Raw genomic sequence first — 72,089 nt, forward strand, 5'->3', positions numbered from 1 at the left:
TGTTGCCAATGTTGGCCTGTGATGAAGGTTGTTTGTGTATGTAGCGCAGATACAGAGAAGGAATTGTACTTTGTTTCCCTTTAATATACATTAAGTTTTGCTACAAGAGGGTTGAACATTGGCAAGCTCTAAACATTATATTAATGGGTTAGTGTAGAGCCTTTCGTTTTACAGTAGAAAGTTGGAGTTTTTTTTCCAAACATGCAAGCATATAGATAGTACCTTTTACGTATCAAAAATATAACGTAAACGAAATAAAGCAAATTTCGTGTGGAAATAAAACTTTCAATCAAGTTCTTTTTTGTCAATCAAATAACCTCCAAACAGTTCGTACACATGCTTATAATATTGCATATGTTGCTTATATGTTTATATTGGAAGTTATGTTGTTTTATGTACCTTAATTATTTTGAAACTTTTCTCTAACTAACCTAATTTCAACATATGGTTTCAATTGTGATTACAATTATGAAGGATGAGAGAAGTGGGTTGTGCTTGAAGACTGTGCTTTCTTTTGGATGTTGGAGGTGGTTAAAATAATATTTTGGCAGTGGAAAGTCTATGATGTAATTTTTGTAGTCCTAGAACTATGGAAGGACTTCTTTTGAGTTATTGTGAGGCAATGACACGAAGTATGTGTATTTTTGGATGGTCTACTATGTTAGTAACATTTTACGGTCACGGTGAACATCTTCTATAAATATTATTATAATTTCGGATACAGGTTGTAAGAAGTATTTTTTATTAGAGATTAACAACAGGCACTAGTATTGCTGGAATCCTAATGCAGAGTAAATGTAACGACAAAGTCGTTGCAAAAGAGATATATAATGCAACATTGTGTCGTTGTGAAAGAGAAATGTAATGCAACAAAAAAAAGGTCGTTGCCAAAAAGGAAATGTAATGCTACAATTAAGTCGTTGCAAAAGTCGTTGAGAAAAGTGATTATATTGCCACAACAGGAGTCGTTGCGAAAGAAAGTTATTGCAACAACAGCCATGTTGCAAAAAAAAAATCCTACGCGGGCATTTTGTTTTGCAACGACAAAAGTACAGCAACAGAAGAAGTCGTTGTAAAAGAAAGATTTTTCGCAACAACAATTGTCGTAGCAAAAACCTTTCGCTACGCTCTTACCGGCAACGACAAATGTCATTGCAAAAGACACCCTTAACAACGACAACGTATATTTTGCAACGACATTTTTTGTTGCAAAAAATGCCTTTTCTTGTAGTGACGTCCTTGACTAAGAGGCGGATCAGGTAAAAAAGCACCTCCACCCAAGGGATGTGTTTGTTGGCGGACGACCTACATGCAAGATGTCAGGAACATCAAACAAATGGGAAAGAGGCACTTTTGTATAGAGCATGAGGCATTGAATTTGAATATTCCGGCATTACGCCATCATGAATTTGGAATTGGATTTGAAATTTGGAAATACCGGCATCACGCTGCCGTGGACTTGGAATTTTGAAGTGCTTGATCATGGAATTTTGGATTTGAAATTGAATGAGAAAATTCGGCATTACGCCATCATGGATTTGGAATTGAAAAGTTTCGAATATGGGACTTAAGACTTGAAAGATTGAATTTAGAACTTTTAACTTGAGGTTTAAAATATGGAATGGAAAAGTCGGCATTATGACGGCATGGATTTGGAACTTAAAATTTTGAGTATAGGGCTTGAAGTTTGAAAGATTGATTATAGGAATTTCGAACTTGTGGTTTGAAATATGGAAAAGTCGGCATTACGACAACATGAGTTTGAACATTTGAATTTGAGGTTTTGAGATTGAAATTGGTAATTTGAACTTGAGGTTTGAGAAATGGAATTGAAAAGTCGGTATTACGACGACATGAGTTTGAACATTTGAACTTGAGGTTTTGAGATTGAAATTGGTGACTTGAATTTGAGGTTTTGAAGGATGGAATTGAACCTTTGAATGCTTGAACTAGGATTGAATTTTTGAACTTGGAAATTGAATGCTTGAACTAGAAAATCCGGCTGGGCGCCGTTGGATTGAGTTTTGAATTTGAAATTTGGACTAGAAAATTCGGCATTATGACGCCGTTGGATTGGTCTTGAATTTGAAACTCGAAATTTTGACTAGAAAATCCGGCATTATGACGCCGGTGGTTTGGACTTGAATTTGAAACTCGGAATTTGGACTAGAAAATCAGGCATTATGACGCCGTTGGATTGGATTTTGAATTTGAAGCTCGAAATTTGGACTAGAAAATCCGGCATTATGACGCCGTTTGATTGGATTTTGAATTTGGCATTTGTGCGTGAGGCGTGTTTGAGGGTTTTGAATCAAATAGAGTGGAACTCCTAGAAGACCTTAAATCGGCGATTTTGGATGCATGAAGTTTGAATGATGCTCCTAGTGGTTTGGTTTCCTAGTAGGAGGCTAATTGGTTTTGGCAAGCTAGAACTCCAGGTTAGCCATTCACGCGTGCAAAGACGCCCACACAATGCACAAATAACACGTTGTCACACTAACATGGATATGAATGCGACATGCAAAGTTCTCAACCTAAGGTCGGTCTAAGTTTTGTATGATGCAAGTGGTCGGCTTTGGGTGTCAAAAAGGTACTTGACTAAGAGGCGGATCTGGCGACAACTTGCACATCCACCTAAGGGACGTGTGTGTCGGCAAACGACATCCATACTTGACATCGGGAATGTCAAGCAAATGCCAAGTTTCGGTGGGCGCAGAAATGGTCACACACTTTGGTAGGGAACCGTATGGAGAGTCACCATTTCGTTGCCCCCGGGGCTAGCCCGAATGTAGAACACATCCGTTTGGGCAAGGTAGAAATTCATTTTGCACAAATATGGTTTTGGAAATATGCATGAAATTCCTAGAAATTGAAAATTGAAATCGCACTTGAATATTGTATTTGAAAAGCTCGTTTTTCGACATTCGTTCTCAAGGTTTGGGAGCGTCCTTCAAAATCTAGAAATAAACTGACTCCCACTTGAAAACTCGAGCAACATGGGAAACAAGCCACTGTGAGCCACTGTGCTGGATGCAGGCAGTGGCGTTTGGCGCAGGGGCCTGCGCCTGGAACTAGTGCTGGCATCCAAAACTTAAGCAGATCAGTGGCTTGCTGCTCAAAGTCTACTCGTATTTTCGAAGTTGAAATCAGGAACTCCCCAGCAGAGTCACCATAATTGTAGGGGGTATTTTCGCTTGCCTTTTCCCCTTCCTACGGGGCGGTATTAGAACCTTTTTATTTTTGTATTTTGAAGGAGTCGCCACCAAACATTATTTAGGGTCTCGTTTGGAAAGACCAAAAAATTACTCTATTAGGATAAGGCATTGAATCTTAGAAACGGATGGGTGAGATCCGGGCAAGGGAACGAGATGCTTATTCCGCGAGCTTTAGAAATAATTCAAGTGCGTGACACAACATTTTCAAAAATACCCTAGTTTAGACTATGTGGGTTTGAATTTAGAACAAATAGAATTTATACTTTGTATTGTGACCAGTTTGCTTTAAAGTTAATTTAAGGGAACCTTTGTTAAGCGTGGTGTAACCTTGTATTTTGTTGTATTTAGCATGTTAGGTGATGAAAGCAATAAACAAGTAAAGCAACATCACAATAGAAAATAAGTGCGGAATTAGTAAAATACATCACCACCTAGAAATGGAATAGGTGGGAAACCACATTGCCTAGAAGGACTAGGCAAGTAAAGTTGCATAATTGAAAGTGCGGAATTGAAATGCGTTATTGAAATTGCGTAATTGAAAGGTGCGGAATTGAAAGGTGCGGAATTGAAAGGTGCGGAATTTGAAAGGTGCGGACTTGAAAGGTGCATAATTGAAATTGCGGAATTGAAATTGCAATATTGAAATTGAACTTAAGCACATGAGATCCGAACGCCAAACGACTTCTTAAGAATAAGTGCATTCGACACGGATTCAAAGCTAAAAAATCTCAACTTTAGGATGAGTTTTTCATCCCAAAGTATCCTAGATTTTTCACATAAAACTTGAACTTGAAAAGTTTGAAACTTGAAATATTGGACTTGAAATGTTGAACTTTGAAATATTGAACTTGAACTTGAAATATTGAACTTAAGAGTCTTGAATCTCAAAGATCGGACCTTTTAATGTTGAAAAGGTTTAATCTTTGATATGCTCTTACTTTGAAATGATCCTAGTTTAGGGAAGTGATTATGAACAACCCTAAACATTATTGGATCTTGAAACTTGAACTTGAAATTTGAAAAGTGGAGTCTTGAATCTCAAAAACTAAACCTTTAAACATTTGAAAGGCATCATCTTTGATTACTCCCTATTTTGAATATGATTCTAGTTCAAGGAAGTGATTACAAACAACCATGAACATCATTGAATCTTGAAAGTTTGCATTTTTGTATCACATAAAGTTTGGATTTTGTAAGAAATGTATGATTGTTGTAAGTGACATTTTTAAGATTAAAAATGCCAACTTACTAATCATTTTTGAAAGAGAAAATCAAAGAAACATGATTGATTAGGGTTGGGATTCGGAATTACCTAGTTAGGTTTAGGCAAGAATTCCTTTTAGAACTCCCAATTGCTTAGAACTTGAAAATTGTATGAGATTTTGGAAGATTTTTAGATTTTGATTTGAGTGGCAATTTTTGTATTACGACGTTGTGTTTTGATTTTGTCTCCCCATAATGCTCAGGATTAGGGGTTAAATAGGAGAGTTTGCTGCTAAACGCCAGCCAACGCCAGCGCGGATCGCAGCTGCCAGCCCCCAGCGCTGCTGACGTGGCGCAGAAGCTGCCAAAACAAGGACGCGGGCTCCGTCCTTGCTTTTGTCTTGTATTGGTGTACCTTTGTACGATTTGTACAAAGTTGGCACGTAGTGATTTCTTGGGGATTAAGGCTTGGTTTGCGTCTAAAAACAAGCCGTTTCGGGTTTTCCAATTTCGGTTTTACGGGACGAGGCCCGGCTTGCTCGATTTTGTGGGTCGGCGCCCGAATTTGGATTGCTTAATGTCATTTTGACTAGAAAGGGCCTTGTAAAACCAATGGAATGGTCCATTGGGTGAGATTGTACTTGGATTTTGAAATTGATTTTTGGAAATTGTATTTTGTACCGAGTTCCGGAATGGGAACGGCCTCGGGGATTGGATTTTGGCTCTTGGATTTTAGAAATGTTCTTAGCAATTGGGATTTCCGCATGGAGTTGCTCCAACCGCCTAATGAGGATAATGGTATCGTCATCATCCCAATGGGGAGACACGATTTAGGTGTCTACAGAAGCCCCCACATTGACTAAGATTCCGGTTAGGAAAGCGCAAGTCAAAGTTTTCGACTTGGGACGGAGAACGGTCAAGATGTTCTGCAATCAAGACCATTCTTTGTACGCCGGTACCTGCACAAAACAGGTGTTAGAAAAAAGGAGAGAGTCTACCTCCGTGCGGTTGTGACGACTCCGATTTGTACTTGTATTGTTCTTCCGCCTTTGGTTTAGGACGGAGCTCGGCATCGAAAATTTCGAATTTTGAATTTCTTGAATTTTGAATCTTGAATTTCGAATACCCGGAATTGATCCGTTGGGGATGTGCTTCACAGGGGATAAGAGCTTTTTATTGGCTCTTAAGATTTTGAAATTTCGGCTGACTTTCCTGGAGCTTGAGTCCGTTGGGAGTCGAACGCCCGAATTATTGTATTTTTTGGACTTTGTATTCTTGAAATGTTCATCTATTTGTGCTTTGGAGATACTCGTATTTTCGGAGGATAGCATGATTTGATGTTTGATGCCTGGTGCAGAAAACCATAGCAGCAAACGACGTGCAATCAGCACTGAAGATTCTTGCGTATGCAGCAGGTCAGCGTTGGGCGTTGAGCTCGGCGTTCGGCGCGGGGTTGTGCTATAAAAAGCCCCCTTGCCGTGCCATTTGAAGAACACTCTCTTGCATTCTCTTGTTTCATTCTCTCTCAAAGGTCGAATACTCTCCCCATGGTCTTGTTCTTGCCTTGTCCATGTAAGTATTTCATGTTTTTCTTATGAAATAATCTCTAGGATTGCATGTAGCTTTGATTTTTCTTGTACTTTGGAATGATGCTTGTATGATATTAGGCTTCTTGAATCTTGTAGAAAATTGTTTGATAGCCACTTGAACTTGAACTTGAACTGTTGGAACTTGTAGATTTGAATTTTTGAATTTTTGAATTTTGAAATTTTCCTTGAACTTTGTACCTGGCATTTGTAGATAGTGGTCTCACTGGCGACCTTGTTGGGTCTCGGGAGAGAATAGGCTAGGATGCCTAGATGTTGTTTGTAGAACTTTGAACATCGGCTTCGGCATGGGTAGCCTAGGCGTTGGTGTAGAACTTGTATACCTGCTTTGGCATGGATAGCCTAGACGTTGGTGTAGAACTTGTATGTTGAACTAGAGGTCCCTGGCTGAATTTGTACTGCCACGGGCTAGTATAGGATAGCCCCCAGTTTAGAATCTTGACATTTTGTATTCTGCATGATTTAGTATGCCTCGTCATACTCGGAGGAATCTCGCCGAACATTCGGTGGTTCGAGCTGCTATGGAGGATGCTTCGGATTGCTTAATGTCATTTTGACTAGAAAGGGCCTTGTAAAACCAATGGAATGTTCCATTGGGTGAGATTGTACTTGGATTTTGAAATTGATTTTTGGAAATTGTATTTTGTACCGAGTTCCGGAATGGGAACGGCATCGGGGATTGGATTTTGGCTCTTGGATTTTGGAAATGTTCTTAGCAATTGGGATTTCCGCACGGAGTTGCTCCAACCGCCTAATAAGGATAATGGTATCGTCATCATCCCAATGGAGAGACACGATTTAGGAGTCTACAATAACATTCTTATAATGGTAGTTATGTGTTGCACATCGATTGGCAAAGGTCAAAATGTAGTTAAGCAAGTACATTACGAGCAAGAGAAAAAAAAGTAAAACACACTATTTTATGTGTTTAAATTAATTACTTTACTTTGGAACTAAGATTTTGATTTTTTTTGTCTGCATTATTTATTATTACATTGTTTCACTAGATTACAAGATTGACGTATTCTATGACCTCGCTGTTTTTAAATATGAACTTTGCGAGTGAATTTTTAGTGCCTAAAATTTGATTTGATTAGTTGTAATAGCACAATTACAAGTTTTTTTTTTACATTTCGCACGCATCGCGTGCATATAGGACTAGTGGAATATGATCCAACCCAAAACTAACCTGACTTAATTATTCCTAAATCAAGTAGAATATAATCCAATCCAAACGATAGGACTGCCAAGTCTATCGGTGAAAGTTTGAAGGGCATTGGCGCCAAAACTTGACAATAGAGAAATGAAATATAACCCAACATAAACTGACGTGTAACTCGATCAATTCCAAAATCATGTTTTACATGACCCTATCCGAACGATCTGGCCGCCAACTCATCGATCATAAGTGAAACTGTGAAAGTGTGAAACATATATTGGCGTCGTAACTAGAAAATCATGGCCTCATGGGTTTTGTTTTGCTTGATATGATTCTACACTGAATTACGTTGCATAGAAGAAATGGCACAGTGGCGCAATAAATCAATGTTGGGAAAAAAAACATAAATACTTTTGGAATAAATTTGGTCAGGATATAATTTTACGTGCTATTGCATTTATTTTCACTTTCTTGAATTCAATAAACTGTTCCACGTACCCATTCAAGTGTACTGATTACATGTATATGGAATGCTTCTAAAATGGCGGGGAGCCTTGAGAGATGAGAATTTGCACTCTATTTTCTACTACGGATTATTTAAGTCGATTTTTGACAACTTTGATTTCCACCTGAACTACTTAAAATCCTATAAACCCTACATTATACTAAAATATATACAAGGAATGACACATGTCATTTCCTAGTGCAAAAAATTTTCGCCAAATTTTTTATTCATAGGAAACATATCTACTTTATTTATTTATTTATTTTCTCTCCTTTTGTATAAATGGTTGTGTATGGACAAAAATATAAGATTATAGAATATTACAATATTAGACGATTTTGGTAATATTTTAGTCGAATGGACATATCAATTACAGAAAATATATTTACTCAATATTTTGGTCATATTAATATATTAAGCATATCTAATATTTTGATCAAATTATAATGTTCAACATATAGAATACATAATACGTAGTAGGGATAAAATTTCATATTAGATGATTAAATAAGTACGCTCAAGATTTATTAACTAAATATTAACTTTAATAGATAAATATTCAGCTAAATATGTTATAAAAAAAGATGGTCAAATAATAATTTTCGAATATTCTAGATGCACGGGACCTCTCTAGTTAATTTTATGCTAAAACGGATTACTATTATAATTGTCAAAATTTTTCTTTTTTAGGAAATTCTCATTTTTTTTTAAATGTGAATCACGCATAGCATCAATCATCCGTGCATTTAGATGTAGTTCTCCATTCAATTGAGTCAGACATGTTGGTAAGTTTACATATTCTAAGACAAATGTAAGCAAGCGCATTCATTAAGAAGCAAACCTCATTTGAATATTTTTCAACCAAAATTAATGGATTCTGAAATTCACGTTTATTAGTAGCCTTTCCATAAATAAACCACATCCATCTCATGTCAACTACTTTTCTGACGTCACTCAGTTCTTCCTAAACCAAAATTTACGCTTCAACACTCAAGAATGGTCCGAGTGGATAGCTGCTTATAACATCATGCACAAACATTTTTTATAAAAAGTTGTTACTTTTTCCTTAAACTCTCTTAATGATTTAGAGTAGTCCGTGTTATTTATTCTAAGATTTCGAATCTGTTTGTAATCTGATTAATGGGGTAAAGATAATACTCCGTTTACATCCTTAATTATGTAAGGTTTAGAATCTTGAGAATCTAATTAATTTGGAAATTAAGGGGTAAATGCAGAAAGCAATATGCTAAATTGTTAAAATTTGGAAATGAATTTCTACAGAGTAAAATACTCATGTAAAGGCCTTTAAAAATAAGATTTAGGCCCTGTTTGGTTGGACCTCTTGGAATGGGTTGGAATGGAGTCTGAAGTCATTCCACTTATGTTATTGTTTGGTTGGGAGCTTTTGGTATGAAACCTCATACCAAAGGGGTTCTAATTCCACCCTAAACCCCTGGAATCCTCATAACAGGCATGTTTAATGATTGTAAACAATCCATTACATTGTTACCTACTAATAATGACTACTGGACATAGAAAAATGCCATTAACATGCCTGTTTTTGGGTGTAGAGAGAGCGGCAGAGCAAGACAACAAATGATGTAGACAGAATTCGATCCCATGTCTTTTGTAACACTCTTTTAAGACTTTAACCAACTAAGCTAGTTGACATCTACAAACATATAAGTACAATAGTTTAATGTGTTGAGAGTTGAGACTCTGACCTAACTCGACCCTCATACACAGTTTATTACTCCCTCCGTATTTATTTAAGGGATACTCTTTCTAGGAAATTGATCAACCACTAGGATGATTGTTTGTGCTCAGCCCATTTATGACACCGTATTTAATTCATGATCTAATCTTTTTCTTGGTTGTACATTATGTATGATGTGTATCAGGCCATTATATTCTTTTATCTTTAACTGTAAACATTTCATTCCTTCAAAAATGAAGTAATTTATAAGGTTCTCATTTTTTATTAGAGTAAATAAATTAATGCAATAATGATACTCCTGTATTTTTTTAGAAGTTATATGTTGACCAATATAAAGATTAAAGAATTGTAAGTTAATTTTTTTATAATACTAATACAAGTGGAGGATGTGTTAATTCTTTATTATAAATATTTGGAGTATTGAATAATTTATTGTGAGAAAGGATGTGGAACCATAGGGGAGAGAGAAATAAGAAACAATGGGGGAATGAGGCCACACTACAACAAACAGGATCAAAGAGGGCGAAAAAAATCGCCCTCTTTGATCAAATTATCGCCCTTTAACGTTTAAGGGCGAAATAAAAATCGCCCTTAACTTGCCCTGTTAGGTTCGTCCTATTAGCTTTCCAAGGCAACTCTATTTATTCGCCCTTTTTGATCAAAACCAAAGAGGGCAAATAATTTTCGCCTTCTTTGTTTGAAAACAAGGAAGGCAACTTATATCTCGCCCTCTTTGATTATTTTTCGCCCTCTAAAATAGTTTAAATAGGGCAATTCTGTTTGCCCTGTTTGTTCAAAATCACAGAGGGCAACTTGATAAAGTCGCCCTCTTTGTTCTATTTTTTATTTTAAAAAAAATAAATCTGGTTGAGGCTACACAAAAACTTAGCTTATAAGTAACTATATATATTGCAACAAGCTTTAATCAATACGATACACAAACAATTAACTATTAAAGCTATACTATTATTACATGCTAATATCAAAAGAGAAGTTTAAGGTAACATCCGACCATTGAAGGCGGCAAGTAGAACCCTGTAATCATGTCAGTAGAGAAAGCTAAATTAGAGATTTAGGGGAGAAAAAAGCTTCCAAATTGAAGATTTAGGGAGAGAGAAAGCTGAAGATAGGGAAATCAAATTTCATTGCCTTCATTTTGGGATTCTTGTGAATAGTTTTGGGTGAGCACTGGAGTTTGTCTGGACCTGGAGTTAAATTCTTTTGTTTTGTTTTTTTTTTAAAATAATTGATCAAAGAGGGCGAAACATATAAGTCGCCCTTCTATTACTTCTATTATTATTATCAAAGGCAGCAAACCGTTTAAAGTCGTCCTTTCTGTTCCTATCAAAGAAGGCAAAATAACATTTCGCCCTCTTGGTTTTTATCAAAGACGACGACATTTTTTTGCCCTGTTTGCCCTTTTATACAAGGACGACTTTGTTGGCGCCTTTCCATTTACAAAATAATCGCCCTCGTTGCTACTGGTTCTTGTAGTGATGACCTTGGGTGTAATATTTTAAGGTAAAGTAACTGGAAAAAAAACTTAACCCTTCAAAAATATGGTCGAGAATGGTATGTATAACTCCTAAAAAAATATGGATGGGAGGGAGTAAAAGAAAAAAATAATATCAAGAGACACAATTTATTGCTTGAATGACTTACATTCGCTCAAAAGAAAAAAGAGATTAACATTTCGGGCATTATATGAAGAAAAACGAGTACGTGGGCTATGATATATAGACATGATTCAATTCAAGTCTTGGGTACAATCTCAAACATTTTAGATAATTAATCTTAGTAAGATTGATGGTAAACATACATATGTGTTGACACGATGTAAACATCCAGATTTTATTTGATTGTCAAAAGATGCATGCATGCATAAACATGAACTAGCTCTATTATACATGCATGTAAACATATTTCTCTCTTTTTTGTTTTTTTACATAGAAATGTGAACATATTTCATCAATATATATGTAAGTGGGAAATTTTTTATGGAATGTCTCAAAATAGAAAGGGGAAAGAATTTCGCAAAACAGTAATGACATTGATTGTCAACTACTACCTATTATTTCATAAAAATTGCAACATTTTGATTAACACATTTACTAAGACATAACTTTGATCAGTAAATATCTTTAACTATTTTTCTTTTCTAAATCTTACGGAGTATAATTTAATACTATGAAAATATACAATGTAATCTATTCACCGACGTTTTAATTATAACATTCACTTTTTGTAAATTAGTAAAAATAAATGGTCAAAACAACAACAACAACAACAACAACAACAACAACAACAACAACAACAACAACAAAGCTTTAGTCACAAAATGATTTGGGGTCGGCTAACATGAATCGTCGTAGGAGATCGTCATTGTCACCAATCAAACAAAAAAGGAGCAAGAAGTAATAAGAAAAACAAGCAAGAGAAAGTGGAATTAATGAAAGTAAGATAAGAGAAAAATGTATATATATTATAGAAGATATATTGTAAGAGATAATAAAAAATAAGTAAAGTTAAAATAAATGAATAAGTAAAATAAGTATATTTCAAAATAGCATGTAAATTAAAAAATTAAAAGAATTTTAAAAATCAAATAAAAATAAAAATAAGAATAAAAAATAAAATAAAAATAGAAAGAAACAAAAACATGAAAACTGTATAAATCAACTGAAGTCATCAATGCATATTCTCTCCCTCCACTCTGTCCTATCCAACGCCATATTTTCCTCAATCCCAAGAAAGCTCATATCATGCTCAATCACCTTCCTCCAAGTTTTCTTAGGTCTTCCCCTACCCCTTGCAATTCTATCACTTTGCCACCCTTCTATCCTCCTAACCGGGGCATCACTTGGTCTTCTGCTCACATGTCCAAACCATCTTAAACGATTTTCCATCATCTTAAACTCAATCGGTGCAACCCCTACTTTCTTCCTAATAATCTCATTCCTCAAACGATCCTTTCTTGTATGCCCACACATCCAACGCAACATGCGCATCTCCGCCACATTCATCTTGTGCACGTGACAATGTTTCACTGCCCAGCATTCTGTGCCGTATAACAAAGCCGGTCGAATCGCCGTGCAGTAAAATTTTCCCTTCAATCTTTGGGGCATGCCTGAATCACATAGGAACCCCGTGGCACCTTTCCACTTCAACCAACCTGCTTTGATTCTATGGGCCACATCGCCATCCAATTCTCCATCCTTTTGGATAATAGATCCTAAATAACGGAACGTTTCAGAGCCTTGGACAATTTTCCCATCTAAGGTAATCTCCCCTGTCTCTCTATCTTGGACTCCACTAAACTTACACTCCATATATTCCGTCTTGTTTCTACTAAGACTAAAACCTCGAGATTCCAACGTTTGTCTCCATAACTCCAACTTACTTTCCACTCCTTCTTTTGTTTCATCAATCAACACAATATCATTTGCAAACATCATGCACCAGGGAATACCATCTTGGATTGACCTCGTCAATTTGTCCATGACTATAGAAAAAAGAAACGGGCTAAGTGCGGAACCTTGATGCACTCCAATCGTAATGGGGAATTCTTCGGTCTTACCAACACTAGTTCTCACACTCGGGCTAACTCCCTCATACATGTCCTTGATGATATCAATATACTTCCTCGGTATTCCTTTCTTACTTAATGCCCACCAAAAGATTTCCCTTGGTACCTTGTCATATGCCTTCTCCAAATCTATGAAAACCATATGTAAGTCCTTCTTCTTATCCCGATAATTCTCCATTAGTTGCCTTAGCTTGTAAGATGAATGGCCTCCATAGTTGATCTCCCAAGCATAAATCCAAACTGATTCTCCGAAATTTTTACAGTTTTCCTTAGTCTTTGCTCAATAATCCGCTCCCAAAGTTTCATAGTATGACTCATTAGTTTGATTCCTCGATAGTTGGCACAATCCTGGACATCACCCTTATTCTTGTACAAGGGGATGATAGTACTCTTCCTCCACTCTAATGGCATCCTATTACTTCCCCAAATCTTGTTGAAAAGAGTTGTTAACCATACAACCCCTCTCTCTCCCAAGCATCTCCTGACTTCGATAGGTATACCATCGGGCCCCACTGCCCTCTTGCGTCCCATCTTTTTCAGTGCCATTTCGACTTCTCTCTTTTGAATTTTTCGCATAAAGTCTAGGTTAACCATATCCTTAGGGATAGTTGTATCCCCAATATCGCGCCCTTGATCCCCGTTGAACAAGCTATCAAAGTAGAACCTCCATCTATACTTGATTTCCTTATCTCCCACCAAAACTTTTTGATCAACATCTTTCACACATTTAATCCTCCCGATGTCTCGCGTCTTTCTATCTCTCATTCGAGCAAGTCTATAGATATCTTTTTTACCTTCCTTTGTATCCAATCTTGCGTAAAGATCCTGATTCACCTTTGCTCTAGCCTCTCTTACGGCCTTCTTTGCTTCCCTTTTAGCCTCCTTGTACTTCTTGTAGTTCTCATCACTTCTACATTTTCCCAACTCTTTATAGCATTCTCGTTTGCTCTTTATAGCTTGTTGCACAACTTCGTTCCACCAAGATGTGTCCTTACTTGGTGGCATGATTCCTTTAGATTCCCCTAGGACCTCTTTCGCCACTCCCTTTATGGTGTGCTCCATTCTTGTCCATAATGAGTCTATATCCAAATCCATATCCCCGACCCAAATGCCTTCACTTGCCACCTTTTCCACGAATTTTAGTTGTTGCTCCCCTTGAAGTTTCCACCACTTGATCCTAGGCTCCACTAGTGGTCTTCTCTTTCTTATATAACTTCTACCTCGAAAATCAAGTACCACAAGTCTATGTTGGGTTGCTGTACTCTCACCCGGAATCACCTTACAATTGGTGTAGCACTGTCTCAAAGCCTTTCTTACTAAAAAGAAGTCAATCTGACTCGCATTATCTCTACTCCTATAGGTTACTAGGTGAGATTCTCTTTTCTCAAACCAAGTGTTCATTATACCCAAGTCATATGCCAATGCAAAATCCAAAATTGCATTTTCCGCTTCATTCTGCTCCCCATACCCAAAACCACCATGAATGCTTTCAAATCCATCGCGACTCGAGCCTACATGTCCGTTGAGATCCCCACCAATGATGAGTTTCTCACTTCTAGGGACACGTTGCACCACTTCTTCTAAATCCTCCCAAAATTCTTGTCTAGTTGACGCATCTAGTCCTGCTTGTGGTGCATAGGCACTCACAATAGTTACAACCTCATCCCCTATCACAAGCTTAATACTCATAATTCGATCACTCTTTCGGGACACGTCCACTACATCATCAATATAATCTCTGTCAATAAGGATACCTACCCCATTCCTACCCCTAGTTTTTCCCGAATACCAAAGCTTATAACCCCATGGAGCTATTTCTCTTGCCTTGTTTCCAACCCACTTAGTCTCCTACAAAACTAAATAGTGACAAAACTAAAATTGTTACAACTTTTTTCCCCTTCAAATTAATTAATGGTATTGCGTATAATATAGGTGTTGGACTCATGAATAAAAATGAAACATGCGACAATGACATGGTAAAACAAAAGAAAACAAGCCTTAGGTTGAGGGGCACACGCCACACGGGCATGTATCATGTGAAATAATGAAGCATGTAAATGTACCATTTAATTTCCATATAAATTAAATGCATGCCCTCCTTCAGTTCTCATTCCCTCATATATTATATATATGTCAAATACAAGTATTATTTATTTTAAATTTTAAATACGACAGCTTAGGTATTCCTATATATATTTCCTCAAAGCTAGCTTACTTGTAATTCCCCAACCTAAAGACATGAAATTCTCACTTGGTGCCTACAAATACTACATCTTGGTTTTATTTATGTTTGTTTTGCTTACTATCACACTTACTACTCATTCCAACCCAAAACATTGTAAGTTGTAACTTTATTTACATTATACAAAAGTTAGTTCTGTGCTTTTTTACCTAAGCAATCTACTTTGACAGAACCTAATTTGCAACCATAAGCTTACCTTAACCCTTCCCTTAACAAAAATATATATATGTTTGATATTTCATACTTGATAAATCTTACTAATAGATTATGACTTTGACAGATATTCATAAAAGAACAATCGCCGATGGAGATCCAAGTCACTCCAACCGAAAGGTTAGTCATCTTCATGAAACGAGGCTAATTATAATTAAGCTACTACGTAGATTGTTTTCATTGTTTTTGCCGACTACTTTATAGCGCCAGCCTTTATAACAAATTAACGATAGATTTGAGCATTTGTCAACAAGGTGGTTAAAATAAATACGAAGTATAATTATAATTTATAGGGCTTGTGAAAAATAAAATCTGCAACACTTAGGTTGGTTATGTCATAACATGGGCCGGGTAAAGAAAGAATTACACCGATCCATGCACAATTTTGGAAAATTAATTTCAATACTCGTGAAATTAATCTCAATCCTTGTAGATGCACGTTCTATATTATCATCCCGGTTAACTAATTAGATATTCAGTGTTGAAATTATAGACGTGAAAAAAAAGAGAAGACATAATAAGTGGAAAAAATACAAAAAATAAGGTACATCAGATTGCCTTTTAAATAGGCTTAAGCAAAATAACCGACTAACATAATAATAGGAAGTGGACTACCCATAATTTCCTTAACAATGTAAACAACCTAGTTACTGCTACTAGAACAACTTTGACTTACTAATAACCGTTATTTTAAATCATTAATCTAACATTCAACCAATGATGTTTTGGCCTAGTGGTTAAGACTGAGGGTCTGTGTACAATAGTTCTCAGGTTCGAATCCCCCCACCTATCATCTTATGTCAAACAAAAAATATTGATATACTTGATATTGTTTTTCGTAATATTTTTCATCATGCACAATGCACGTAAATCTAAATTTAATTTTTGTTTGTTGTATTATAGGGGCTAGCCAGGGAAGAGTTGGGGAGAGAGTTATACCCAATGGGATCAAGTTTGCCAGATTGCTCACATGCTTGTGGAGTTTGTTCCCCATGCAAGAGGGTAATGGTTAGCTTCAGATGTGCTTCTGAGTCTTGCCCTATTGTTTACCGATGTATGTGCAACGGCAAGTTTTATCACGTCCCTTCTTCCAACTGATCAATTTGCTCCATTAATTCTTTCATCGATCTTTACGTACCGGCAACAAACCTTTGGATACACATAGCTGTACGTGTACTCGAGTTTAAGATTCTATTTTCTATGCATGTCAGAAAGCTTAAATGAGCTTCTACTTTTAATTTAAAAATTTTGAGGAGTAGGACCAAAATCCAAATTATGGATGTTAAAATGTGTCTTAATTGTAGACTTGTAGCGTAAGTAAGAAGAGAAACAAGTTAGTATCCGAATCACTAATCATGTACTTTGATCAGCAACTAAATTAAATTATTCATGTTTTGATTTAAGAAGCTCCTTAATTGTATCCCCCTTGGCTCTTAGCTTTTTATCGACGACTACTCTAGTAACATTTATGTTACTTGTTCCCGTATTTATATTTTATATTTTATAAATTATAATGATATAACTTGTAGGGTCAATGGGTCATTCGAAGCACACTAGGATTGCATACAAACTAAGCAATTTAGACAGAGCAAGGTGAAGAGGGAAAACCAGTAATAAATTCAGATCGATGTCATTAATTCCCTCCTTTTCATTTCTTTTGCTTTCATAAATACTCTGTTTGCCGTCTCCAGCATGTATATACAGTTAAACATTTTTGTACAAAACTATCAATAAATGAGAATGTATACCATTAAAAGTTGAATGAACTGAATCCAAACATGCAGCTACTCATCTTCACTTTCCAATTCAAATCCCTCTAAGGCTAACAGACGCCGAATCTCTTTATCCTTTTCCTCTTCAGCTTTCTTTCGACGCATTAAGTCCCTCTTCTTTAACACAAGTGTATGCCTCCTAAGTGTGGTCTGGAAGTTCTCTACAGATGCCTTCTTTTCCTTTGCTACAATCCTTTTCTCTTCTTCAGGATCAACCTGAAACTCGTTATATTAACTGTAAATTCACCATCTAAAATACGTCTTTGTAATATACAAACAAGCCTTATATGTTTCAAGGAGACATCCTTACTAATTTACCATCACATCTTCCCATTCACCAACATCACACCAGTGGAAAGTGGAAACTCATCTTCTTTTTTTTCAATATCTTTTATATTCCCACTGTTTCCAAATATCCAGAATTCTAGACTTAAGAATTTTAGGTCACTTTCTAAACTTATTTATTTGATATAGCTTCAAATGATATCCTTAAACAAGATTTTCAATCAAAGTACATATACATTACTATAGCACTATAGCAGAGAGTAAAAATCCAAAAAATAAAAGATGGTTGTGGGATACGTACTAAGGTACGTTCTAAGACACTTTCATGCTGAGGCCTATTGTTTAGAGAGGAAGTAAAAACACATATCTGATATGTGTGTCCAAATACATATCAGAACATAAGACAAAATAGGAAAAAGGACAAAAAAAAAATTAAATGGTACTTTTCTAAACACAAATGGTACTTTTTTTTTACAGAATGGTATTAGAATGGTACTTTTTTTACATGAATGGTACTTCCTTTTTTGTCTTTTAGCTATTTGTCTTTTAGTTGATATGTGTTTGTTGTTGCATGCCCGATATCCGCCTCGACGCACTCATTGTTTAGAGGATGGAGGCATGCATATAGTAAGTCAGAGTGTTTGACATGCTCAAAGAGCATCGGATCTCTGCCGTCTAATGCATTTTTGTAAACATTAACTTTGTACAGAAAATTGTCTTAGGTGGAACACAAATACACATACCATAAAGTCAATCGATCCTATAGTAATTGTAGTTATCTAAAATTCTGGTTCTATCAACATCATCCAGCCAGGAGAATAAGTAGGGATGCACTTTGACTGAATTTGAAAAGTAGGAAAAACAAACTAGATACCTTTGATCGAGTACGTTGTCGTGCTCTCAAGTTTATTTCACGCTGCTGCTGCTCAGCCCATACTGCAATTGCCATTCCACCTCGTTGGTCGAATGCTTTTCGCTTCTTTATGAGCCACTCCATCCATGCTTGAGATGCCTATAAAACAACAAGATAAATTAATTAGTATTTCCATTTTAAATAGAAAACCAATTAAGTGTATTGATAGACCGAAAAGATAAATATGACAACGAACTGAACTACTCCGTACTTATTTTTGTAATAACTCCCATTCAAGAAATTAGAGTCATAATTTCACCTTCATTGGGTTCACCCGGTTTTCCATATCGTATTTTCTCCTTCTCTCTCCATCAACAAGCAGCTCATAAGCTGCTTGGATTTTAATAAATCGGGTTTCAGCTGTTTCACCTTCCTCGAGATTGCCTCTACCATCATAGACTACAAAAGGTATAATGGATCAAAGCACATTTTATAAGCAAAATTGCGCAACGACATTCTTATACAGAGATTTGATATGTTTTGATTTCAAGGGAATCCTAATACTCCTATTTGCATAAGTGGTGATTAATTGGTGAGGGGTTATGAACTTGTGATTTTCAAATGATAACACGATTGTTTCTAGCATGCAGTTTGTACTTTGTAGTTAACACCAACGGTTGAGTATGAATTGATAAGTTGTGATATTTATACAACAATGCCTCAATTAGTAGTATAATTAAGTCCATAGCCTATAAAAACTAGATTATACTTTGTACTTAGTTTGTACTTTGTAGTTAACACTAGTTAACTACAAACGGTTGAGTATAAAAACTAGTTTGTACTTTGTAGTTAACACCAACGGTTGAGTATGAATTGATAAGTTGTGATATTTATACAACAATGCCTCAATTAGTAGTATAATTAAGTCCATAGCCTATAAAAACTACGGAGTAGATTATACCTGACTACCTGAGAATTCTGTATATTATAACCCAACCAAATGAACACGTCAACGAAAAACTATAATCAAATCGATAGGTAAACAAATTTAAGGTAAAGACTAAGGAGACAAACCATCAGGATGATAAAACTTGGCCAAGCGCCTGTAAGCGACTTTTACTTGCTCTTCATCCGCGTCTCTCTCTAGTTCTGTAAATTGTAAACAACAAATAAGAACATTCAATTACAGAATCAGCAGACAATCAATTTCCATAAACATGTTGAAAACATAACATAGCAAGTTAACAACAACTTATAAAACAAGGATATGCAATTACAAAAAGAAAGCGCTGATGCCTACTAGCTTAGTTAATTTAACACAGATTGAATCCCACAAACATCATTAAATGTTCACGAAACAAAATAAAATAAAAACATACGTCATAGGGGGATTTCTCGCCAGTCCAATTAGAAGCGCGAGCAACATATCTCCGATAATTCAACCGCAACCACGGCTCGCCCTGAAACAACTTCGGCGAATCGGAGGAGAGAGAAGGAAACGAGCTCAAATTAGGTTTTGAAAACGGAACCCTAGATGATTCTGGGCTAAAATACCGAACCCGAGCTCTACAGCAACATACAAAAGAAGAGTAGACATTATTTGTTCTGCAAATTGATCTCAAATAGTCAAATGGCTCATAATTTCATCCAAAATTCGTAGGTTGAAGTCTTGAAGATGAAATTTGATTTTGATTAAAGTAATTGGGAATAAAACTGGGGGAAATGTGATTGAATTTGGGGATTTAGGGATTTTGAATTTTCTTTGTTGTTGTTAAAAACGCAAAGTAAGAGAGAGATGGAGAAACTAACATAATTAACGGTATCGATGAAGCCGTTGTCACTTGTCACTGTTTGATTTGATTTGTGTCATTAACGGGGAATTTTGTGGACAGTTTTTGGTTTGTATTTCTTTCCTATTTGGAGATTCTTCTGATTCTCACAATGTGGGCCCTTTTTAGTTCCAACCACAATTGTACTCTGTATTTGATTTTGACATGGGCTTATTATTTACCGTCCTATATTACTTAAAATCGTCCCACTATTTTACCCATCGAAAATTCGTAAAACCCACACTTAAACTGAGTCTCAGTCTAAGTATTGTCATGATACCCTCTTAGCTAATTGGGTATGAATGCCAGCTATTGTCCTAATCACTTCCTAGTCACCCCAAATTTTTTCAGGCCCAAGTTGAATATGAATTTCAAATAAGAGAAACATATAATTTTTTTTTCGGTTTTTTCATGAAATGCCCCCGAGGTTTGCAAAAATGCACCAAATACCCTCGCGCCTTTTGAATCACATAATATACCCCTATTTTTTTATACTGTTCATGAGATGCACCTTTGAGTTAACGCCGTTAGTCTGCCGTTAGTCGCGTTTTACTATTTTGCCCTTAATACATGTTTTCGACATAAATTCCAAAAAAAAAAAATCAAACTTATTTCTCTTTCTCTCTCCTCTCCGACGTTCTTCCCCCTGCTATCTAGTGGCCGGCGGCGTCCGGTTTCCGCTCTCTGGTCGCCGACGGAGGCCGATTTCCGTCTTCCCCTTTCCGACGTCCTTATTCGCCGCTGTCGAGTTTACCCGTCGTGAGGTTCCACTCTCTCCTTCTCTCCTTGACTAGATTGGAATTGCATTTATTGATTTCAGTGTTGAATGTTGTTGCCGTCATTGTTGTTGTTTTTTTGTTGCTATTATTTTCAATTTTCTGGATGTTGTTGTTGTCGTCGATAGAATTGATAGACTATTAGAGTAAATGTATTGTTTTTTTCGAATCCAAACATAACCTGTTTGCTGCTATTTGAATGTTGTCGTCATTGTTGTTGTTTTTTGTTGCTATTGTTGCCATTGTTGTTGTTGCTGTCAATTTTATGGTTGTTGTTGTCGGTGGAAGTGAATTGATTGATTGATTAGAGTAAATTGATTGATTAAAGTAAATTAATTGATTGATTAGAGTAAATTGATTGATTTTTCGAATACAATCAGCCCCTTTGGTATGTATGTAACCCAGAATTTCACATCTTTTATGGGTTGCTAAAAGTTGGGTTGTTAATTACTTGTATATGAGAAAATATGTTGATTGGACTGACTTTATAACTGATCTTTATGCAAAGTTAATCCAGTTGCATAAAACTTCAGCATGTTGTATTCTATGCAATCGGGTGACAGGATGCAGCCAACACGTTCTAGTTTCTGGCGCCATTCTAAATGTTGTTGCTGCATTATCTGGTAAGTAGAAATGTTTTTATAGGTATAGTGTAATTGCCTCTGTTTCAATAGGCAGAAAAATTGCATTATAAGAACATCGTTGTATATCAACTTGTCAATATATTTGAACTATGAACTCGTAGTTATTGGTACATATGAATTCATTCTGTGTACATATGTTCAAAGCATGAGGATTAGGCTCCGAACTTGCTAGTGTGGTCATTGTTAGTATTGAATACCCAAGCATGGTTCTATTGGTTCCCTGAATAGTGGGTGGGTATTCTTAATAGTGGGTGGGTATTGTTAAGTTCAATAAAATTGAACCAATGGAACTACCGAATTATTGAGACTGATTTTGATGATTTATGAGCTTGAATTCTCTTATGTTGCAAGAGAATATTTGCTAATATCTTGAATATTTGTTTATGCATTTATTTTCAGGCTCAGAAGGTTTCTCAGGTTCACGTTTCGCAGCCCAAGCTCGAAGAGGAGAGGTTCAAAGTGTTTGCTGGCAACATCAGGTGGAGGTAAATTCATGAGTCTAGTTTGCTTGCACTTGGGAAGAGAGTTCGTTCCTCAATGGTGGCTGCTGGATTTAGATGTATTTGGTGCAACTTAGTTTTAAAATAGTTTTATATCCTTATTTATAGTTTCAGTTACTACAAAACCATCAAATTCTGCAGTTTAAAAGCATTTTGCGTATTTGGTGCAACTTAGTTTCAAAATAGGTGTATATTGTGCAATAAATTTATAAATAGGGGTATTCTGTGAATTATAAACACGACTTAACGGAGGACTAACGGAAGGTCGGTTTAGGGGTTTTGTGCAAACTTGGGAAAAAATAGGGGTATATTATGTGATTCAAAAGACGCGAGGGTATTTGGTGCATTTTTGCAAACCTCGAGGGCATTTCATGAAAAAACCGTTTTTTTTTTGTTGAAAAATCGATAAAACCAATGAATTTTCATCTCCCCAAATTGTTTTGATATGATCTGTTTCTTAGAAGTTGATTTTTCAGAAAACATATTCCATAAATTCAACCCTTCTTCTTCTTCGCACCTTCTTTATTAATGGAGTTAAGTCATTCTTCCTTTCTTCTTCTAGAATGGGTTATAGTTTTCGATGTTACCAATGTTGAAAACATTTTTTTGTTAATTAGGTCACTGAAGTGTAATCTTTACATTTATCAAGTTACATCAATGGTTTGTTTAATTGCGGCATAAAATAAACACGGTTTGTCTTGACAAATCTATAGAACATTTACAGGGATGTGGTTAAATGTAAAAAAAAAAGGTTTTGGGAATAATGTTTATGCGCGTAATATTATGCTGAAGCCAGTACTTGAACCCGTGACCAGTGTGCAAGCAATGCTCTATTTTAATGTTGTACTTGTGACGTGAGGCCGAAGCCATTGATTATTTTGGATATGAAATGTATTTGATTCGTTTTACTGGCTCTATAATACATAGTAAATTAAATTGTAAAACATTACATCGCATATTAATTAATTTGTATACATTTTTAATTCTTAAATTGTAAGTATAAAGACTAACTTTGTAATAATATTTTTAAATATTTACTTTTTATGAATGGCTAATATCAACCAAGGTAATCCAGTAGCACTCATTCCATGGTTGTGTACAATTTCTCTTATCGAGTTTGGTTTGCGCTACATTTTTGAAAGTAAAATTCGGGTTTGAGTCAGGGTTAATCCCAAAAACTTAGAGTAAGTATGCTTTAAGTTACTAAAAATAGGTATTGACAAACAATCACCCGATATACTTAATACGTTACTTGTAATGTAAATTGCATCAAAAGATTTATACGTCAAAAGGTTTCTACCATGACTATTTTTAGAATTAAACATTGTTACCATCATAAGTTTACTTATGTACAACAAAAACTAGGTTAGTACTAACTCGATCGCAATTTCCATACCATCACAAGCATCCTTAGTAGTTGAATGAGTCCAACAACATGTTGAAATTTTCCTGTTCTTCCCTATCGATGTACTACCTCCGTTTCAAAGAGTTCTTTACAGTTACTATTTGCACGGACTCCAATGCAATATTTAACTACTAATATATCCAAATTCATATGTGAAAAAATTATAAAAAGTTGATATTCTGAAAGTTAATAACGAGACCAATCTAACAAAATCTTACATGTAACATTTTGATGTATATAATAGTGGGAATTTGCGGTCAAAGTTTTCATACTTTGAGCAAATTTTCCAAAGCGTAAAGAACTTTCTGAAACGGAGGTAGTAGTTTTGATCGTAATTCACCTCATTCACAACATTTGGGGTAGGTCTTACTACAAAATTACAATAGTCAAATACCATATGCATGTCATAATGAAATTGTGTAGTATGAGTATCATAACGTGGGGTTTGCATGTTACATGCATTGTCATTGCTTGCATTGCTTGTGTTGCTTGCATTTCTTGCGTTGCTTGCGTCTTTTCTAGGTGATCAAATATGGCAGCCCATTCGTCCTCCACAAACTGGCCTTCGTTCCTTGCTCCTTTTTCGTAAATCTTGCATATAACGTATTTGTTGGAACTTATACTGTAGTATAAGTTGTTAGTTTGTTTCCTTAGTTTAGGAAGTTTGTTACTAGATACTAACTTGTACATATGTTAGTATAAATACCTAAGCTTGTATTATTCTCATAAATAACACAATTAATAAAATGTAGTCTTTAGTTTTTCTCTCAAAGCTCACGAGCTTCCAAGGCTCAACAATGGCTTCTTGCTTTCTTCTTCCTTTCTTCTTCCTATTTCCTCAATTCTAACATGGTATCAGAGCGGGAACGATCCCGGCTCTTCAATTCCGCATAATATTTTTGTTCAAATCAACTCATCAATTTCTTTTTCCCCAAAAATTTTCTGCTCCGAAATTTTGCTCGAATTGGGTCTTAATTCGACGAATTAGGGCTTTAATTCGCCCTAATATCTTCTAAAATCGCTCACAAATCTTCTTTAGAACCTTGAATCAAACAATTTTATGATTCTTGAGTTTTCCCCAAATTTTAGGGTTCTAGAATCTTACTACTGGAATTAATCGCAAGCGTTTCGTCAATTATTCCTCGCCGGCGATAACCAGAGGAAGATGAATAGTTACTGCCGCCTCCACTGCCACCCGTAACACCATTTTTTCACAATCAAAGGCGCGAAATCATCATCAAGATCTTCGCTGCCATTGAGGAAACTCTTGGAGAATTCAAGGTAGTGGATTACGATTCTTGAGTTCGTACGTTGTTTGGAGCGTTCTTGGTTTGATTTCTTGATCTCCTTGCTTACCTTCTTTAATTGCGAGTTGAATAAAGTTTCACATTATTTGAGTGATTCTCTGTTTAATTGGTTGATTTCTTGGCTTCTACTGCTTCCCCTGCCAATGATGTTGCTTAGTTTTGTCCTTCACCTGAAAACTCTCTCTCTCCTCAACCAAACTCCCAAAGAAAACCAACTTCAATTTCATCTCCCAAAACTGGGTTTCTAAACCTTCTGCAAATTAATTGATATGTTTTGTTAGTCCGGGTAACATATGCTTGAGCTGAGGTTTAAGAAATGTCAACTGCATCAGTTTATTTCCAATTGGTTTTGAATGTTCATTGGCTTCCAATTGGATGTTGTTCTAAGATGTTATTGTAGTTTGAAGTTCTGGTTCATGTCCGGTTTGGGTAGTTCTTGACTGGACATTGAATTGAAGTGTGAGTGTATTGTTGGATGATGGTGGAGTATTGGTTTTAGGGATAGCAGAAGTAGAAGTTCATGCTGGAGAATTCAAAGAAGCGTTTATTGTAGGTAGTACTTTCATTGGAGGATTCTTTGTGACTTATGTCAAATTGTCCTCCAAGATGAAATCATACGAGTATGGGTGTTGTATGTGATTTGAAATGGTGGTTCTTATGTCAGTCCTGCAGATAACAGAGGTGGTTGTTGAATGTTGGCTTGATTTATTGCCAATAACATTGAATTTTTTTTTTGGTGTTGAAGTTTGTTTGTGACCCAACAGAGGTTGAGGTTTTTTTTTGTGATGACCCAACAGAGGTTGAGGTTCATTTTGTGACCCATAGAGGTCCTTTCTCATTGATCCGTAAAGATCAATTTCATGATCCATTGTGATCTTTCTTTTGATGAGACCCATTGTGGCTCATTCTATCCGACCCATGGAGGTCATTTTCAGACCCACGGTGGTCCTCTTTCCGACCCATAGTGGTCAGTTTCGACCCAAAGTGGTCAATTCTCAAAAGACCCAAAGGGTCATTCTCAAATTGTTTCTTTTTTGATCAATTTCTATCTTCAGCTTTATTTTTCATAGCTGAATTTCTCATTCTTTTCCTCTCAAACACATTATCCTTCATTCTTCACATTGGAGTTACGGTGTATGTGTGTGATTGGTTAATGATCAATGGTGTATTTTGGAGCAGGAAGCTGATTCATGGTGGTTAGTTCAACCAAATTATTCTGATTGGTAGTTCCATTTGTATGAAGTATTCTGGTGGTGTTCTCATCAGTCAAGTTGTTGGTCATGGTCAGGAAACAACCATGGATTCACATAACAGTTTTCAGATGCTAAGTGTTGAAGAAACACAAAGGTGCAGTGTTCAAAACTTCAGATACCTCCCGTTGACAGTATTCCAGATGTTGTGGCTGCAGTTCTCATCGCCAAGAGGAGCAACCGAGAAACAACTGCTTCATTTCATGATTTCAAACTGAAAATGTTTAACACCATTTTCAGTTTGAGGGGGGGGTGTTGGAACTTATACTGTAGTATAAGTTGTTAGTTTGTTTCCTTAGTTTAGGAAGTTTGTTACTAGATACTAACTTGTACATATGTTAGTATAAATACCTAAGCTTGTATTATTCTCATAAATAACACAATTAATAAAATGTAGTCTTTAGTTTTTCTCTCAAAGCTCACGAGCTTCCAAGGCTCAACAATGGCTTCTTGCTTTCTTCTTCCTTTCTTCTTCCTATTTCCTCAATTCTAACAGTATTTTTTCTGAACGGCTCCTAAGTGACTTGTGGTATTGCCCTTTAGGACGTACTCCTTCATCCTCTAGTTTGTCTTTTGATTACCCCTGTTGTACACCAAGCTGTTTATTCTGCCTACAATGCGTGCAGAACTAATTACATCTCTACCCTGGCCTGTTATTTTCCAGGTACCTTCCCTTGTTCTTCTATTTGTTTCTCCTGCTCTTTTGCAAAAGAAAAAACCATTATGTTTCCCTTGAATCTATTGGTGATAGTTCTGGTATTTCTCAGGGCTCGTAGTTGTAAATATCTACTTCTGATATAATTTCCCTGCCCAAGTGTTTTCCTAAAACCCTTCGTATAATTTCCCTGCCCAAGTGTTTTCCTAAAACCCTGCCCAAGTGTTTTCCTCATCAGTCGGGTTAAACTCAAACCTGGCACAAACTGCGGTAATTTTGTGGTAGCATAAGTTTAATCTTATGTTTAGAATACTACAAAACATTCTCATCTTGTGATTGAATTTAAAGCTTGGAATATTAAGTTAAACTAACAAGTAAGTGTAATGTTGTTTTTTTTTTTTGACAAAAAAATATATATTGAAATCGCTTTGTCATATATTAATATGGCTTATTCCTAATAATCCAATACTAATCATAATAATTATTTACAATTAACGGCTGATAAGTAATTAATTAACAAGATAGTGCCATAATTTATGGAATATAAGGTAATATATTGGCATATAAGTTAATGATGGATGCATGAAAACAATAACTTTAAAAAGTCGATGGTTTAGCAAAATATGTGGTGGAACTAAATTCCAGTTGCTAGCTAGTGGTGGTCATTTATATACTATAAACGAGACACGAGTGAATAGATTTTTATGTTTTTTTTCATGATTTAAACAAACTATAATTTGTGACACATTAACATGATATATAATGTTGTCCAAGCACTATAATTAACTTACTAAATATAATTCATATGTACATTCGTATTCGAAGTTACAAATGACCAAAGATAATGCATTGGATCACCAAAAGTAATTACGACATCAAAAGTCTTAGTCGATTTTCACACAGAGTTAATGTTTTTTTCCTACACAAAAAAAACTTCCCTAAAGTGTTCAATTGTCTACCAATTATCGTCCATTATTTCATAAAAATATAATATTGTAGGAAACATAATATCTCTCCATGTTTTTCACACTTTAGCCAGTTCCAATGCATCGGCGGTTGAGAAACGAGAAAAAAATCAACCTTCCCATAATCTCTTCGTCGAAGAGAGCCACGTGAGGGACTGATTGACGCTGCATGTTTTGTGAAGGAATTAAAATAATTGTAATAAACAATTTCACACATGTGTCTATTTTTTAATAAATTATAATCTTAAACATGTAATTACTATGTTTCTTAATTTTCTCATAATTATAATTGTCACGAATTTCACATACATAGTTAGTCCCTACTCGTACCTATTTACTTTTTTTTTAGGAAACCAATTGAAAATGGAGATGCAATTAAAAAATGATTATAATCGAACACATGTAATTAATTAATGTTGGTTAAATTGAATAAGCTAATTAGGAATTAATTTAGTTAAAATCAACTAATAAGGACGAATTAAGTCATCCAGATCTGACTTAATTGGTCATAATCTACCCATAGAATCCCAATTTAGAGTCAAACCCTAATTAGTTGAAAAATCAAATGGATGAATTGTACTTGAGAACAACGAAATTGAACATGAAACCTTATTTCTTTTGCAATTGTGTAAGAAACAACACGAATGACAACAAATTGAAGCTGAAAAACCCGAAACAACACCAACACCAACAACACAAGAGTAACACCAATACCAACAACACAAGATGAACACCAACACTAAGAACACCAACACCAACACCAACACCAACGCCAACACAAACACCAACAACAACACCAACAACACCAAGCACTATCAATTTACTTACCACATAATTAAAATTTAAAATCTACCCAAACCGAAAAAATTAGGATTTAATTATCACATAATTAGTAAACAAATAATGCACTACACAAATGAAGTGTTGGATCCATACACGTTTATCCCCAATCTCTGATCCGCCATCTCTGGAACCTCGGGTTGCTGGTGATTTTCCATGACTTTTCTTGTGAATTCCGGTCGGCCGTGTGGTTTTTTGAGAGAGAGAGGAAATGTTTACCTTGGTTGTGAGTTTTGAGAAATGAAGGGGGTTTGAAGAAGTTGTAAATGAAGTGTGCGTTGTAAGCTTTAGTGTACTCGGATTAAATTTAAAAGGGGAGTGAACAAAGTTTTTGCATGTAAATTAGTATGAATTTTGAGACAGGTATGGTAGTAGGGGGGAAGATAAAGGTTGATGTGATTGCCTTATTGACTTTTAGACTTCCCTATTTATTTTAATTATTTATCTGTTTATACGAATTTATGTTGTTATTGTTATTTAATTTATCTGTTGGTGTCTTTTTAAATAAGTCGTGTATGGAATATTAAACCTGCATATATTAATAATAATCAGTTCCAAAAACGCAGATGTAAGAGTTAATTTTATCGAAAGAAGGAAAATCCTGCGTGTCATCATTAGGCCTATTTGACATTTTTTTCTTCTAAATAGTGACATTGAATGGTCATTTCAACTAAAGGGTGTTATGTTGTTCAAAGAGTGTACAAAATTATTATCTCTCACCAATTTTTTTCTTCCCCAAATTTTTAATGGTCACCTTTTTTTAACTAAATTTTTTTAAAATATGAAATTAAACAGGTCAAGTTATGTGTTCCGGCAGGTGTGAATAAAATGAATCCAAGATCCTTAAATCATTGAAGAATTAAGAAAATTATGTATTTTGACTCAACTCCAAAATATTTTAGGTAAGCAAATCCTTTACTAATAGTCTAGAAACTATTCTTGGTTGATAGGTACGTCTAAGAACTTATTAGGTAAACCTATCCTATTTTCCACGACATAAAAGGACTCCTTACATATATCGTTGAGTTTTACCAAAACTAACATGTACTCACAACTATTGTGTATCTTACCCCTTTAGAATCAATAAGTGACAACTCGCTATGGCGGAAAACTATTACTAGATTGATGTAAAGGTTATCCAAGAAAGGGTTATTTTGGAATGACACTTTTTAACTCAATTTTAAAGTTTGGAACGTAGGGCTCTTACTATGTTGGTTAGATTTTAAGTGAGCTAAAATCCTTAATCATGCAACATAATCAAGCCACAATCTCATGCATAATATTAAGACATATTTAAAGCAATAATAACTTAAAACATGCATAAGATTTAAATGTGATCTAGTTTGATCCGACTTCATCTTGAAGATGTATTGGAAACTCCGTCTTAAATTTCACCATTGGAGGCGCCATTTTATTCAAATAGGATATGCTATAATTAAACTAATTACAACTATTTGATGGTACGCAGACCATATTTAAATAAAAACTTTGGTGCATTAGACCAATTTACATTTAAATTAATGGACGCATACTATATTTACTATCCTATTTGGGTCACACTAGTCACTTTCCACAACCTGCAAAACAGTACATTTACAAACCATTCATCCATTCATTTATTAATGAATGGCCCACATAGCAAGTTAGTAGAACAATACGCATCACATAAAATTTGCAGCAACTAATCAAAGGTTCCAACAATCTACAAATTATTTAACCTTATTAGTTCTAATCGAGTTTTTTTTTAACCTTAAAGGAATAAAGATCTAATCAAGAGTTTAATGACTAAAAGCTCCCACTAAAACCAATAATTTACATGCTTTACTAGTTTTAAACATAAAATTGTATTTCCTAGTCCAACCGGAAACTTAAAAATTTAATTAAAATTTAAAGCTCACATAAAATTAATTTTAAATCCCTTTATTATTTTTTAGTTGTTTAAATTAATTAATTATAATTTTACCAAGGTTTTAATTTTATTAAAATAATTAGTATAAAATAAATTATAATAATTAAATTAATCAAAATTAAATCCTGAGAAAAATTAATATTACGAAATTAAATTTAATTAAAATCGTTGTTCAACCGAAATAAAAAAAACGAAACAAGTCTTTCGGCGAAGGCAAGGCCCATGCCTCGCCAAGGCTGCAGCGTCGTAAGAGCTGACCGTACGCATGGCCGAGGCCATCGCACAGCCAAGCCCCTCGCCAGCGCTCGCTGGCTCGACACCATCGCTCGCTGTCGCTGCTGCTTGCTACATATACGCGCATGGCACGAGGGCATCCAACGATGCGTAGTCGTCATCGCTCGTTGGGCACAACACGGGGCTGGCAGACGCGCATGGCTAGAAGGTGTAGACACCTACTTTTGTCCCCATTCCCGAAAGGGAAGGTTCGATGATGAAAACGTAAATCTCCATTTGACAACGCATCTCCTATAAAATAACGAATCTCATTACCCCATTTCATTTCACCTGAAACCTGCTATTTATGGAAACCTGCTAAAAATAGTAACTGCCGTAATGGGTAGTTGTTAAAAGTGGCAAGTCATAAAAGATAGAAACCTGTCAGAATTAGGCGTTGCACTCCAACATAAATCCTAAATGAGATAGAAATTGCGAGAGAATCCTATTCCTAACATGATTCGAAAGTAAGAGTCACGTATTAATTAAAATCCTAACGAGCCTAGAGTTCGTAACGGGCCCAGACGCATCCCGTCACAAGGTTAATACGCACTAAAGGACTCAATTAAATCTCAAATACTCCGGATTCTAGGAATCCGAATCTGACTAAGAAAAACAGCCCAGATCCTATTTTCAACGCCTGGCTCTGGGCGCTGAAAATACCTGGTACGTGTTTTTTCCTAATTTCTCGTGGATTAGAGTTCTTCAATTCTATCTTTCCACGAACTCTTTTCTATAAATAGGGCCTTAAGTTCGACGTGAAAAGGACACAACACACAATTATATTATGAGTATTGACTCCAAACCCCTAAGCCTAAGCCTCACGCTGCAAAACTGATCACGCGTTTTGTCGCAATCGATCCATAAATCGAACAGAACGTATCCCATCCCATAATTTGAGATTCGTTAAATAAAAGGAGAAATAGCAAAGTCAAAGTGGTTAGTTTTCTGAGAACCGTGACGCACCTCTCAAGGGGGCGTCGTAATGTGTCCCTTTTCCATGGTTTAATTGCTTTCCTCGCCCTTTTATGAACTGTTAAACTAACTAAAATCTGATTGTTCGATCACGCTTAATAAATATGATATTTTTGGGAAATTGGATTATCATGCTAGGTCCCTTAAAACAATCTAAATCAGATAATCGCGTTCAATCTAGTACTATATGTTGCATATTGATAAAATCAACTCAAATTAGTTTAATAGTTAACGCATGTCCCTTCAATTATTTATGCTGAGCTAGTAAGGATATCCTGCCTCTGGAGTTATCGAAGAGCGAGTACTCCTCTCGGTAGTTACAGTCCCCCGAACCCTCAATCTCTACCTTGCGGGTGTACGTTGAGCGATCCCCACCACCAGGGATAACAAGGGAACCTACGGCCGTCGTGGTCAAACATAATTGCACTCCCTTTATAACCGGGTTTTGTCAGTTTTTCTCATTGTCGTTAAAAACTGAATGGCGACTCCTATATTACTAGTCAATTGGGTGTAAACTCACAGGAAATCCAATTACACTTGATTTGACAAAAAGAAGCGTCACACCCACGAGGGACGAGGTCACGCATTAGCCTCGTGATTTTTCGACCCCCACACAGTGGCGACTCCGCTGGGGATAGTGAAGGAAATACTCGTGCTTGTAGGTAATCAAAATAGCCGAAGGGTGAAACGATCCTGCCCCGCGTTTATTTCCCAATCAAGTTGGGACGACCTGAAAATCAGCATATTAATGTGAACGGACAGAACCGCATAACGAATCTTGGCTCCCTTGGTGTTTCATCTTGGGAGTTGGGACTAAGGATACCCATCGCCAACCGGGGGGTGCACACGCTTCGAATGTTGTCCACTCGGCACTTTCGCTAGTAGTACACCCGTCCCAAGCCGAATCGCTCGCCCATTAGGTCCCTCTCGCCTGCATGCCCCCTTGGCTTGCACTTACGGGTTGGCCTCTTGATCGAAATTCGTCTGCTGAAGACACTACCTCGACCGGGGCATGTGTTGGATCTACGATAGAAGCGGTACCAAGCCAGGTGCAAATAACTACCCATAGAAGCCTATCATAAACTACATGACATATTATTATTGCTTCATGATGGAATGTTAGTTATGTGTAGCGAAATATATGATTGTGTGTGACAAACTGTCCTAGAAAAACGAACGACCTTAAAGATTGCCCAAACATTCATAAACCAATTTGCCAAAGAGTTATACCGAAACACGTGTTCCGCAAACCCGAACGATCGCCACAAAAATAAGCGACCTCGGGATGGCCTGTAACGAATCCCACAAACGCTGCACAACGCGTAAAGGACGTTATTAGGCAAGCACGCAAAATCGAAGTCGCGTAAACAAAAGTAGACGCAAACAGAAAACGAGAACCAGCCAGGGACGCATTTTCAACGCCCCTGGCTGGGCGCCAGAATTTCTCACGCCCTACGCTGGGCGCTGAAGTTGCTGCTTGGCCTTCTGGTCAGGCGCAGCAGCCTCGGTGCCCGCGCAAAAGGAAAATACGTAGCACAAAAAAACGTTCGTAAAAAGAATTGCTACGAGGGCGTAAGAAAAGCATTCGATTTCAAAAGCGACTCGTAAAAAATTAATAACTCTTTGCGTCGTTGTTAGGCCTCCTACGACGACAATGCTCGGCACTAAAAACCGAACATGCTAATAATTATGAATGTCACACGGGCAAGTGTTTCGAAAATCCAAAGAATGACCAAAAGAAAGAACTAAAAAGTGTACCAACAAAAGAAAGAGTGAAAAACCAATAGAGAGAGTCGAAGTCTAGACTAAGTAATACTTGAAACTTTGGGACCTAAACTTTAGCTTATCTTATGCATAGGACTGGTCCTGCCACTTGGTGCCGATCAGGAAATCAACGGTTAGTGCGCCTCGAAGATACATCGCCAACACCAGGTCTAGTGACTCCAAGCTCCGTCCGTCATCCCTCATTTCAAGGATCTCCGCTTCCCCAACCTCGATTCGCACCCTCAAACATGTCCATCGAAGAATTGCAAGAGCAGATGGCTCGAATGACCCAACTCATGGGCCAACTGAAAATGGAAAACGAAGCCTTAGCGGCTGCGCAAGCCAAAAACGACCTCGATAACGAGAAGAGGATTGAAAAAATGGTCCTACAGCAAACCAAGGGGAGCAAGTACTTCTCCCTCGATCCTGAACCTTTTCCTGGCAAACTACGAGAAAAGTTTAGTTCATCGGACTTACCAAAGTTTAAAGCCACGGATAATCCTCGTGATCATCTATTGAGCTTTGTGAATGCCATGAACTTGAAAGGCGTGGACAAGTCCATGTATTTACCTGCCTTTCCTTTGTCCTTGGAACCTGTGCCGCTCAAATGGTACTATCACCAGGACCCTAAGCTCTTCCCCACTTGGGAAGACTTTGTCAATGTCTTCATCAAGCAATACTCGTCGAACATGGACTTTCAAGTCACCATGCGCGAGCTGGAAGTTCTCTTCCAAAAGAAAAATGAGGGTTTCACAACCTACTTTGCTAGATGGAGGGATCAGGCGGCCCAGCTAATCAATAGGCCTCCCGAAACAGAATTGGTCCAAAAATTCATTGACAACCTGGACCCGGCCTACAGACAGCACCTTAGGTACCTGGGACTTGACACTTTCAAAAGAGTTTATGATGTGGGAATAAAGATCGAGGATGATCTCGCAAAAATAATACAAAGTAAACCCGCATACAAAAGCAATACCTACAACAGGGGCAACATATCCCAAGCCCAAGAAGTCCATGCCGTAGAGGAGACTCCCGCCCGAAGAAGCCCTGGAAGATGGGTCCGAGACTGAAAGTTTGCCCCACTCGGGTCGACTTTGGTACAAGCCTTTGAAAGACTAACCAATCTAGGAAAGTTGAGACCTATAGGCCCCACCCGTGACCCTCCTGTCAAGAACAAATATTGGGTCGAAGGTACTTACTGCAAATTCCATCAAGGAAATGGGCATGACACCGAAAACTGCTGGAATCTAAAACATACGATCCAGGACATGATAGAGGACGAAGTGATACCTCTCCCTAACGTTGGCAAACCCAACAACAACAAGAGCCCACTCCGCTCTTGTCACATCTCTCTCGACCAACCAGAAAATGAGAACTTCGACCCTACGGTGTACATTACGCCCCAAGGTGCACCACCCGCTGTGGTCCCTATGGATCGAATCGAGAGAGAAGTGTGCGGTGTGTGGAATGATGATGCTGAAGATATTTACCTATCTCAAGTGTCGGGCCAGGACCTCTTTACTGAAACTTGGCCCGGGTATGCTCTCATTGACACCACCCCTCAGGAGCCCGAGGTCGACAACCTCACCCGATCCGGAAGGATATACCAACCGGATATTCACCCACCTCCTATGGACGATATCCCAGTTAGGAAAACTCCTGAGAATGGACGGCACACCACCGTCGCGGAAGTCATTGAAAATCCTCTCTTGAAACAACTAAAAAGAACCAAAGCCGAAATTACCATCTGGCATCTCATGTGTAATTCAAAGGAACATTGCGAAAAGCTTATTCGCTCACTCGACCTCATCTCAGTACCTACAGATATCACACCTGACTCGCTGGTTAGCCATGTCACGAGAGATGCCGGAGAAAATGCCATAGTTTTCACTGACAAAGACTTGCCCAAAAAGGGGGGTGCTCACAACAAAGCCCTTTATCTAGTGGTTGGATGCAAAGGACAAAACATCCCCCTAGCGCTCGTAGATAATGGTTCGGTGGTCAATGTTTGCCCATTGCGAACCGCCCATTGCTTGGGGCTAGGAAATGATGACTTCAAACCTCCACGCAAGGGGTACGAGCTTATGATAACTCCCGAAGGCCTGTGTTGGGAAAAATCAACCTCACCATACAAACCGGGCCTGTGGCACGCACCACGGAGTTTCAAATAATTGACATCAAGCCCACTTTCAACCTCCTCTTGGGGCGACCTTGGCTCCATGACTTAGGAGGTGTGGCTTCTACCTTGCACCAAATGGTTAAACTTAACCATAACGGGGTAATACTAGAAATCCGCGCCCCTCCTCTCGACGTCAGTTGTACTATGGTTGGAACGGCCGAAACTGCAGACGACCTTTACGGGTTTCAAATGGAAGAAACAATCCAGTTCATCGAAGATTATGATTCAGCATTCCTAGACCCGCATGCATCCCGAGTTATCCCTAGAATGCTGTTAAATCAAGGTTATTTCCCTGGAACCCTATTGGGCATAAGGAAGAAGGAATGCACATTCCATCCTTTACCCAACAAATCTACTCCCTTTGGCTTAGGCTATGAACCAACGGAGGAAGATATTGCTGACCGCCTGTCTAGGCTACACCTTAACAAGGCCAAACAAACCACCCTCCTTCCCCCATATCAAAGAACCCTTAACGGGATGTTCGTTCGGGAAGGAGAAGGACACCTATGCTGTGATTTCCCTGAACCCTTCGTTCAGGATGGCTTGCTAAAACCAGGATTTGAAATCTTCCATGACTGCCACACCTTGGATGAGGCACCCCACCTCACCAAGACTAAAACAACTGAAATATTGGACGACCAGGCTCTATGGACATTGTTTAACGAATCGAGGCCTATGGAGGACGAGACTGTGACGACTACCCTAGCTTTACAAGATGAAGGTTTCGATCCAACCCGGTTAATCGCTCCTGCATCAACACTAGAAGAGATCGAGAACGGATGGGTAAAGACATATCAGTGGGTCAATGCAAAAGGAATAGAATTCAAGATGAGTACCGGTGAAGGACCAAAGTTTTACGAGACTAAACCCAAGGCTTGATCCACATAGAGCGCCGTAGTAAAAAGCGCCTAGTAGTTCTTTAGATTGGTAGAAAAGTAATAAAGACTTTAGATGGTCCTAAGACCCCTTAGAATATAGGTCAAGTTTGTTTCAGTGTGTTTTCCTTACTTTCCAAATTAATAAAGGCGTAATATTTCTCCTAAAATTTTATTCTAACACTAAGTAAACACCAAATGTACTTGCAAAATACAAAAATAAAGAGGCGGCCCACTCTAAGGCCCAACAAACGAGGCCCATTCGATCTTGAAATAGTGCCATGGGAACCAGTTCCCGAAACCCACAAAATAAACCGCACCATCCCGTTCATATCCCCAAAAAGTCAACCAGTGTTATCACAAGAGTCAATCCATGCAACCCAAAGAAATCAAAGGAAATCAAAATCCAAAACAATGCAAATGTTACTAAAAAACAGATTCATAAAACATAATTCCATCATACCCTTCACTAACAACGCGCACCTCAATCCACCCAAAAAGCCTACACAAAGATTTTCATATCTTCCACACCCTAACTCCATTTTTAAAACCGTTTCGAGTCATGGATAGAAAAAAATAATCCGGACAAAAATACATCTCACGCTAGCAGTCAAAGAAGCCTCCGAAATAGCCTCAAAAATTGATTTTAAATACGAGCAAAAATCAAAGCACTAAAACAAAAAAAGAAAGAAAAAAGAAATGCAAGAACACGTGAAGCAAAGCGTCAAAAACGACCGCCCAAGTCATTTTCAGCGCCCAGGGCTGGGCGCCGAAATCTTTGACGCCCCAGCATGGGCATTGAAACTCTCTGCCTGCCTAAATTTTTTTTTTAGAAGTGCTCGTCATTTTATCCGCACATAACGGAAAAATAACGAACACTTGGGGGGTACAACACGTATCCAAATAGGCTCACCAAAAAATATAGCCATACAAAAAGTAGTCGAATTTTCTTTTTTTACGCGACTTACGGCAAACAAAAAACGGCAGACGAAAATAACGATAATACTTCACTCATTTGACCGATTAAGTAATATGCTACCACCTCAGGGCATATCTATTAAAATCTGGCATCCTAGAACTTATTCTAGCCAGAACTACGCGCGACCTGATTCTGACAAGATACGTAGGCAATCCTTACCAAGGATTCGGTCCAATCAAAAAACAAACATACATAAATTGTGCAAAAAGTGTTAGACATGTAAAAATATAAAAAGAAGGAGAAACAAAAAAATGAAAATGAAATAATAAAATACGCCTTTATTGAAAAATAATAAGAAGGAAAACAAAGTGCTAAGGAATGAAAAAACAAACACAACTGAAATAAATAAAGGGCACCTACACCCTAGCAAGAACTACACTACTCTAGTTCTTCCGGATCATCAAATAAAGTCTTGTAGAGGGCAATGTTCGCAGGATCCACCCCCACAGTCTTCTGCGCTGCCCCAATATCAATCTCCATAAGAACCGGCTCCTGGACACTAACTTCCAAAGATGCCAAGGCTTCAGAAACATTCTCAGTTATAGCCCGCTCAGCCTCAAGGGCACAGACAATGGTGGGAGAAGGATTATTATCATCAACTAGACTAGCCACTGTTTCTACAGGCGGCTGAGCCTTCCTAACCCATACATTGTTCCGGCGACGATCTCCGCGAGAGCTTGCATTTCTTTTAACAACAGCAGGCCCCTTCATGTTAGGCATCTTTTTAGGCCTGAAACTGGAACGGGGAGGAACTTCCTTTCGCTTTCGATCAGGACGAGCTTTCACAGTCTTAATACCATAGGTACGAGGTTTGGCAGAATCAGGACCCTCATACTTAACACGAATACGAGGTATCAAAAGCTCAGCCGGCTCCCCATTTCGAGCCTCGGTCCTCACAGCTTTATCATCGGAGCTCATCCACAACTTGTAGTTTTCATAAAGACCCACAAAGCTATTTGTAGCTACGGCCCAACGCGGGAGACCATCATAATACTTAGCCCACGTTAGAACCCGTGCTTGTGAAAAGGCCGCTACCTTAGGGGGTACCATATCAGAAAAGGGGATAGTCTGCCTTAAACCGTATTGACGCATGACTCGGTAAGGGAAAATATAAATGGGCCGAGATAGCCCCAACAAAGAAACATAAACCGATACATCAGAACCCCCCGTCATAGTAGTCAAACCCCACCATGGTACCACCCACTTAATAGAACAAATGCCATAAGTAAAAAAGGAGGCCCATTCGGCCTCGTCCTGGCCTTGGTGCAAGTATTTTCGGTTACCCAAGGCTATAGGGCGATAATGTTTAGGATCGGCAGGAGCTTCCAAGAGTCTAAGCCGTTCCACGAGCCATATCTGCAAAAAATGGGTACGATAAAAAAAAAATAATAATAAAAGAAAACGGTTCCTGGGGCGTAGTTTCAACGCCCAGGACCAGGCGCCGAAAATTCCAGCGCCCAGCCCTGGGCGCTGAAACTCAGCCCCAAGGCAGGACGAATAAAAAATGTGTATACAAAAAAAATGTGTGTACGTGTGCAAGAAAAAATCGATTACCTGCAGTAATAGGGGGCTTCCCTTAAAATGTTCAGATTTGGCATCCTTCTTCAGCTCATCCGCACTCAGCAAAGTCTCGGCAACAACCAACGGCATAATAGACTAGCAACTTTCCATCTGGCTAATCAAGGGGATCAACCTTATGTCGCCGAACTCGCCATTGTTATTCGACAGCAAATAATGATTCAACAAGTGTAGACACCTACTTTTGTGCCCATTCCCGAAAGGGAAGGTTCGATGATGAAAGCGTAAATCTCCACTTGACAACGCGTCTCCTATAAAATAAACGAATCTCGATTCCCCATTTCATTTCACCCGAAACCTGCTATTTATGGAAACCTGCTAAAAATAGTAATTGCCGTAAAAGGTAGCTTCTAAAAGTGGCAAATCATAAAGGATAGAAACCTGTCAGAATTAGGTGTTGCACTCCAACATAAATCCTAAATGAGATAGAAAACCGCGAGAATCCTATTCCTAATAGGATTCGGAAATAAGAGTTACGTATTAATTAAAATCCTAACGAACCTAGAGTTCGTAACGGGCCCAGACGCATTCCGTCATAAAATTAATACGCGCTAAAAGACTCGAATTAATCTCAAACTCTACGGATTTTAGGAATCCGAATCTGACTAAACAAAACTGCCCAGACCCTATTTTCAACGCCTGGCTCTAGGTGCCGAAATCTTCGGCGCCCAGGCCTGGGCGCTGAAAATACCTGGGTACGTCTCTTTTCCTAATTCTTTGTGGATTAGAACTCTGCAATTCTATCTTTCCACGAACTCTTCCCTATAAATAGGCCCCTAGTTTCGACGTGAAAGGACACATAACAACACATAATTATATTCTGAGTATTGACTCCAACCCTTAGCCTAAGCCTCTCGCTGCGAAACTGTTCACGCGTTCTGTCGCAATCGATCCATAAATCGAACAGAACGTATCCTGTCCCATAATTGAGATTCGTTAAATAAAAAGGAGAAATAGCAAAGTCAAAGTGGTTAGTTTTCTGAGAACCGTGACGCACCTCTCAAGGGTGCGTCGTAATATGTCCCTTTTCGATGATTTAACTACTTTCCTCGCCCTTTTTATGAACTGTTAAACTAACCTAATATGATTGTTCTATCACGCCTAACAAATATAATATTTTTGGGAAATCGGATTATCATGCTAGGTCCCTTAATGCTATTTAAATCAGATAATCACGATCGAATTAGTATTATATGTTGCATATTGATAAAATCAACTCAGATTAGTTTAATAGTTAACGCATGTCCCTTCAATTGTTTATGCTGAGCTAGTAAGGATATCCTGCCTCTGGAGTTATCGACGAGCGAATTACTCCTCTCGGTAGTTACAGTCCCCCGAACCCTCAATCTCTACCTTGCGGGTGTATATTGAGAGATCCCCACACCAGGGATCACAAGGGAACCTACGGCCGTCGTGGTCAAACATAATTGCACTCCCTTTATGTCACGATAACCGGGTTTTGTCAGTTTTTCTCATTGTCGTTAAAAACTGAATGGCGACTCCTATATTACTAGTCAATTGGGTGTATACTGACAGGAAATCCAATTACACTTGACTGAATAAAAAGAATCGTCACAACCACGAGGGACAAGGTCACGCATTAGCCTTGCGCTTTTTCGACCCCCTCACAGTGGCGACTCCACTGGGGATAGTGAAGGAAATACTCGTGCTTGTAGGTAATCAAAATAGCCGAAGGGTGAAACGATCCTACCCCGCGTTTATTTCCCCATCAAGTTGGGACGACCTGAAAATCAGCATATTAATGTGAATGGGAAGAACCGCATAACGAATCTCGGCTCCCTCGGGAGTTGGGATTAAGGATACCTTTTTCCGCCAATAGGGGGTGCATACGCCGCGCATGTTGCCCACTCGGTACTTGTGCAGGTAGTACACCTATCCCGAACCCAATCGCTCGCTCATTAGGTCCCTCTCGCCTGCATGCCCCCTTGGCTTGCACTTGCGGGTTGGCCTCTTGGGCGAAATTCGTCTGTTGAAGACACTACCTCGACCGGGGCATGTGTTGGATCTACGATAGAAGCGGTACCTAGCCAGGCGCAAATAACTACCCATAGAAGCATATCATAAACTACGTGACATATTTAATTTTCAAATCCATGTTTGTAATGTAGTTATGTGTAGCGAAATATATGATTGTGTGTGACAAACTGTCCTAGAAAAACCAACGACCTTAAAAATTGCCCAAACATTCATAAACCAATTTGCCAAAGAGTTATACCGAAACACGTGTTCCGCAAACCCGAACGATCGCCACAAAAATAAGCGACGCTCGGGATGGCCTGTAACGAATCCCACAAACGCTGCGCAACGCGTAAAGGACGTTATTAGGCAAGCATGCAAAATCGAAGTCGCATAAACAAAAGTAGACGCAAACAGAAAACGAGAACCTGCCAGGGACGCATTTTCAACGCCCCTGGCTAGGCGCTAAAATTTCTCACGCCCATCACTGGGCGCTGAAGTTGCTGCCTGGCCTTTTTGGTCAGGCACAGCAGCCTCGGTGCCCGCGCAAAAAACACGTAGCAAAAAAAAAAACACTTTTTGTAAAAATTGCTGCAAGGGCGTATGAAAAGGCACTCGATTCTAAAAGCGACTTGTAAAAAAAATAAAATAACTCTTTGTGTCGTTGTTAGGCCTCCTACGACGACAATGCTCGGCACCAAAAACCGAACATGCTAATTAAATGACCTTGAATGTCACATGGGCAAAGTATTTAAAAAATAATGTTCAAATAGAATCTTCAAGGAAAAATAATGTTCAAATAAAAAATAAATAAATCCGAGTCTAGACTAGGCTATGCCAAAGTACAATCCAAATCCTAAGTCTTAGTTGTCTTATCTATAGAATCGGTCCTAATGCTTGGTGTCGTTCTGCAAGTCAAAAGGTTAAACCATATTGAGTCTCCCTTCCTGACATTTAAATCAATAAGCACCCATATGTAATTGTCATCCCTTGCTAAGAGTCTACGGCCTCAATACCCTCTCTCACCAATAAAAATAATATATTATAGTATTTGCAAAATGGAAACAGTCACATTCTGAAAATCATTCCCCCATAGTCGCACAACCCCCAAAGTGAACCTAAGGTGTTAATACCATTGGCAAAGAAAAAATTAATGGCCCCAAGGCTTATAATCACATTGGGTCACGACTATCGTAGTCCTCTCGAGCCACTCGCTCCTTGAAATACCACTAAGTACGGACTAAAAGATTTTCCATGAATGCAACATGACCAACCATGAAAATACCCAAATCGGCATACCATAAGGCTACCATTGGGGTAAAGCAATACACACTAAGAGAGAAGCCGCACTAATGATTCTAGTCTTGCAAAAATAAAAATTCGATCTCCCCAATTAACTACCTTGCCAACATTAAGAAAAATGGCGCATGACAAATGGACACCCAAGGGTTAAAATCTAAAGTGTCAACCAACGAAAGTTATGGTCCAAAGTCCGAGAGTCGCTTGGTCAAGTATTATAGGCTTACGCCATGTCATTATTTTGAGTCTAGGCCACCTCCTTACATTCCTACACGGGTTATAATCAGAAAAATTAATGAAAGTTCAAGTCTAAATCACATCTTCCAATTAAGTCCCAGAAACTGGAGTCTGAAAAGAAACAAAAAAATTATTTTCGATGTAATTCTTTCGTTAAATTTCAACAAGGTAAAAATAACATTTTGAATCTACGCTATTTGCACATTTTAAGAAACGACTAAATACGCTTGCAAAGTAAGACAAAATTAAAGGTCCACCCTAGGCCTACTAAAATTAAAGGTCCACTATAGGCCTACCCAACGAGGCTCACTCAGTCTCGCCTCGTGACTCAAAGACCACAACCATCAACCTTTTAGCCCAAACAAAAAATTGATTGAAGGATTTATGTTGGGGAGAAATCCCAAGCGAAAAGAAAAAAGAGAAAGAGAAAGGGGAGAGCGAAAAGAGCCATGAAATACTTAGCCCGTACCTCCCAAAGTGCGAAATCTACCCAAGTAAACGAAGGAAAAGAATTGAGTCAACCAATCCAAATCATAAAATTCTACGATGTCTACCCTTTCCAATCCTTATGCTCTTAGACGCCTTCGCTCTGGGGCCCCTGTTCAGCTCATTTAACCATCCATGTTCTCATCGCCATAACCCAAGAAACCATTACCTCGACTCTTGTTCTCGAACTTGTTATCAACCGCAAACCACGCACGGCCATTGACACGTGCGTCATACCCATTATTTCCAAAGCCCAAACCTGTTCTTACGCCACCATTAGCATAATGACCATATAACTTGTGTGGATACATCCTGTTGACATACCCTTGAGCCGTCCCCATGCTATTCATTGGCCTTGGTTGATGTAATCCTCATGCTCGACTAATACCTATACAACCTATCCTATCTCATTTAACCCATCTTTCAAGCCGTCTTGAGTCACAAATAAAAAAGAGACAAGTGAAAAGTACATTCTGCGCTCAATGTAAAAATAAAAAAATATGTGAATAATAAAAAAGGAAACTTTGCAAAGCGCCTCTAAAGTTAGTCTAAAAAGAAAATGAAGCATTTAGCGCACCAAAAAAGATCCGCCCAGAAGTCATTTTCAGCGCCCAGAGCTGGGCGCCGAAATTTTTAGCGCCCCTGCCTGGGCGCCGAATCTCTCTGCCTGCTAAAATTTTTCCAGAAGTGCTCGTCATTTTATCCGCACATGCACGGAAAAATAACGAACACTTGGAGGGGTACAACACGTATTCAGATATACGTACCACCAAAAAAATATATACATGTACTCAATAAATATAAAACAAATTTTTGGCTTACGGCAATATTAAAATAATAATAAACTTCACTTATTCTACCGTTTCAAATAATATGTTTCCACCTCAGAACGTACTTGTTTAAAGTCGGCATTCTAAGAAACCATTTTCTAGGCTAAGAACTACGCAAGACCTGATTCCAAATTAAGTTTATTTAAGGCGGATACGTAGGCAATCCATGATTCGGTCAAACCAATTTGCAACCAATATTAAAAGCCTATAGAAATAACAAGAATTAGAAATAGAGTCCCTTATTGAAACTTAATTACTTGCAACCCAAGTCGAAAGAAAGATTTAAGTCAAAAGAAGAATCCAAGTCATTAAGATGCCAAAATTAATGAGCACACATCGAAAAATAATAAGGGCACGTACCCTTGCCAGAAGGAGCACTCACACTCCTAGGCACTTAGCCAAGACTCAAAAAGATCGCTTTGCCTCAATTGAATGAGGGCTAGCGCAAGCGTCCATGACCTCTAAAGTACTCGGCTTGACCCTCACTAAAGCGAACTAACTCACTTAAAGACTTTCTTTCACCACTAGACATAGTCGTTCGCTTAAAGACCTTCTTTCACCACTAGACACAGTCATAATCGCCAACAAGTAGTAAAGGCAGTAAGCTTGCAATAAAGAGGATTGTTCTACGGCGTCGCCCCATCGTTCCTTCGAACTCAGGGCACCCGTTCGTGGTAATTCAAATGCTTGCGAATCCCCTTTGAAAAAAATAAGACATTGTCAATAGGACTTGGCACTTAACCAAGGCTCACTCTACTCAGACATATGACACGGGCATCTAAAATCGAAATCTGAAAGCATCATTAATGGGAAGACATAACAGCAACTGGGGGCTAAAAATTAAAATGAAAGAGCTAGGGAAAGAACTAAGTATACCTTGACCTTTTGTGCAGACATACACCAAGTAAATCTAAGTCAATTTGAAAACGGTTTATATTCTCGCAATTCTGGAAAAGATGGCCTTAAAATCCTAAAGCATATGCCAAACGGGCACAAGTATATCTTGACGCCTGCACCCTGCCTTCCACCAAATCCTTAGACAGCATTCCAAAAATCGTAACAGTATTTTGATTCACTCATGTAATCCTGTACGAACCCTTCTATAAGTCAACTTACTTAGGACACCTCGGATTGTACACAGTAGGACTCGAATTTTAAATAATTTTCAAATAATTTTCAAAGACTTTTTCGAACATAATAAAGTGTCGTTGGTTTAAGCTAAGAATGCGTTTATCTCAATTTTGCAAGTGAGTCAAAAGATTTCCAAATATGATTATGGGTAAAGAAAGGCACCTAGCTTTTGGACAAGGCACACTTCAACATGTGACTACCTTGACCATGGCAATGTCGCACAATACGACATTTACAAGAGAAGCAGCAAAATCACTACTCGAACGTACCTCGCACTAAACGAGTCTGGTTCAAACTATTCATGATCCATGTCACCATGAATGCGTAAAGACGTATGCAAAGCATTATAGCACCAAGCCAATCCCGTAGCTACAGTTGGAGGCTTGAGAAAAACACTCTAAAAGTGCTCGAAATGACGATTTTACCACGAATTCTCGACGCTAATGCTATACATACGTCATAGGGGCTCAATCCTAAGCTTTAATCGTGCAAAACGAACCTTAGAATGGCTACAACCCCTCCCAAATTCTAAAGCACTACTTAGAATATATAAAGTCACCCCACTAACAAGGGTAACTGAAAATCGCGAGTCACCAAAACTCCGATCAAACCACTGCACATAACGCTCGCCCTATAAAGCGCCCGTTACACAGTCTACATCGTTCCAAAGCAAAAGCGAAAGAAAAAAAAATCAAAAAAAAAACTGTCAAAGTTCTGCCCAGAAATCATTTTCAACGCCCAGAGCTGGGCGCCGATATCTTTAACGCCCCAGCCTGGGCGCTGAATATCTCTGCTTGCTAAATCTTGCCCTGATATAAAAACAAGAAAGAAACTCCTATGAATCCTCGCATCGAACGAAGTAATAAGCCGTGCAAACCCACGCAGAAGGTGCTACACTTATTCGAGCACCTGAACAAGGCATGATGAAATACTCCAATGCAAATGATATCCCAACACCTGGAAGAATGTTCTAAGACACGCCGTTAGGCCACACAAGCCTACGTCGCACCATAAGTTCAACCGTCCCACGGTACAAGTCTAAAAGAAGAATAAGGCATGTTGCACTAATGTAGGCACGACCAAGAGCACGTGTAAAAGAGGCAAAGACTACTTATCGCCCAAATTCAAAATGCAAGCCACACGACTTCTACATTAAGGATTAAAAATAGCAAAATATTACCTGCCACGAAAGGGATAGCTCGCACCTACACGAGCGGAACCCCAATGCATCTTTTTCGAAAGAACCTACGAAAATCGTACGCCAAAAGGAAGCATCCCAACATGCATACTTGGGGGCTCCAAGCTACGAAACGAACATAGCAAAATAAAAAAAAAAACTCGAAGCAAGTGTTTGAACGATCAAGAAGGGCACGATGCTTGAGCCCACTTCATGAATGGGCCTGAACCCTATCAAGCTTCTAAGCAAACTATTCAAAATCAGTCATTGCTCAAAAAAAAAATGATTCGAGTGAACTGATTAATGGACCGCACGCAACAGCCATTCTATGAACGCTCGTTCGCACATACATATCATCATTCACGAACCCGTTCAAAAGGAAAATATATACAAGAGCGATCAAAGTCTTACGCCTCAAGGTATGTTCATCGGGCCATATAGACTCGCCCAACTGTTGCAATAACTGTACGCCTTAAAAAGCAACACTTCCTTAAAATAATCGCCCTAAAGCGACAAGCACCGTAGTCCACCAATCGGCTACAACTTCTTAAGAAAATCATCGCGTTCTAAAAATAAAGAAAAAAACAAAAGAGAAGAGAATACATAGAACTTCCAAGTGAAATAAACGAATGAACAAGAGGCCAACTGTGTCATCAAGAAAGCTCGCCAGGAATTATTTTCAGCGCCCAGCGCTGGGTGCCGAAATCTTTAACGCCCAGGCTTTGGCGCCGAAAATGATCACAGATCCAAAAAAAAAACAGCTCTGTTTTCTATAGGGCCCTGCCATATTCATTCGACTTTAAAATTGCCAAAAGTCGCACCTCACGGCTTTGTTAAAAGTAGCACACCACTACGAAGATCGCTCGCACTTACGAGCACGATCCCAAACACAATCAAGGGCATTACAAAATGCGTATCCCCAAAGAACCCCTTTGACAAGAACTGACCGCCAAGCACGAGTACTTGGTGGCTCGAAAGAAAAAAATATATCTCAAAAAAAAGGGGAAGGTATGCAAAGTTAAAACAATATTCCCAGACTACGCTGTACAAAGTCCCGTGTTTGGATAATCTCAAAAGAAAAAGAACCGGTTTACGACCTCAAGACAAAGGTCGCCGTTGATACTTATACGTGGTCCCCCCAATCAAAGACCTAGGTAGTGGCAAAATTGAGCCGTAAGGACTAGCTCAAAACCATGAAGGAAGATGACCACAAGACAATGGTCCGCCTAAGCACGTTGTCAACCCACATTCAGGTTGCAACTAAATCCGAGCATCCCTCGAAGGAATTCGCTCTTACAAGAATGAACAAAAAGAAATTCTCAAAAGAAATCACAAAGAACCAAAGAAATAGGAACTTGCTCATCTTCAGTCGGCAAGATCGCGCCACAAACCGCGCGAGTTCCCAAATCGAAAAAAAAGGAATTCAGGGACGTCCACCCTCAGCGGACAGGGCTCGCCCACCCTCAGCGGGCGGGGTCTGCGTCACTAGCCGCGCAGGTCCTCAGTTTTCGAAAGAAATAAAATCTTCAAATTTAAAATAGGCTCGCCATCTTCAGCCGGCGGGGTCTACGGCGCAAACCACGTAGGTCCTTATTTTCAAAAAAGCAAAATAAATTTCAAAATAGATTCGTCCACTTCTATCGGACGGGGTGTCCACCCTTAGCGGACAGGTTCGCCATCTTCAGCCGGCGGGGTCTACGTCACAAACCGCGTAGGTCCTTATTTTCAAAACATCAAAACAGATTCGTCCACTTCTATCGGACGGGGCGTCCACCCTCAGCGGACAGGCTCGCCCACCTTCAGCGGGCGGGGTCTACGTCACAAACCGCGTAGGTCCTTATTTTCAAAACATCAAAACAGATTCGTCCACTTCTATCGGACGGGGCGTCCACCCTAAGCGGACAGGCTCGCCCACCTTCAGCGGGCGGGGTCTGCGTCACTAACCGCGCAGGTCCTTAGTCGCTACAGCGATAACTTTTTTCGGTTTTCCCTTTTTCCAAAAATTAAAGGATCGGTTTTCCCTTTTTCCAAAAATTAAAGGATTGGTTTTCCGTTTTTCCAAAAAAGAACGATGTGTTGGATTTTCCTTCGTTTTACGTCCCATAAAAACAAGGGGGTTTTCTCGTTTAGCTAACCCTGAAAATGAGAATCTTTAAAAAACATTTTACCTCGTGATTGGGCTTGGCCAGGCCCAATTACACTTTATAGCTTTGATTTCGAAAACATCTGTAGCTACTTCCAATGACAAAGTGAGGGAGTTTCTACGCTTCTCTAAATACTTCCAATGACAAAGTGAGGGAGTTTCTATACTATCCGTTGACAAATCCCAATGACACGTGAGGGATATATCGACACTTCAAGTGATGACCCTTAAGTCAAATGTTATCACTCGGGGGCTCGTGAGACCCTCGTAAAAGCAGGTCACCATGACTTGTGTGACGCACTCCGTCTAATACTTTGACCATCGTCTTACTCCAAGACTCAGTCAAAGTGGGGGCTAACTGTAGACACCTACTTTTGTCCCCATTCCCGAAAGGGAAGGTTCGATGATGAAAGCGTAAATCTCCACTTGACAACGCGTCTCCTATAAAATAAACGAATCTCGATTCCCCATTTCATTTCACCCGAAACCTGCTATTTATGGAAACCTGCTAAAAATAGTAATTGCCGTAAAAGGTAGCTTCTAAAAGTGGCAAATCATAAAGGATAGAAACCTGTCAGAATTAGGTGTTGCACTCCAACATAAATCCTAAATGAGATAGAAAACCGCGAGAATCCTATTCTTAATAGGATTCGGAAATAAGAGTTACGTATTAATTAAAATCCTAACGAACCTAGAGTTCGTAACGGGCCCAGACGCATTCCGTCATAAAATTGATACGCGCTAAAAGACTCGAATTAATCTCAAACTCTACGGATTTTAGGAATCCGAATCTGACTAAACAAAACTGCCCAAACCCTATTTTCAACGCCTGGCTCTGGGTGCCGAAATCTTCGGCGCCCAGGCCTGGGCGCTGAAAATAATTGGGTACGTCTCTTTTCCTAATTCTTTGTGGATTAGAACTCTGCAATTCTATCTTTCCACGAACTCTTCCCTATAAATAGGCCCCTAGTTTCGACGTGAAAGGACACACAACAACACATAATTATATTCTGAGTATTGACTCCAACCCTTAGCCTAAGCCTCTCGCTGCGAAACTGTTCACGCGTTCTGTCGCAATAGATCCATAAATCGAACAGAACGTATCCTGTCCCATAATTGAGATTCGTTAAATAAAAAGGAGAAATAGCAAAGTCAAAGTGGTTAGTTTTCTGAGAACCGTGACGCACCTCTCAAGGGTGCGTCGTAATATGTCCCTTTTCGTTGATTTAATTGCTTTCCTCGCCCTTTTTATGAACTGTTAAACTAACCTAATATGATTGTTCTATCACGCCTAACAAATATAATATTTTTGGGAAATCGGATTATCATGCTAGGTCCCTTAATGCTATTTAAATCAGATAATCACGATCGAATTAGTATTATATGTTGCATATTGCTAAAATCAACTCAGATTAGTTTAATAGTTAATGCATGTCCCTTCAATTATTTATGCTGAGCTAGTATGGATATCCTGCCTCTGGAGTTATCGACGAGCGAATTACTCCTCTCGGTAGTTACAGTCCCCCGAACCCTCAATCTCTACCTTGCGGGTGTATATTGAGAGATCCCCACACCAGGGATCACAAGGGAACCTACGGCCGTCGTGGTCAAACATAATTGCACTCCCTTTATGTCACGATAACCGGGTTTTGTCAGTTTTTCTCATTGTCGTTAAAAACTGAATGGCGACTCCTATATTACTAGTCAATTGGGTGTATACTCACAGGAAATCCAATTACACTTGATTGAATAAAAAGAATCGTCACACCCACGAGGGACAAGGTCACGCATTAGCCTCGCGCTTTTTCGACCCCCTCACAACAAGCAAAATACAAGGGCTCGAATATTCAATTTCTGTTCGGTCATATTCTTACTAGGCCGAAATTGGTGTTTTACAAGTTTTGCCAAATTAACCTCATCACCTACAACAACTTCAGCAAGCATGTTAGCATCTAGTCCTAGGAAAGCCCCTATGGTTGTTTTACTCTCTTCGATAGTGCCAGGAGTGGCAGGGGTAGCATTAGTAGGATAACCAAGGATCGCAGCAAATTCATCTGGCAAAGGACATATTTCGTTGCCCCGAAAGACAAAAACATGATGATCGGAATCCCAAAAGCTTAGGGCTGCGTGCAGAAAATTATAGTCAATGTTAATTTGTTGTAAGCCTAAAAGTGCCTTTAAGTGGTATTCTTTCAATAAAGCCTTTTCTGTAGGATTAAGGGCCCGTAGCCAACGCCTAACAGCCCGTTGGAGTGAGAAAAAGGGAATTGACATGACGATAGCAAGGAGTAATTAGAACACATCAAAGAAAGAAGGAAATTGAGAGTGATGGAAAATAAGGGACGTATCTAGCCCCTATATATAGCTGAACGCATCAAGTGACATCCTGATCCCATTCGGAAACGCGTTAAGAAATCCGAAAGTCAAAATTCGCCAGGAAAAGACTTTCAGCGCCCGAAGCTGGGCGCCGAAATATTTAACGCCCAGCCTTGGGCGCCGAAAATGCAGCCCAAGGCCCAGATTTCACAAAACGCGGAGCAGGAAAAGACTTAAAAACCGTGTTGCTAGACACGAGGCCCTATGAACAATTAAGATCAAGCCCAAAAGCACCTTTAAGCTCCCAAATAGCAAAAATGAATGGTAAAACTTGGTCGAAACTTAGACTTGTCTCAAGAAACATATATGTACACTTTTCAAAATAAAAAATATCAAGGTCATTCTTCGAAACACCAAAAAATGTTGTTAAGCCGTTGGTTTCTCAAAAAAAAAATGTTTGTCTGTCAAAGGATTAAATCGGGCCAAGCTAAACCAAATGATATTAAACTTTGTCGCCCGAAGACTGAAGTCGCACCCCATGGCTTCGCCAAAGTAGCACACCACTATGAAAGGTCGCTCGCACATACGAGCTCGACCCCAAACATGATTAAAAGACGTTATGAAGTATGCGAAAAATGACCACCAAAGCCCGAGTGCTTGGGGGCTCGCGAAAATTATACTCCAACAGAGAGCGCGCGATCAAAATCACATTCCCGGGCTGCGCTATACACAAGTCCCGTGTTTGGATAATCTAAAAAAAAAAAAAAAAGAAAAAAACGATATTTTAAAAATATCGTTAACAGAAATATACTCAGTGTGGGCCCACTTATAGGACACACCTAATCAGGAAATATTGCGACCCACCAACAGGTCGTAAATCACAAAAGCCCTTCCACATAGGCAAAATGAAAAGAAAGTAAGAAATTCAAAATGGGCTCGCCCACCTTCAACGGGCGGGGTCTGCGTCACTAGCCGCGCAGGTCCTCAGTTTTCGAAAAATAAAGTCTTCAAATTCAAATTAGGCTCGCCATCTTTAGCCGGCGGGGTCTACGTCACAAACCGCGTAGGTCCTTATCTTCAAATTTCAAAAACAGATTCGTCCACTTCTATCGGACGGGGTGTCCACCCTTAGCGGACAGGCTCGCCATCTTTAGCCGGCGGGGTCTGCGTCACTAACCGCGCGGGTCCTTAGTCGCTGCAGCGATAACCTTTATCGGTTTTACCTTTTTCCAAAAATTAAAGGATCGGTTTTCCCTTTTTCCAAAAATTAAAGGATCGGTTTTCCCTTTTTCCAAAAATTAAAGGATCGGTTTTCCCTTTTTCCAAAAAATTAAAGGATCGGTTTTCCCTTTTTCCAAAAATTAAAGGATCGGTTTCCTTTTCCAAAAATTAAAGGATTGGTTTTCCGTTTTTTAGAACGATGTGATTGGTTTTCCGTTTTTTCCAAAAAAGAGCGATGTGCTGGATTTTCCTTCGTTTTACGTCCCATAAAAATAAGGGGATTTTCTCGTTTAACTAGCCTTGAAAATGAGAATCTTTAAAAACATTTTTACGTCGTGGTTTGGCTTAGCCAGGCCCAATTACACTTTATAGCTTTGATTTCGAAAACATCTGTAGCTACTCCCAATGACAAAGTGAGGGAGTTTCTACACTTCTTTAGATCCTTCCAATGACAAAGTGAGGAAGTTTCTATACTATCCGTTGACAAATCCCAATGACACGTGAGGGATATGTCGACACTCCAAGTGATAACCCTTAAGTCAAATGTTATGACTCGGGGGCTCGTGAGACCCTCGCAAAAACAGGTCACCATGGTTTGTGTGGCGCACTCCGTCTAGTACTTTGACCATCGTCTTATTCCAAGACTCAGTCAAAGTGGGGGCTAACTGTAGACACCTACTTTTGTCCCCATTCCCGAAAGGGAAGGTTCGATGATGAAAACGTAAATCTCCACTTGACAACGCATCTCCTATAAAATAACGAATCTCATTACCCCTTTTCATTTCACCTGAAACCTGCTATTTATGGAAACCTGCTAAAAATAGTAACTGCCGTAATGGGTAATTGTTAAAAGTGGCAAGTCATAAAAGATAGAAACCTGTCAGAATTAGGTGTTGCACTCCAACATAAATCCTAAATGAGATAGAAATTGCGAGAGAATCCTATTCCTAATATGATTCGAAAGTAAGAGTCACGTATTAATTAAAATCCTAATGAGCCTAGAGTTCGTAACGGGCCCAGACGCATCCCGTCACAAGGTTAATACGCACTAAAGGACTCAATTAAATCTCAAATACTCCGTATTCTAGGAATCCGAATCTGACTAAGAAAAATAGCCCAGATCCTATTTTCAACGCCTGGCTCTGGGCGCCGAAATCTTCGGCGCCCAGGCCTGGGCGCTGAAAATACCTGGTACGTGTTTTTTCCTAATTCCTCGTGGATTAGAGTTCTGCAATTCTATCTTTCCACAAACTCTTTTCTATAAATAGGGCCTTAAGTTCGACGTGAAAAGGACACAACACACAATTATATTCTAAGTATTGACTCTAAACCCCTAAGCCTAAGCCTCACGCTGCAAAACTCATCACGCGTTCTGTCGCAATCGATCCATAAATCGAACAGAACGCATCCCGTCCCATAATTTGAGATTCGTTAAATAAAAGGAGAAATAGCAAAGTCAAAGTGGTTAGTTTTCTGAGAACCGTGACGCACCTCTCAAGGGTTCGTCGTAATGTGTCCCTTTTCCATGGTTTAATTGCTTTCCTCGCCCTTTTATGAACTGTTAAACTAACTAAAATCTGATTTTTCGATCACGCTTAATAAATATGATATTTTTGGGAAATTGGATTATCATGCTAGGTCCCTTAAAACAATCTAAATCAGATAATCGCGTTCGATCTAGTACTATATGTTGCATATTGATAAAATCAAATCAGATTAGTTTAATAGTTAACGCATGTCCCTTCAATTATTTATGCTGAGCTAATAAGGATATCCTGCGTCTGGAGTTATCGAAGAGCGAGTACTCCTCTCGGTAGTTACAGTCCCCCGAACCCTCAATCTCTACCCTGCGGGTGTACGTTGAGCGATCCCCACCACCAGGGATCACAAGGGAACCTACGACCGTCGTGGTCAAACATAATTGCACTCCCTTTATGTCACGATAACTGGGTTTTGTCAGTTTTTCTCATTGTCGTTAAAAACTGAATGGCGACTCCTATATTACTAGTCAATTGGGTGTAAACTCACAGGAAATCCAATTACACTTGATTTGACAAAAAGAAGCGTCACACCCACGAGGGACGAGGTCACGCATTAGCCTCGTGCTTTTTCGACCCCCTCACAGAAGGGCATCGCTCGCTGCCTCGACGCCAGCGCTCGCTAGACGTGTGCACGTTTCCCTTTCGCCTTGCCCGATCACCCGCACAGCACACACTTCATATGCCATGTGCCCGCGCGCGCATGCTCGTGCCTTGCTCGCTGCCTAGTACCGCATGGGGGACGCTCCCTTGCTCCTCGTCGTATGCCCGCACTATGAAACACCCCTTAACGGTAACACCTAGCTTTCATTGCTTTGTGCGTGCAATATTGTGAACGATTCATAAAAAAAAACTTTTATATTTACATTTAACGACAAATTAATAACCTATATTAATTTCACTAAATTTTGGCGAATAATCGAAAATTTATTAGTCAAATCAATTTCCGATTACCTGATTTCTTTGGATTAAAATCTAGGTCATAAAATTTTAAAAATTTTCAACTTTAACAAATTTTATGGTGGTTTTTAATCAAATGATCCTAATTAAATTATCAATTAATTATGAAAATCAAAACAAATTCTAAATTATTTGAAATTCAACAAAATAATTATAATTACAAATTAGGTTGTATAATTAACAAGATTAGACCTTATAATTGTTAAACATATACAGTAGGTCAATCATAAATTCAAGATTTACATACAAGGTTCACAAATATTTAATTTAACATCATAAAAATTACAAATTTTGTATTCGAAAAACTAAAACCTCCAAATAGTCATAGTTAGGCTTCGAATTTGGGAAATCGGGGTTCGGCATCAAATCATTGGTTTTTTTCAAAATTTTAAAACTTCGTTACATGCGAAATTCACTATAAAAACATAGGATTTCGACCATTAATGACCAAACTGCCGAAAATCCTGCGAACATAGAATCAAATAATCGCATGAATTTGCAAATAATTACAATCACGAAATTAATCACCCCTTTAAGTCATTGCAAATTTATAAAATTTAATCCATGTTAACTATAATTGATTATGGAATTAATTAGAGGCTCGTGATACCACTGTTAGGTTATGAATAATACAAACAATATAATTCATGCGGAAAAACCATAAAGCCAGGAATCCAAATTAATTGTAACATAGTCAATTAGCATAATTTAGGTTACATACAATGTGATGGGTGCCTTCCCTAGATGCTCCCGAACCGAACAAGAACAAGTGTTTAGAGCTCCAAGTGTCGCCCCTTCGTAGAAAGTCCACAGCGCGTTCGGATCGGCCTTAGATTAACCAACTAAGATTCTAACTAAGGTTTTATGCACTCAGTGTAACACCCTAATAATTCTTTGTTTTTTATAAAACATTTTCCGACTTAAAACACAGGAATTACCAAGATATTACCGCCACCGTGATAACGGCTAAGGCTATTTACCAGAATTACGCAGCGGAATTAACTAACTTTCAAACAGATTAAATAAATAGTTAATGGTTAATAAAAAAGTTGGAACCACTGAGGCCCAAATCCAAAGTATTAAACCATTTAAAATCCATTAACTGAAAATAGTAGTCATGACTTTAAAATAAAATAAAGAGTTTATAAATTACGGAAGAATAAACTCTCCACTCGAATCCCATGATAACTTTTCCTGCAAGTTATCTCTACGAACCTGCTTTATTGAAAATGTACTCCCCAACAACGCAAATGCAATTGATGGATCATCATAGGGTCATTAAGGCAAAGGCCATGACCGGAAAACATGAAGCACGAAGTCAGCGAAAGCTGAGTACGAACAAGCTAGAATAACTTTCTATCCTAACATGCTTCACTCGACAGTTAAATCATTAACATGCAAAAGCCATATAATAAACAATTAAACATGAAGACAAGACTCGACACATGACACGACTCTTGACTTACAGTTTAATAAAAAGTAGCTTCGAACGGGTAAAGTAAAGTATCCTCAAAAGGAAAGAAAAGGGTGATGGGATCCCACCATACACCAAATAATAATAAGTCGAACTCCTACCGACAGTCGGATCCTACCGACGGAATTCCAATGCACAACGGCCTAAAAAGAAAGAATGAAACAACTTCTTGTATCATTCGAGGAGTACAAGTTTTCCGGCAAGTCTCCCCCCCATTGTTCATACTCAAGGTATATACGTTCCAAGAGTTTTGAAGCTCTTTTGGGTTACACTTTACGTTAATTAATATGTTATGTTCAAGGCGACTCAAGACACAACATACAAACAATTAAACAATTCAACAATGACTCTTCAATATTTTACTTCTTTTTAAGACTTGTGATCAAACATAGACTCAAGTGAAATTATTCCCATTGTTCCTTCTCAAAAACACTGTTTGAGATAACCCGACATTGCCTATTAACAAGCGGGGTGTGCCCTTAGCACGAATTGTCCTTAATTCAATTCACATAGACTCTCTAACATATTCTACCCCTTGGTAGAATATATTTTTCTCACTGGCAACATTCGATTGGCTCAATAATTATGCTAGACATCATGTACTATAGCATAATAACAATAATAATAATAACAACTTGCATGCGCACTACTCATACATGCAAACCAACTTGAACAACATGCTTGACATAATTCAACGATTATAAAAGTCCATAAAATGATAGTTCAATAGAATATATAAAGCATAATTCAATTCATAGCATGCTCGTTCACATAGATTCAACAATAATAATAACATGCTCGTTCTCAACATTAAACATGAATCCATAATAACATATCATTCCCAATCATCAAACATGAATTCATAACATCATATAAGTTCACATGATTCGCATTCAATTCACTTCACAAAGTCCTCAAGGGATGGGTGGTCACCCTAGTCTTGTACGTACCAGGAATACCTAAGTACGGGGGCCACTGTGCGAATCACGACTCACTAGAAATCAACTCCTATAAAACTAAATAAGAGAACTAAATTATTATCCATGTTTACTAAATTTCCAGCAACTATTTAAGATTCTAAAACTCTAGTTTAATTAGAAATCATTCATTAATTGGTATTTAATAGTCTCAAATAGTCAACTCAAGTCCTAACATAAAAACATTGACTTTTTAGCTTTAAAACCCTTAAAAACCAACTTTTTAAAGCTTAGAAACATTAAGAAAATTTAAGTTGATTCCCATAATTTAAATTGTCATTAAATTATGTAAATCAATCGCTTAATCAATTTGAAACCAAAACCATAACAATAGTTTAATCCGAAAACATGTTTTGACTTCAAAATTTCACACTTTATAAACTTATTAAATCTGAAAATTTATAAACTCAATCATCAAAACCAATCTCTTTAATTAAAACATAATACTAACCCAATATGGTGTTCATAACTGTTTTAATTAATCTAAACAACCCAAATAATTAAACTTAATCACAATAATTAAGTCAATTTAAAAACTGAAAATTTATATTTTTGAAAACATAATTTTATTGAACCATTGATCAACACACACACACAACGATTAATTAATCGTGTGTGTGTGTGCCGACCAACACACACGACAACAACAAAAGCAACAGCAGTAGCGCAACGCACCACAGGGGCGCGCACGCAAAGGGGCAGGCGAGCAAGGGCACAATGCAGAGGCGGGGGCACAGCAGCGCGCGCACACACAACACTGCTGTTGTGCTGCGACGCGACGCGAAGGGCAAGCAAGGGGCGCTGGCGAGCACGACCACACACAGCGCGCAGGCACACTCGTGCTACGCTACAGCTGTGAGGCGAGCGAGCTGGGCGACGGGCTAGGCTGGGCGCGCACACGACTTTCTTGCGCCTGCAAGCAACGACGAACGAAGAGAGGGGTGAGGGGCGTGGAGTGTGCCTTAAGGAGAGGAAAAGAGGAGAGAGAGTGTAACACCCTAATAATTCCTTGCTTTTATAAAACCATTTTCCAACTTAAAATTAAGGAATTACTAAAGTATTACCGCCACCGTGATAACGGTTAAGGCTATTACCAGAATTACGCAGCGGAAATTAATGTCAACTAACTTTTAAAAACATAATTAAATGAAATATCGAGGCCTCCTACAATTTGGAACCATAATGGCCCAAAACCCAAAGTATAAATAGTTCAACCATTTCAAACATAATTAAAGTATAATTAAATAGTTCAAAATACGAAAACATGCAACTCTCTCGATCATCCCAAGCCACATGATTCCGATCTACCAACCTGCTATATTATTCTACTCCCCATCAATGCAAGTGCAAATGATAGATCATCATAGGGTCATTAGGGCAAAGGCCATGACCAAAACACAAAAAGCACGTAGTCAGCAAAAGCTGAGTACTTACAAGAATAGAGTAAAACAAAACTAATACATGCATCACTCACTAAGTACTAATCAACATGCAAAAGCCATATAATAATTAACAACCAATCATGAATACAAGACTCGACTCTTGACTCGACTCTTGACTCACAATTTAATTAGAATAAGCTTCGAACGGGCCAAAAGAATAATCCATAAAGGAAAAGGTGATTGGAGCCAACCAGACACCAAATAATAAATAATAAAATCGGGCCATACCGAGTGTCGGGCCATACAGACGGAATTCCTGCGCATAATATAAATGAAACAACGTCTTGTATCATTAGTAGGAGTACGAGCTTTCCGGCAAGACTCCCCCCATTGTTCATACTCAAGGTATATACGTTCCAAGAGTTTTGAAGCTTGTTCTGGTTGCACTTTACGTTTATTAATATTTTATTATAGGTGAACTCATGACTCAACAACGTACACACATACAATTAATAAACAACAACCAAAACAATCTTATTTTAATGTTTTTAAGACTTGTGATCAACCATGCAAGACTCTTGTGAAAATACTACCATGTTCCTTCTCACCAAAGTGAGATTCCACATCATGCCCATTAACATGAGGGTTGTGCCCTTGCACGACAAATCCTAATTCATTTCATACAAAATGTTCCCAACTGAACCCTACATGTGCGGTGGCTTACGTGAGCTAACCCTTCACATGTGGTAAAATAAATAGTACAACGAAGTACGAATAATTGGCTCAAAGTATGCTAGACATCCCGTACAATAGCATACAAATAAATAATCCATCCATTGCATGTGAAACAACCCATACATGCATAAATATTGAACAACATGATTGACAATAAAATCCATACTCATAAAAATCTCAACATGCTTGTTCAATCAACAATTCAATAATTCCAATAATATTAATCCACATGATCGTTCACCAAAGCATATATGAATCCACATAATATAATTCACATTATCAACAATCATGTAATGTCCTTGACAAAAGTGTGGTCGCCCTAGACTTGTACGTACCTTGAATACCTAAGCGTAGGGGCCACTTTGCAATAACGAGCACTCACTCAGAAATCACCTCCTATCATCAAAATAATGAAACTTAAATTATTTCCATGTTCATTAAATTTCCAGAAACTTTATAAAATCTAAAACCTCATTTAAACTTTAGAGTTCAATCGTTTTTCAATAATAAAATCGTCTCAATTTGCAAAACCAATCCCTAGTATGAAAACATACTTTTTCCGCCTTTAAAATCAATAAAAATCAACACTTTAAGCCTTTATTCAAATCTGAAAATATAATTGATTATCATAATTAAAATCATCACCTAATTATGCTAATTAATTGACTCATTAGGTCTAGATTAAAACCCTAACTTGAAAATCCCAATAAAACCAATTTAACACCATAAAAATCAATCCTTTGTTAAATAAACAAATCTGAAAATTCATCCTTTAATAATTAAAACAACCCTAATGAATCACAACACGTAAATCCTCAAAGCACGGTATTCATAACCGATTCCCAGCATTTTAATTACTCAAAACAATAATAATATTATAATTTAAAATACGAAATTGAAATAGAATAGGTAAGGAAGAAGAGAATTATACCAATCCGGCCTATAGCACGGAACAATCACGAATTAGGGTGATTGGGCGAAAAAGAATTGAATAACGAACACGAACAACACACACACACACACACGTCCGTGTGTGTGCGCGCGCAGCAAGGGCGACGAACAAGAGGCAGCGACAGGGCAGCGCGCGCGGGGCTGGGCGCAGTGTGCGAGCGAGAGGGACAAGCAGGGGTGTGCGATGAGCACACGAACAAGGGAGACGAAGAAGGGGTGTGCGCGAGCACATGAAGCAACAGCAGGACACAGCAGCAGCGCATGGCACAAGTGCTCGCTGCGGGGTGCGGGCAAGAGAGGAGAGGCGAGAGAGTGTGGGCGAGAGGCGGGCGAGCACGAGGGCACGAGGCCGTGGGCGTGCGAGTGCCGAGCAAAGAGAGAGGGAGTTGGAGTGAGGGGCAAGCAAAGCAAAAGAGGCTTTATAAAATTTTAGGGGTTCATTTAATGATGAGGAGTCCTATTTATAGGCTCCCTATTTTCAATGGGCTAGGCTTAGGAAAATAGAATTGGGCTTAGGGAATTAAATGATTGGGCTAGCTTATGACTTGAATTAAATTCTTTTGATTGGGCTCGTTTAATAAAACGAATTGGACTTTTCATTTAAAACCCGAAACCTTTAAAATCATTTGCAACCCATTTAATTCCCCGACTCAAGAATTAAATTCGTTTCGTAATTAATTAAAATAATAAATATTCTAATTAATTAAAATACATTTAAATATTATTTAAATGCGAATTAATTTCCAAAAATCGTAAAATGCTTTATAAATATAATAAAATGTACTTATAAATATTATAAAAATACGAGGTATTACAGAGAGAGATTTCTGAATTTTTGATTTTGGGGGTTTGAGAGGAGGTCTATATATAGGGTTTCTCTCCCTTGTGGGCTAGGTTAGGGTAATTTTGAGTTGGGCTCATTACCGGGCTCATTTAAGTTTACTCCTTGCAGGCTTTGTTAGGTTTGATTAAAACAAAACGACAGGGCTTTAAGTTTATTAAATTCGTTTTTGAAATACGACCCAACGATTCCCGATTAAATAAATTCAAAGAATTTATTTAATAAAAATACGATTTTTGAAATAATTAATATTTAAATTAATTAAAAATAAAAGTGCATTTAATTCTCATTAAATGAAATTAATTTATGAAAATACACGAAATGCTTTATAAATATAATAAAATATATTTTAATTATAGAAAAATATGAGGTATTACACTCAGGTTAGGCTAGCCTCAATCTAAGTAATGGATATAATATGGGTTGTTAAATCATGAGGGCTAGCCTCATATTTATAGAGTAGGAAATAAGGAATTTGAATCCTACTAGGAGAACAATTACCAATCTTATTAGGATTGTAATTCTTAATCAATTAGAGTTATAGGAATAATTAAACTCCCAATAATCCAATTCTAGCAGGACTAGGAAAACTAAACTTAACACCCAAGTGACTTGGCGACTAAGTAATCGGACAAGGCTTAGACGCACAAGGACTCGCCACCAACGCAGCCTTGCAGGCCCACGCTGGCGCGCTCCTTGGCTTGGCCCAAACGAGGCTCGCTGCTGGCCGTGACCCATTGATTGCTGCTGCTTGGTCGTGGCCCATCGCATAACATGCCAGCACCATTGCTGGGCGCTAGGCCTAGCGTTGGCGCTGGGCCTCGTGCCTTGCGATGTACTCTCGGCCTTTTCCTTGTCGAGCGACAAGCCGTCAAGCGATGAGCCGACTCGCTTGACGGCTTGTCGCTCGTCGAGCTTCCAATTCATTTTCCATTTCCGGAATCTATTTCCGTTTCGAACAAATATTTACGTTTCCGTTAATATTTCCGATTCCGGAAATAATTTCCTATTCCGACAATATTTCCGATTCCAGTAATATTTCCGTTTCCGGCAATATTTCCGATTCCGTTAATATTTCTATTTCCGATAATATTTTCTGATACGACCCATGTTTCCGTTTCCGGCAACATCTACCACTTGGATTATATTTATATTTTCGTCATGAACCATATTTCCGTTTCCGGCAATATCTTCGTTCCGGAATATTCTTTACTTTGCCCTTTGACGATTTCAGCTGCCACTGGAACCGAGATCCGTCATTTCGAAATGATCATAAATAGAATACTTAATGAATAATATATTCACTTAAATACTTGATCCATTCACGTACTATTTTTGTGACCCTACGGGTTCAGCCAAGAGTAAGTTGTGAATTAATGTTATTAACTCCACTTGAACTGAAGCGGCCTCTAGCTAGGCATTTAGTTCACTTGATCTCACTGAATTATTAACTTGTTAATTAATACTGAACCACATTTATTAGACTTAGAATTAAATTCATTAAATGCAAACTTGGACCAAGGGCATTATTTCCTACACAATATATCAACAATGGGTTTCCAAGCATTTCAACAAGAAAGTCAAACCTCGCAACATCAAAGAAAGCGAGCTTATCCTGAAAGCCCTTCGTAAAAGTGTCATGGAGCCAAGGGGAAAATTCAGACCCAACTGGGCTAGGCCATACATTGTCAAAAAGATCCTCTCAGGAGGAGCATTTGAGCTAACAGATGTCGACGGCACTGAGTTTCGTTCCTTGACGAACATGGACCAACACTAGTAGAAAAAACCCTTATTGCAGCGGGCTTTTAGACCCCTGTTGCAGCGTACATCATATGCTGCAACTGGGGGGCCTGCAACAAGCCTGAACTTGTTGCAACGTACAATGTTCGCTGCAAAAAGTACTTTTTTGCAGCGTACATATGCATGTACGCTGTAACAAGTGTCAAAAATTTGGCTCAAATTTTGACTTGTTGCAGCGTACAAAGTCGTGTACACTGCAAAAAACTCCACTTGTTGCAGGGTACATCTATTTGTACGCTGCTACAAGTATGGAATTTGCCAAATTTTACACCCTTGTTGCAGCGTACACATATATATGTACGCTACAACAAAGCACTTTTGGCGGGAAAATTCTAATTTTGTTTAGGGATACCTAGAGTGCCTTGCACCAAATATAGAAACCTGTCAAAACAATAATAGAATATCGCACCCTGTATAACAAATATAAAACAATAAATGTAGTTTTGTATATATCCCAAAACCAAAGTGCACGTACCAATACATTTAAATATACGTAGGTTCCAATTTCAACGTATGCATACGTTTTAACATAAAAGATTGTTCTATAACATCTAAACCAACTCGATCAAGCGCCCTCAGGTCAATAATAAATACTTGATGGTAAAAAACTTCGCCCATTGCTCACAAACCATATCAATTTCCTCACTAGCATAAGGCGCAGTACTCAGAGTATAGACCTTACAAAAACAAAAATTTGATGGGAGCATTAGATTGATTAAATGCAAATGAAATGTCACATTTTAACATTCAAGTAACTAATGACAATGTACTAATAGTCTAGAATACGAATCAATTAAGAGTAAGAAAAATTAATTAATTACCTCATCTAGCCGGCCTTCATAGTCATGGTGTAACGTGACTATCTCTAACATGAACTTCATAACGTAATAGCCACACTCAGTTCCGCCGATTTGTTGAGCACACTGATTAAGAAACATAATACTTTATCTTCCAAGGCCAATAGTTAATAAAAAAAAGCTAAAGCTAATTAAGAATTAACATGTTATACCTCTATGTGAATGGGTTTACACGACTTAAATCTCGTTTTATTCGGACAATTCCCACCATTTCACTTGTATACTTGGTATGCCCTAGAAAATTAACGAAACACGGGTACTCATGAATATAATTTTGGATTAGGTTTCTTAAAGAATAATGTAATTTTTAAGCAAAAAAACTTACAAACTCAAGATTCCCCATGCATAATCTGTTCGACGTGGATCTCTAGCAGAATCGAAAATATATACACAACCTCTACGTAGGTGCATCACGTATATATTTCAATGATTTCTGTATAATTTATAAATTAATGATATAGTAAATATTTAATAACAATAATAATTATATATGAAACTTATATAACACACTTACTCTTGATTATATGGGATTAAAAACCAATTGGTTTTAGGATTACCCATCTTCTCCTTTTGAATTTCAGCTTGGAATTTTTTTCTCAAATACAATGTTGGCGCTTGAGGGTCGGCCTTGATTCTGGTGCTTGACATAATATCGGGACAAATGAACGAAATTCGTGGCTTTTCAAATAATTTGGTATGATCGTGCAATAAACACCTACAAAATAAACAAGATCACACTATTAGGATCGATAAAGAAAAAAATATCAAAGAAATAATAGTTAACAACAATAAAACACTTAATTACAATATGTAGACTTGGATCGCTGAAATGTTTAAGCACACCACGCGAAGGAACTCTCCTATATCGGACGCAGTTATGTATGTTTCTTGATCCAAATCCGAGTGCCAAACTGAGGCCGCCAATGGGATAGTAGTATTATCATATATATCATCAGGAGCCGAAGTCATGATAAACTGCAGGTATTTGCATGACGGGCCAAAACCTTGAATTGCATCGTATGCAAGTCCTGCTTTCTTGCTTTTGGTGGTTGATTCTTGTGTTTTACGATCACAACTACCCACCACCTCTAAGTTGGACTTAGGCTTAGAATTCGACTTCTTTGGATGCGAAATTTCCTATAACAATAGTCAATTAGCATTTTTATTAATTATAAATATATTGGAATGAGTCTTGGAAACTTGAAAATCTCATTTTAGCTCTAAATATGACCTATAACGACCCAACGAGCCTTAAATGTCCATAAATAGGTTCGATTGAGTTTTAGAAACTTAAAACTATGCATATTAGTCGTGTAATAAGAATCAAATGAGTCCTTAGGTTCTTTAGTTCAAAGTTGGGAGCGGAAATGTCATTTTAGCTCTAAATATGACCTATAACGACCCAATGATCCTTAAATGTGCATAAATAGGTTTGAATGAGTTTTAGAAAGTTAAAACTATGCATATTAGTCATGTAATAAGAATCAAATGAGTCCTTAGGTTCTGTAGTTCAACGATGGGAGCGGAAATGTCATTTTAGCTCTAAATATGACCTATAACGACCCAACGAGCCTTAAATGTGCATAAATAGGTTCGAATGAGTTTTAGAAAATTAAAACTATGCATATTAGTCATGTAATAAGAATCAAATGAGTCCTTAGGTTCTTTAGTTCAACGCTGGGAGCGGAAATGTCATTTTAGCTCTAAATATGACCTATAACGAACCAATGATCTTTAAATGTGCATAAATAGGTTCAAATGAGTTTTAGAAATTTAAAAATATGCATATTAGTCATGTAATAAGAATCAAATGAGTCCTTAGGTTCTTTAGTTCAACGTTGGGAGCGGAAATGTCATTTTAGCTCTAAATATGACCTATAACGACCCAATGATCCTTAAATGTGCATAAATAGGTTCGAATGAGTTTTAGAAAGTTAAAACTATGCATATTAGTCATGTAATAAGAATCAAATGAGTCCTTAGGTTCTTTAATTCAAAGTTGGTAGCGGAAATGTCATTTTAGCTCTATATATGACCTATAACGACCCAACGAGCCTTAAATGTGCATAAATAGGTTCGAATGATTTTAGAGGGTTTACCTTGGCTGCTAAGTCTGTTGTCTTCTTTTGGGCCGCTAATACCGTTGTCTTTTTCTCGGAGCTACCATCCCTCTCTTTAGAAACATTAAACTTGGACTTCTTTTTAGGAGGTGAAATACAATCCTTTAAAATTCAACAAAAACAAGAGTAGGTAAGATGTCGAATGTGCTTGTGTGAACATATACATTTCACTAAGTGTATGGGCCATTTCACAAAACTACCCAGAGCGCGCACCGCCTAAGTTAGTGAAACCATCTCCTGTAGGTACCGGAAGAGTATCATCAACATGTCCGTCGTAAACACAATCAACTTGAACTTTATAGTGACCAGGCTTCATCGATATAAAATGTTGGGGCAATGCATGCACCATCTGAGGGTTGTACCATACCATCCGCCACGACAATGTTGTTACCTGAAACTTTATCCTCAAGGGCAAGACGACATGGAGTCCTTTCCTTCATAAACAAAGGTTTCAATTCAACTTTGTAAGTGATACAGATTAATTGTGTAGAAGTAACTCTTATTTATGTCGGGTTTAATAATTAAATGTCAACTAAAAACACAAAAGGATCAAGCAACTATGTTAAAATAGAGTGACTACGTCGTACCTTTAGCTCACGTGGTTGCGGCACTAAGATGTGACGAGTGGTTCTTGTAGCACTAACATCAAGGTCATCAAGTCTGGCAGAATCATGTAAGTGGAGGTCATCAAGTATCGGGGTAGAAATGGAGTTTAGTTGTCCCGTTTTTAACAAGGTGCTTAGTTTCTTTTGGAGGGCCTCTGCCACCCTTTTCTCTAATTCACCTTCAAACTCCTTTTTCACAGAAGCTCTGATTGATTCGTAATTTTCTGATGATCAAAGCTTCACTATGGTCACGTCTACTATGTTGATTACACAGACCGAAAGCCTTTTTGATACCAACCATGCCACCTGTTCCCTTGACACGCCCACGATGATCTTTTTTCCCTATAGCTTTAGTGAAGGCATCCTCACCCTGTTCGAAAGAAAGATTTCCTTTTTCCTCTTCTTCGATGTACTATAACTGCCAATTAGGAAAGTAAAATTACTTTATATTCTCTAATCAAAGCGAGTAAATATTAATTAATTATCACTACTTACAGCTTTTGTTGCGATTTCTACAACTTCTTTATTGTTCGGGTCAATTTCCCACTTTCCCTCTTTATTTTGTACTTGATGGGCCAAAATCCACTCCTTTGATCTGTATTTTATAACTCTATCAACATTTGAGGCCACTGATGAGTTCACCGAGGAGCTACTCGAGATAGGTAAAGTTGCTTCTGGTGGAAGTCGTCCATCTTTTATCCAATCTAGTCGCTTTCTATTATAACCCTTTTGGCCGGTGCGATGTGGGTTCTTGTTGAATGATGCAATTTTCCTCGCCTTTTCACTGAAGCTGTCAAAGACAACATAAAAAGATGGAAATAAATGTTTTTTCTGATAACTTTTTGTCTTAGAACCAATGTCAGTTTGCTACATGAAAAACTCTTTAAGGACAAGTTAAAGAAATATTATCATTACCAATGACTCCGGCAGGAAATAATGTTTAACAAAAGTCTTCCAATCATCCTCCGTGATATGGTTGTAGACATCCTAAGGCATCTTGTTTTTTTGATTTTTCGGCTTCTTTTCCTTCATAGTTATCCATCGGCTCTTGAAACAACTAAATCGTTTTGCCACACAAGAATGAAAATATTTCTCCCTTGAATGATTAGAATCATCAGTAATGTGGAACATAAGCTGTTAATAATTAAAAAAAGTTAGATTATTAAAATAGTATTTAAATCAAATAATAATTTTAAAAATATACAAATCAAGTTAATATCCAATGCTTACCTTAGTCTCCTCTCAAAACCCCTAAATAAATAAGAAATAATACATACTTTATAATAATATTTGCGGAAGCTTACACCTAAATCGGAGGCATCACCGCCACACTTGACCACATTGTCAAGTGCTAAGGCTTACAAAACTTAAACTATTACAACTCGATTACTAGGTGGTCTATTTACAACTGAAAAGTATTAAACTGTCATAAAAGACTATACGATAACACCTTCTTGGTTTGCTCATCTACCTTTGGATATAATGGGACGTTAATATTAATTCTAGTAGCACAACTCCCAACTTGCTTCCCGTATTCACCAGACCATTGTCCATCAGGGAAATTATATACATTATACTCAAGGAACATAGGCTTAGCGACTTTAACACCTTTTGACGGACCACGACCTTTAATGGTCTTTGTAATCGTACTAACACCTTGTGATTCGTCACCCGTTGTGGGAGTCTTGCCACCTTCTGATTCATGCCAACAACAATTTGGTTTTCATTCTATGTCTAGATTCAATGCACTTCAAAAAGTTATGTATTTAAAACTACGTTCGGCCGGATTCCTTAACGGGACACATAGACAACCTCATTTCGAGGCCTGACCACTTTAATAATTCAAAAAAATAAATAAATCCAAGTCTCCTCAATTAAAATCGTTCAAAAGTACAAAACCATCTTTTCAAAATACCAGTTAAAATTTGCTATTCAAATGATGTTGTTATCCTTATTCGAAATGCGCGAATAGAAAAAAAAGAGCATGTTCAAGCGGAATTTGATACAACTTTCAAATACGAAGAAAATGATGTTGATCTTCTATTTCAAACTTCAAACAAGTACAAGTGGTTCTAAAATATTAATTCAAAAGCTAATTCGATTATAAGGTCGGAATCAAATGAAGCAAAGTTGTTTAAGCCTTTTCACTCCCACCATACACACTTCCTAAACGCATTTTCTAAACACACTTCAAAAACACGATCTTCAAACACTTTCTTCAAACATAAAAGTCAAGCTCAAATTCCTCTAAACGGAACTCATTACGGGTTTGGTGATGATACTCTTGAGCCTTGGCGCCTTGAGCATTTTCCCTTTTTCCTTCCCGCAATCATCAGCATCCATTTCCTCTTTGCCCAGGAGGCGGGAAGGACCGATAGCAAAGTTACCAAGGTGAGTCGATGTCGAGCCTCCGTTAGGTCCCAACGGTCACGAACCGGATTGCCCTTACTCTCATCACTTCCCTTTATACTGACTAATGCAAGACCTCTAGCCCTAGAGTCCCCGACTTTCATAGACCCGGGAAGAGGACCATGCCTTTGGCTTTGAATTTTCAACTATACAACATACCCAACAGAAAAAGGAGCAGGCTCAGATAGGAATTGAATATTCAGAAAGGGCTTGGAAGCCCAATATTTTACCCACCGTTCAAGGCGGTCAACATTCAACAAAATTGGATCTGGGTTCTCCATAACATTGTCGGGAATCTGTTGCCTCAAGCCAAATCGTCTCATCACTCGAGCGGGAGAGTAGAAGCTCAAAACAGTAAGGCTAGGCACCCTCGGGACAGAGGATTTGAAAACATACCCCATGGAAGAAATTCCCCACCATGGAACTACCCATCTAATAGAGGACTCTACCTCTTCGAGAATTCTCTCCCACTCATGAAGAGATAACCAACCGTACATCAAGGGCCGCATATTGAAGCCTTTCCTATTATAGTTCTCCATGTTCTCCGATGGTTCCACCAACATGAGCCTATCAATAAGACAAATCTTGGAGAAGTACAAAAAAGAGAAATGTTCAATTCAAAATTCAAAATTACAAGTTCAAAATTCAAAAGAAATCTTCAGACACTTACTTGAAAAAAGTACCAGACTTCGTGAAAGCATGGAGGAAGGGTTAGTCTTGGCCGCATCTAGACTAAGCAAGGTCTCTCCGATCACAAATGGCATCAGATCGTTTCCTAGGGTGGATTGCTCTACCACCTCTACAAGAAAATTCCAATCAAGTTTAACAAAGCGGAGAGAGGCCAAAACTCTTAAATTCATGCCGTCTAACTCTCTCTTTTCCAACTTGATCAAAGAGCTAATTAAGCCACTCATGCATGGCATTTTCGAATTTGAGAGCCATTTGTTTCAAATAGAAATAAGAGAAGGGAGAAAAGGTGCGCTGATGGCCATCACCTTTACACCCTATTTATACAACACAGAGCATTTACGAAAAGCAGCACCAACGCCAGGCCCTGGGCTGGCGTCAGGTGCCAGTCTGGCCAGAGGACGATTCTGAATCCTCCCCTTTATGGCACACAATGGCTTGCATTCAATGCCAAGAACAAAGCGCATCAGCTATATGCTGACCCAAATCAAGGCATAATTCTCAAAACAGCAAGCCGCGCGCCGACTATTCGAAAACCAATTCGATTTTAGCACCCGAGCCAATTCCAGGGATTTTTGCTTTTATTTCAAAATCATGCATAAGTCTAAATTATAAGGTCTAAATCGTCTTCCTAAGTCTAGTCAGCATTCGCATTAGCAAATGTTGAATATAATTTGACTTGTGCTTTTTCTATACCAAAACACCTCAGTCAAAGTGGGGGCTTATTGGGTATGTACACCCGAAAAATGGGCAAATATTTTCATTTTCTATGCATACATTTAGCTAAAAATTTCAAATTCACACACAACGCATAGCAGTTCGATACAAAACCCGCAAGCAACAACAAAATACACAAACAAATATACAAACCATTCATATACAATATCCAAAATACGAAAAACTCTGAAGTACGAACCATACAAGTACAAATATCCGCAAATACAAACCAAGAACACCAAATATAAATAATACAAATACAAAAGCTAAGCCGGCAAAGCTAGATCTGGCTACCATGCAGGATTAGTCTGAGTCATCATCAGTTACCATCACAGTATCAATAGGTGCCTTGTCCCTGTTCCAGCTCATGTACCGCTCCAAATCCCGGTCAAACTCTGTCCTCGGGGTAACTAGATCTTGTTCTGAAATGCGAAGTGTACATGACCTCTGGCCAAGATAGTTAGAAGGAAAATATTGAGGTCCCTGCTGATGAGAATGTAGGGGTTTACAGTTAAATACATAACATGATAGCGGTATAACCCCAAAGCCAGGAAGCATGTATAAACAACATATTAAGCAATACATACGTTTGTAGCGTGTTTTCCACTTATGTCAACGAACACGAATAAGAACTCCAATTGTAGTTCCTCTACTTGGTTCACCGATAGTGTAGATCCACCCTAATTGTTGATATCTTAGATCTCGATCAAGGTTTGAAGCTTTTGGGGAATATTCGACAATGGAGGCAAAAGAGAAATTAGTTTTTTTCTCTTTTAGGGTTGTGAATAATAAGAATTGGTTAGTTAGGAAAACTTGTCATAAGATTAAATAATAATCTTAAATTATTTAAGCAATGCAAGAATAAAGCAACCCTTTGTTTCCCAAGCTAGCCAACCGCAAGCACAAGGCCACGACTGGCCAGCAAGGCCTACGGTGGGGTGCACCTACCCGCACACACACAGCCAGTAGGCAGCTAGGCCGCGGGCCACAGCGGTGCTGCTGCTGTTGTGCTTGTTGTTTGTGTACAAGCCCACATGCAAGGTGTGGCTTGCTTTCTTGCATCCTTGCCCCCATGGGCCATGAATTCTTCGTGAATTCGGCTTGTAGGCTGCAATTCGTTTTGCGTATAAATTATCTTTCGATTATTTATTTATCGTTTCATATTTGACGATCTAATGTCGTACGATACGATTTATTGGTTTGGCCTAGCTTACGAATATACGCAATACGATATACGACTTCACGATCCAATGTTAAATCATATTATTATGTTTTCCGAACTAATTTCTACAAAATCCATTAAATGAATTTCCCATTCATTCATTAGGCGATATGTTTCCTGTCATTGGTGTAACCTTGTAGGTTCAGTCAAGAGTAAGCTGTGAGCCTAATAAGGATTAGAACTCACTGATTGGAAGCACTTCTCTAGCCAGCTGTTCCGATCACTTGATCTTACTGAATTAATTATTCGTAATTATTCTGAACCTTGGTTTTAGACTAATGCACCTTGGGTGGAGGACATATTTCCTTTAGTCTCCCACTTTTCCTTTAGCCAAGTGTGCATTTGCATTCCTTTTTCGCTTAATGTTTCTTGCTGAACATAAGGTAAGATCTAAGAAATCCTTATTAGGTCCAGAAGTGTTTCTCGGTTAACTTAGTTCAACTGTTAAACTTTTACAGAAGGTTAGGCCTTAACCATTTTGAGCACGACCATGCATTTTCACAGTATCTAACTCTTTGAGAGGCCTTGTTACAAAGCAACACCATATCCTATTAAAGATAGGAGGACAATCATATCTTGTAATCTATGAATTCTCACTTTGATTCATAGTACCCCAATAACTTCTTTTATAGTCTCCTTTTACGGTGCGACGTTTAGCGAGCACCAAAGCGAACTAATCTTCAAGCAAGTAACCATAATTACTCATGTGATGAGGAATGGTTCTAATCACCATTAATGAGAATGACTTATGACATGAATTTAATCTCTTAATGTGTTCTCATGGTCAATCCGATACGAGATCCAATAAGTATCTATGCAAAAGATTTCTGACATACCATGTCCGTCTAGTTCAAGAGATTTAACTATAAATCTACTTGCAATCTAATATTCATTAGTCATTGGTCGTGCAACCTTTCAATGACCTGGATTAGGGATC

At 38.3% G+C, this 72,089-nt stretch overlaps 3 protein-coding genes and 1 long non-coding RNA gene across 4 annotated transcripts; 1 reads left to right on the forward strand and 3 right to left on the reverse strand.

Moving 5' to 3' along the window:
* Nucleotides 1–14,266: 14,266 nt before the first annotated feature.
* On the reverse strand, nucleotides 14,267–14,967 carry LOC130463352 (uncharacterized). The gene is made up of 3 exons (XM_056832451.1): nucleotides 14,953–14,967; nucleotides 14,383–14,840; nucleotides 14,267–14,288 (listed from the first exon to the last, which is right to left on the reverse strand). The coding sequence occupies exons 1-3, from the start codon at nucleotides 14,965–14,967 to the stop codon at nucleotides 14,267–14,269; spliced, it is 495 nt and encodes a 164-aa protein (XP_056688429.1).
* Nucleotides 14,968–15,142: 175 nt separating this feature from the next.
* Nucleotides 15,143–16,867, forward strand: LOC110787013 (protein EPIDERMAL PATTERNING FACTOR 2). The gene is made up of 3 exons (XM_021991595.2): nucleotides 15,143–15,330; nucleotides 15,515–15,567; nucleotides 16,351–16,867. The coding sequence occupies exons 1-3, from the start codon at nucleotides 15,231–15,233 to the stop codon at nucleotides 16,543–16,545; spliced, it is 348 nt and encodes a 115-aa protein (XP_021847287.1). The 5' UTR covers nucleotides 15,143–15,230; the 3' UTR covers nucleotides 16,546–16,867.
* Nucleotides 16,868–17,077: 210 nt separating this feature from the next.
* LOC110787024 (chaperone protein dnaJ 11, chloroplastic) lies at nucleotides 17,078–20,408 on the reverse strand. Its single transcript, XM_021991606.2, has 7 exons — nucleotides 20,397–20,408; nucleotides 19,733–19,991; nucleotides 19,654–19,656; nucleotides 19,432–19,506; nucleotides 18,677–18,816; nucleotides 18,379–18,516; nucleotides 17,078–17,435 (listed from the first exon to the last, which is right to left on the reverse strand). Exons 1-7 carry the CDS (start codon nucleotides 20,406–20,408, stop codon nucleotides 17,232–17,234), a joined length of 831 nt encoding a protein of 276 aa, XP_021847298.2. The 3' UTR covers nucleotides 17,078–17,231.
* A 7,068-nt stretch (nucleotides 20,409–27,476) lies between these two features.
* LOC130462672 (uncharacterized) lies at nucleotides 27,477–28,940 on the reverse strand. The gene is made up of 2 exons (XR_008923318.1): nucleotides 28,625–28,940; nucleotides 27,477–27,853 (listed from the first exon to the last, which is right to left on the reverse strand). It is a non-coding gene; the product is annotated as an uncharacterized lncRNA (long non-coding RNA).
* Nucleotides 28,941–72,089: the final 43,149 nt, after the last annotated feature.

Source organism: Spinacia oleracea, chromosome 6 (assembly GCF_020520425.1).
Source record: "Spinacia oleracea cultivar Varoflay chromosome 6, BTI_SOV_V1, whole genome shotgun sequence".
Lineage (NCBI taxonomy): Eukaryota > Viridiplantae > Streptophyta > Magnoliopsida > Caryophyllales > Amaranthaceae > Spinacia > Spinacia oleracea.

What these genes read in the sequence shown, in the direction of transcription:
- LOC130463352 (XM_056832451.1), bottom strand. An exon ending in TTGGGTATAATGAACACTTG is followed by an intron (nt 14,289 to 14,382) that starts GTTTGAGAAAAG and finishes GCTTTGAGACAG; the next exon opens with TGCTACACCAATTGTAAGGT.
- LOC110787024 (XM_021991606.2), bottom strand. An exon ending in ACCGGGTGAACCCAATGAAG is followed by an intron (nt 18,517 to 18,676) that starts GTGAAATTATGA and finishes GTTGTTTTATAG; the next exon opens with GCATCTCAAGCATGGATGGA. An exon ending in GACAACGTACTCGATCAAAG is followed by an intron (nt 17,436 to 18,378) that starts GTATCTAGTTTG and finishes AACGAGTTTCAG; the next exon opens with GTTGATCCTGAAGAAGAGAA.
- LOC110787013 (XM_021991595.2), top strand. Translation starts at nt 15,231, where the DNA reads ATGAAATTCTCACTTGGTGCCTACAAATACTACATCTTGGTTTTATTT. An exon ending in TCATTCCAACCCAAAACATT is followed by an intron (nt 15,331 to 15,514) that starts GTAAGTTGTAAC and finishes TGACTTTGACAG; the next exon opens with ATATTCATAAAAGAACAATC. An exon ending in CAAGTCACTCCAACCGAAAG is followed by an intron (nt 15,568 to 16,350) that starts GTTAGTCATCTT and finishes GTTGTATTATAG; the next exon opens with GGGCTAGCCAGGGAAGAGTT.